General features: G+C 41.7%; 3 protein-coding genes and 1 pseudogene across 4 annotated transcripts in view; 2 read left to right on the plus strand and 2 right to left on the minus strand.

The window, feature by feature from the left end:
- Window positions 1-7,631: 7,631 nt before the first annotated feature.
- Window positions 7,632-39,309, minus strand: Ppil4 (peptidylprolyl isomerase like 4). Its single transcript, XM_041680428.1, has 13 exons — window positions 39,185-39,309; window positions 33,949-34,016; window positions 33,799-33,863; window positions 32,446-32,563; window positions 31,772-31,914; window positions 30,317-30,413; window positions 29,373-29,489; window positions 26,337-26,461; window positions 23,309-23,375; window positions 22,582-22,693; window positions 20,987-21,083; window positions 17,305-17,452; window positions 7,632-9,094 (listed from the first exon to the last, which is right to left on the minus strand). Exons 1-13 carry the CDS (start codon window positions 39,252-39,254, stop codon window positions 8,843-8,845), a joined length of 1,479 nt encoding a protein of 492 aa, XP_041536362.1. The 5' UTR covers window positions 39,255-39,309; the 3' UTR covers window positions 7,632-8,842.
- Window positions 21,733-21,914, plus strand: LOC121466640 (annotated as a pseudogene).
- A 6,146-nt stretch (window positions 39,310-45,455) lies between the features above and the next one.
- Ginm1 (glycoprotein integral membrane 1) lies at window positions 45,456-59,685 on the plus strand. Of its 2 annotated transcripts, none has more exons than XM_041680113.1 (8): window positions 45,456-45,598; window positions 49,992-50,051; window positions 51,617-51,713; window positions 52,995-53,146; window positions 54,016-54,172; window positions 55,269-55,402; window positions 56,731-56,894; window positions 59,015-59,685. In XM_041680113.1, exons 1-8 carry the CDS (start codon window positions 45,485-45,487, stop codon window positions 59,124-59,126), a joined length of 990 nt encoding a protein of 329 aa, XP_041536047.1. In that variant the 5' UTR covers window positions 45,456-45,484; the 3' UTR covers window positions 59,127-59,685. The 2 variants fall into 2 exon arrangements, with proteins under 2 accessions (XP_041536047.1, XP_041536048.1); XM_041680114.1 differs by having other exon boundaries at window positions 55,272-55,402.
- Window positions 59,686-60,850: 1,165 nt separating this feature from the next.
- The window catches only part of Katna1 (katanin catalytic subunit A1), a 24,327-nt gene continuing 13,243 nt past the window's right edge, over window positions 60,851-71,934 (minus strand). Inside the window, exons 4-11 of the mRNA XM_041680112.1 lie at window positions 71,804-71,934; window positions 70,317-70,435; window positions 67,087-67,192; window positions 65,894-66,052; window positions 63,756-63,882; window positions 62,561-62,695; window positions 62,063-62,189; window positions 60,851-61,213 (exon numbers count right to left, since the gene is read on the minus strand). The exon at window positions 71,804-71,934 is cut by the window's right edge and continues 50 nt beyond it. Of these exons, the coding sequence (XP_041536046.1) occupies window positions 61,015-61,213; window positions 62,063-62,189; window positions 62,561-62,695; window positions 63,756-63,882; window positions 65,894-66,052; window positions 67,087-67,192; window positions 70,317-70,435; window positions 71,804-71,934 (1,103 nt within the window). The 3' untranslated portion in view covers window positions 60,851-61,014. The remainder of the gene's footprint in view (window positions 61,214-62,062; window positions 62,190-62,560; window positions 62,696-63,755; window positions 63,883-65,893; window positions 66,053-67,086; window positions 67,193-70,316; window positions 70,436-71,803) is intronic.

Consider the following 71,934-nt stretch of genomic DNA (forward strand, 5'->3'; position numbering starts at 1 on the left):
AAATTCATTCATTTTTTTGGTTTGTTTGTTTTGTTTTTTTGAGTCAGGGTTTCTTTGTAGCTTTGGAGTCTGTCCTGGAACTAGCTTTTGTAGACCAGGCTGGTCTCAAACTCAGAGATCTGCCTGCCTCTGCCTCCTGAGTGCTGGGATTAAAGGCGTGCGCCACCACCGCCTGGCTAAATTCATTCATTCTTTTTGTGTGAATGTGGATTGAGGATCAAACCTCTGCCCCCATCCCTAATTCAAAAGCTTTGACTGATTGAAACTGATTGAATCACTGTGACGTGTGTGTGGGTCAGAGGATGACTTTGGGCCGTCGATTCTCTCCTTCTACCTTGCTGAGTTGAGGATCTTGTCTTCTCCTGTTTACTGCATCCTCCAGGCTAGCTGGTCAGCAATTTTAGGCTATTCTCCTGTCTCTGCCTCCCATCTCCATGGTAGGACAGCTGGAATTACAGGTGTGAGCCACTACATCTGGCTTTTGATGAGGGTTCAGGGCAAACTCAGACTGTCAGACTTGCATGGCAAGCACTTTTCCCGGTGGTGCCATCTCTGCAGTTCCTGTTTTGTTCTTTGAGATCGATGTGTCCCAGTCTGGTAACCTCCTGCCTCAGCAACCTAACCCCACAGGCCATGAGTGCCTGACACCACAGCTGGCCCAAACATAATTTTTAATGGAGATGTGACTGCTGCAGCCAACTGTGGTCAAGCCCAACACCTAGACAGTACTGACAAATTGCAGACAAATGAACAGGGCACTGGGGAACACATCTTTAATCCCAGGACTCAGGGGACAGAGGCAGGAAGGAGACTCTCTGTGAGGTGGAGGCTAGTAGGTCTACACAGCGAGTTCCAGGCCAGTTAGGACTACACAGTGAGACCAGGCTTCTAAAACAAAACAACTTTGCGGAGACTAGGAAATCTACACTCCCGGTCAACAGTCGGAATGTGTGAGCTCGTCACACACAGGCTGAGAGCAGGAGAAAGGGCTGAGCTGCTCAGAGTAGCTGTGGCTCTCGCAGATGACCCTACCACCTGTATGGCAGCTCACAAATGTCTGTAAGTGCAGTTTCAAGAGATCTGATGCTCTCTTCTGACCCCCATGAGCACCAGAAATGCACACAGTAAACACACATGCATACATACATACATACAGTCATACATTCACACAGTAAACACACATACATACCTACATACATACATATAGTCATACATTCACACAGTAAACACACATACATACATACATTCAGTCATACATTTACACAGTAAACACACATACATACATACAATCATACATTCACACAGTAAACACACATACATGCATACATACATACATATAGTCATACATTCACACAGTAAACACACATACATACATACATACATACATTCAGTCATACATTTACACAGTAAACACACATACATACATATAGTCATACATTCACACAGTAAACACACATACATACATATAGTCATACATTCACACAGTAAACACACATACATACCTACATACATACATATAGTCATACATTCACACAGTAAACACACATACCTACATATAGTCATACATTCACACAGTAAACACACATACATACATATAGTCATACATTCACACAGTAAACACACATACATACATATAGTCATACATTCACACAGTAAACACACATACATACCTACATACATACATATAGTCACACATTCACACAGTAAACACACATACCTACATATAGTCATACTTTCACACAGTAAACACACATACATACCTACATACATACATATAGTCATACATTCACACAGTAAACACACATACATACCTACATACATACATATAGTCACACAATTCACACAGTAAACACACACATACCTACATACATATAGTCACACATTCACACAGTAAACACACATACATACCTACATACATATAGTCATACATTCACACAGTAAACACACACACATACCTACAGACATACATACAGTCATACATTCACACAGTAAACACACATACATACCTACATACATACATATAGTCATACATTCACACAGGCAGGCAAAACATTCAGACACATACAATTTTTAAAAACTAATTCAATTATCAATTATTACGTACTGCTGTCACACACAGGCTGTTTGGTTAAGGTTTAGAAAAAAGCATTTTTTTTTTCTCCTCCCATTCCCCAAGACAGGGTTTCTCTGTGTAGCCGTGGCTGTCCTGGCTTCAAACTCAGAGATCTTCTTGCCACTGCCTCCAGAGGTGGAGAGAGGAATCATTTCCAGGCCATTATGAAGCTACAGCTTGAAAAAACTGGTGGCCTCCTCCGGCAAGGAACTGTTGGACAGACTCCAGTGTGGGAAGGTCTGGCTCTCCAAAGATCAGCCAGTCTTTGTCAGGACTGCGGGCCTCATGAGCAATACGGACAAGGGGAATCATCCTGTTTTCTTTATAGGATCTTAGCTACTGAATCCATTGTGTCTGATGTACCCAGTGCCTTGTTTGGTTCTGTGGGCATTCTCAACATGAGATTGTGACTACATAACCCAAATAAGTCAGCATTTGGGAAACATACCTACAGTTGCACTAATGCATAGCTTTAATAGACCATCGTGGACTCTGGAAGTCCTGCCTGCCCTAGACTCCACAATTCTCAAAGAGCCCTCAAGGGAAATGTGAGGAGGCCCATGCTAGAACGCCATACATTCCTGGGAAAAGATGCTGTTATCAAAAAGACACGAGGACTGTGGGTCACTAATAGGGAAACCAAGATGAGCACAGTGAACAATGGAGGATGTTGCATATGCTACATGGAGCCTTGACAACTTGGACCAATGACATTGTCTTGTAAGTGACCACATCTGAACACTGGCCACATTGCTTAGAAATACAGGCTCCAAGGCTATCCCAGCATCCTTTGCTGGTTTGCTGGCCAAAATGCCACAGAAGCTTTACTTGAGCTCCATAACACCTTACCCACAAGTTGGTGACATGGTCCCAAGTTACCATGGCCCTATCCCCCACCCTGTCCCAAGACATGCTCAAGTCCTAACTTCCTAAGTCTGCGAACACTTCATTGAGAAATAGTCTCTGTAAAAGTCATCCAGGTGAGATACAGTCACATGGTCTTGAGTGGACCCTGAATGCAATGGCCAGCATCTTTATAAGAAAGGGGAAAAGAGCCAGGCGGTGGTGGTGTATGCCTTAATCCTAGTACTTGGGAGGCAGAGGCAGGCAGATCTCTGTGAGTTTGAAACCAGCCTGGTCTATAGAATGAGTTCCAGGACAGCCAGGACTAAGAGAAAAACCATCTCGAACAACTAACAAAAAGAAAAAAGAAAAGAAAGAGAAAGAAAGAAAGAAAGAAAGAAAGAAGAGAGGGAGATTCAGAGATGCAGGGTAAAGGCCACGTGGAGACAGGCTGGGCTTGGAGTGATGCAGCCAGTAAACCAAGAACATACCGGAGGCCAGCAAGCAGCAAGCATCATTAGCACCTTTGAGGGAGCGCGGCTCCAACCATACAGTGAAATTGGAACTTGTAGCCTCTAGGACTGAGAGAAGTTTCTGTTCTTTTCAGTCATTGGCTCGTGGTCATGTGCTATGGTGCCCTAGAAAGAGCATCCTACCGCATCTCCTCACCTCAGATCAGCTCGCACTGCAGCCGGGGAGCCCTGGGCAGGTTGGTACACTCCAGAGCCTGAAGCTTTAACAGCTACTCTGTGTTACAGCACCACCGTGTCCACCCACGAGGCTGTGCAGTGGGCACGAGATCTAACACGGGCTCCGAAACAAAGCAAGCTTCGTGGTGAAAACCATCACATTGTTTCCCATCAGCACGAGAGGGGGAAAGGCTATGAATCTGTGCTTTTGGTTTGTGAGTAGTAGATAATTATCAGTGTAATAGTGAAACATCCTTTATGACGTTAGAAATGCCTGCTGCCATCCGAGGAGATTACAGGAACAGCGAAGTGCTTTACTGCATGCCTGTGTGTAGACATGAGGCGGACCAGGTAACTGTCCCGAAGACAGTATGAGAAGTGGGAAATGTGAGGTGGCTCATGATGAGCATTTTGGGGTACAAAGTAACTATTTTAACACAAAATCTACTTGCTGCTCAATCTTTTTTTCCTTGCAAAAATCAATGGAAAATATCACTGAAGACTGGTTCACCTAGTGGAATGGAGTCCACGTTAACTAGGGGGGGTTCCACGAATCTTGCTCCCACCACATCCACCTGGAGCCCTTCCAGACACTTGAACTGCTGTTCTCTGCAGTAACACTTGCTATGTGGCAGGGACTGTAGATTTGTTGTTTTTTTATTGGTGGGATGCCCACTCCATGTTGGAGCACTGCTTCAACGCGGGTCTCAAATGCAGGCCTCCACTTATGTAGCACCTCCTCTGGGAAGCCTACTGGGATTAAATCTGGTTTGGGGTTGCACGTGGCACAGGGATGGGATGAGTTGCATTCGAAGCCATGAGGGCTGTGGTACCAACCCGCTGCAGAACCTATATCCAGCTCCCACTTTCCTCAGCCACTTCCTTAGGAACACGCTAGCGTTTTCTATTGCCTGCAAATCAAGTTCAGGTTTCCTGGCTTTTTGCTTTCCCACTCCCTCCTGTCTTTGGGCTCCTCGCTTCTCTTTCCAATCCTCCGCTTTGGTCAGAACATCATCTTGTGGCTCCTTAGCTTTATGCTCCTCCGATCGGCACAGGCCTTTGCTTCTGACTCAAGCTTCCCGACTGGAAACCCAAGACTGTCCTCCACACCATGCACCAAGGAGACAGCACAAAACTGTTTTCAGGAACTGGGGGTCATTGTGGTTGTGTTCTAGAGCTCCAGCAGCGGAGTGGCACGCTCTAACTTCTCTTTTTGTACAAACTCTTGCTAATACACGACCTCCTGTGAAATCTTTTGTGTCAGCTTCCCAGCAATCCAGACAAAGTAAATGCCAGCAATCCAGGTTGAAGAAAATCATTGCATTTACTGTGGTGTGTGTGTGTGTTAGCCTATGTACCAGTGTGCTTATGGAAATCAGAGGACAGCATGTGAGGCCCAGGGTCAAATCAGGCTTGGTAGCAGTGCCTTTCCCTGACAGCCCTAGCAGTACAATTTTTAAATTGCACAGTGAAAACAACAGCTCATGCATGACAGAATAGGAGGCAAAACATAAAATGGCTAACTCCTGCCAGTGCTCACATTACCCTGTCGTGGGTGGGTAAAACAGGTAGGAATAAAGATCGTTCCATCAGCAAGAATAACTGGTGTTATTTGCTGAAAAGGACACCGTTTTGAATATGAAGGGGATCTCCACATGCTCATCTAACAGGAAACACAAGCTTCTCTCAAATTTCCCATCAAAACATGGTCTCCTAGCAACACCCACTGAAAGGTAAAGCTTCTGAGATTTCGATTTTACTATCTGTTATGCATTCTTTGTGACTCAACCTTCAAGGGTATAAAATGTCAAAGTTGAGATTAAATTTCCACTAACCGAAATGCAATTTATTAAAGGAATTTGTACAATGGCTGAAACAACACGAAGGTTTTCACTCGGCCACTAGAGAACTATTAAAGTTCTAGCCAGAATATTTGAAAATTCAACTAGTAAAAGATTAAATTAAAAGCTTAAAGTGAAGTTATATTAATGAGCAATTTTGGGTACAAAGTAACTATTTTAACACAAAATCTACTTGCTGCTCAATCTTTTTTTCCTTGCAAAAATCAATGGACAATATCACTGAAGACTGGTTCACCTAGTGCAAAAAGCAGTAGGTTCTCAGCCTGCACAATGCCTTCAGTTCAATGCCAACGTGAAAGGAAAACATGTTAAGAGTTCACCTAAAACCTACAGAAGCCAAGTCGATACGGGAAACATGGCCGCTTTAGCTATCTATACAAGCAGTAGTAACACAGATCCAAGCCCGCCCTGTATCTGATAGTCACGGTAGTTCACAAATGCTATGATTAGAAGTCACAATTAATTCAAAACCACCTGGTGAGTCTCAGAAGGCAGAGATAGGCCTGGGCTACATAGTGAGCTCCAGTTCAGCCAAAGCTACAAAGTGACTCTCTCAAAAACAAACATCACCTGAAGTCGCTGGGAATGGAGCTCAGTTGGTAGAGAGCTTGCCTAGCACACACGAAGGTTCAGTCCTCAGTGCCACACAAAATAGGCACGGTGGTACACGTTTATAATCCCAGCTCTCTGGAGGTTGGGGCAGGAGGATCGGAAATTCAGTCATTCTCAGCTACACCGTGAGTTCAAGGCCGGGCTGGGATACAAATGATCCTGTCTCCATAAACTAAAAAAAAAAAAGGGGGGGGGTTGCTGAAGACATGGTTCAGCAGCTAAGAGCAGGCTGTTCTTCCAGAGGACCTCAGTTCAACTCCCAGCCCCCACATGGCAACCAACTGTCTGTACCTCCACTTCCACAGGATCCAACATCCTCACACAAACATATATGCAGGCAAAACACCAATGCACATAAAATCATTTAAAAATAATAATCAGTTGGGCAGTGGTGGTGCACGCCTTTAATCCTAGCACTCGGAAGGCAAAGGCAGAAGCAGGCAGAACTCTGTGAGTTTGAGGCCAGCCTGGTCTACATAGCTAGTTCCAGGACAACTAGGGTTGTTGCACAAAGAAACCCTGTCTCAAAAAACAAAAACGACAAAAAAAATATAATAATAAAAGAAAGAAATCACCTGGTGAAAACCACAGCTTCTCAAAAGGAAATTCTTGTATATTATCTTTGGGAATGTAAATTATTATAGCCACTATGGAAAACAGTAGAGATATTTGAGTTGGGGAAAACTTTGAGGATAGTACTATTATGATCCAGCAATCTAACAACTTTCAATTGGTATGCTGAAAGGCTGTATGTGGTCCTAGTTCACTGCCATATTAGTTACAACAGCTCAGACATAGAATAGATCTATTGGCTAACAATATAACATACTGAGAAAATATGTCATAAATACACAACAGGCCAATTCTGTTTATCCTTTAGGAACGAAACTGTCACTTGTAACAGCATGGATGAACTGGGAAGACATTAATACTGAGTGATATAAGCCAGGCTCAGAAAGATAAATTCTATGTGATCTCATTTTTATGGGAGGAAAGTCTATAAAAGTAGAATTCGAGAATGAAATGATTGTCAGATGAATGTGGCTTGAATAACAATGGCCTCCATAGGCCAATAAGAAGCGACATTCTTAGGAAATGTGGCCTTGGTGGAGGAGTATGACACTGGGGGCGGGCTTTAAGGTCTCAGATGAAGTGTGGCCCTCTCTCTTCCTGCTGCCTGCTGATTCAGATGTAGAACTCTCAGTTCCTTCTCCAGCACGTCTCCCTCCATGCCGCCATGCTTCCCATCACGGTAATGATGAACTAAACCTCAACTGTTAGCCAGCCCCAATTAAATGCCTTCCTTTATAAGAGTTGCTGTGGTAACAGTAACAGAACACTAAGACAAGGGATAAAGGAGATTTGGGTCAAAGGCTGTATGTTTTTTACTAGATGAAAAAAAGAAATGTCTGAGAAGAACTGCAGAGAGTGCAAGCTACAGCTAATAATAATGGAACAGATTTCAAAATCCCCGAGAGCAGACTCTGGCCAGAAGAAAAAAAAGTGAGCTGATGCTTGTAAATAAATTTACTCATCCCAGATATGAATACATAACACACACTACACCTCCATAAGCACATAACATTACTGCCAGATGTGTAGGGAAAATAAAACAGCTTCCCAAAATTTGCAACAAAGGACATTTTGCCCTGAAACGCTTGTGTATAAATTTTTAGCATCTCAATATTCCAGAGCTATTAAATCAAGTCTCAGCTGTCAGTAGGTGAATTCTGTTTCCAGCTCTTCTCTTGCTCATTCTTCCAGACCACGCTTTAGAATCATCTGTGTGAGCAACACTTACAGCTGTCTCTCCAGGATGGCTCTGTTTCTTCATCTCGGGTGTATGTGCATACACAATTGTGTGCAGGTACGTGGAGGCGAGAGGTCAGTCAGGTGTCTTCCTCAATCACTCTCCTCCATCACAGTTTTTGAGACAAGGTTTCTCATTAGCCCTGGAGCTTCACCTGCTCCTGCCTCTCCAGCGCTGGGACAGAAGCACGCACTGTCAGCCTGGTTATGTGGTCCTGAGGATCGGAACTCAGTCCTATGCTTGTGAAGCAAGCACAGGGCAAGCTGAGCCATCTTCCTAGCCAGGAAGCCAACTTCTTAAATAACTAAGCCTCTTCTATTGGTGGTCAAGACTATGTACAGCAATGAAGCAACAAAGGCCCATCAACAGATCAACTGCCCCTATCCATTACAACTATGTAATAATAAAAATGAATCAACTCTTAAGAAAAGTCACAAAAGTAAACATATATTGTGTCATTTTTATAAAATTTCAAACCATATGAAATTAACAGCAAGGTAAACACAACTCAGAATGATAAAATCTGGAGGAAGAAAGGACATGAAACTTCCATAGCAAGCGACCCTCTTACACTGCGGTCGGGTATACAATTTACTATGTTTTATGTATTATATACAACTCTATGGACTTCTATGGTATGAAATGCTTCATTTAAAAAAGGCTGAAAATATGAAAGATGTTAAATATGAACAATAACATGTATGCACAACAATAAAATTTGTATAAAAAGTATACACAGAAAATGTCCACTCTCTTCCAGTGCCCCACACCCTCAGTATTAACCTGGAGGGATGCACCATCAACATGGAGGCAGGCAGAGTTAGCTGTGCCAGCAGGAACTCTGAGCGTCTGCGAGAGCTCCAAACCAGGCAGGAGCAGACCTCCTAGCCACTCGCTTCCTCTTCTTCCCCTCTCATCTGTACTTAGATCTTTCTTTGTCTTTGGATTTTTTTGGACTTCTGCTTCGGTCTCTCTTTCTACTCCTTTCCCTTTCATAAGGATCTGTCTGGTACTTGGGTTTGTGGCTGTTACTATAGTGACCATCCCTTTCTCGAGATCGGCTACGACTGCGGTTCTGACGTCGGTCTCTCTTTTCACTTTTCTGTTTCTCCCAACAGCTTTCTTCATCTTCATAATGGCCAAAGCCCATTTCCCTGTAGATATCCTGTCAAAGAAATGCGGTTTTAAAGTTGGTCAGTAAAATGATCATCTATGAACACTATCAATTCATAAAGCCACGAAGCCATTAGCAAGTCATTGCAACAATTCAAATCCATTTTTTAAAATTCACTTTATTTTTATTTTCTGTGCGTAGGTGTTTTGTCTGTCTGGATGTCTGTGTACGAGTGTTGGATCTCCTGGAACTAGAGTTACAGTCACAGTCATCTGTAAGCACCATGTGGTACTGGAAATTGAACCAGCATTCTCTGGAAGAGCAGCCAATGCTCTTCACTGCTGAGTCATCACTCCAGCTTTCAAATTCATTTTCATTTTTTTCATAGGCAGGTTCATGCTATGTGGCCCACGCTGGTACTGAATTCACACTTCTTTAGTCCCAGCTTCTCTCAGCCACCTGCCCTCACGGCTTCAGTGTGTACTACTCCTAATACTAGAATCTCAAAACTATATAAACACAAATAATTCAGAAAAGTTAACCTTTTTTTTTTTTTAAGAACAATCTTAAAAAAAAAAGTTTTTTACATCTATTTCAGTTGAGCTGAGGGATCAGATCTAAACATAAGGAACTGACGCAGCCCAGCAAACTCTGAACAGGCCTTGTTTTAATGGTATCAGAGGCACAAACGCAGGCCTTCACACATGCCAGGTAAATGTTGCACGGTATCCCCAGTCCTAGAGCAACACTCAATGCTCTCATCACACACAATCCTATTCCACTTTCTCACTCTCCACTTCCCCAAAATGTGGTCCCATCACTGAGCTGCAGTGAAACGACTGAAGTTCCCCTAACAATTCTACAAGATGTCACTCAAATAACACAGCTAAGCCAGTCAAGCTAAAATGAAAGGAAAATAGACACTACAAATGTTGGTGTGGACAACACCAAAGCCCCCAAGAGGCTGGCCTTGAACTCACTCTGTAATCCAGGTAAGCCTTGGACTCCTGATCTCCTTGTCCCAGCCTCCTAAGGAGCTGGAATTACAGGCCTATGTTATGTTACCACACTTGCCTCATTTTTTTTTTAATTACTGGGCACACATTCTATTAGTCCCCTACCGCTGGTTAATTTTAAAGTGTTCTCTAATGTCATCTCTTTATGTCTTCAAATACATTTTACATGTTCAAACTAGGCTGGTACATGATGTGTTAAAACTCTTACTGAAGGGGGCTGGAAAAATGGCTTAAGGGAACTTATTTGTCTTCCAGAGGACCTGAGTTCATTTCTCAGCACCCATAAGACAGCTCACAACTGTCTGTAACTCTGACTGGACAACCATGGCAAAACATCAATGCACATAATAATAAATAACTTAAAAAACAAAAAATATTTGTTTAAAAAAAAAAAACCTCTTACTTAATATGTCAGACATGATGGCACATGCCTTTAACCCCAGCCCTGTGAGGAGGCAGAGACACGTGGATCTCTATATGAGTTTGAGGCCAGCCTAGTATACATGGCTCCAGGCCAGTCAAAACTACATAGTGAGATCTCCTGTCTTTCCAAAAAGAAAATATCTTACTTTCCTATCCTTAAAAGTGAATTAAGAAACAATCTATTGGGCTGTAGAGATGACTCAGAGGTTGGGAGTACTGGCTGCTCTTCCAGAGGTCCTAAGTTCAATTCCCAGCAATCATATGGTGGCTCACACCCATCTGTAATTCGATCTGGTTCCCTCTTCTGGCATGTAGACAGAACACTGTATAAATAATAAATAAATAAATTTAAAAAAAAGAAAGAAATGACTAAGAGACCAATTTGGGCTGGAGAGACAGCAGTTAAGAGCACCTGTTTTTAAAAAAAAAAAAAGAAAGAATCTATTGTTGTAAAGACAGCAAAAATGGGTCTGCCTGGGCTGGAGGCACAGGGGAGATATATTCAAGCGCTTACTGAGCAAGCCATAGCCCTGAGTTCAGTCTCCAGTTCACACCCCCAAAAGATGGATATTTGGAGAACTGAGAACCACTTTGACTACCCAACAGGCAAGCTGCAGCTAAATACTACTCAGTTTCCTGTAACCCAGTAAAACCCAAACTTCAACAACACAAAGCCACTTATGGAATTAAGGTATAAGGTGAAAATTAAGCAGATGAGTTTCTGAACTGAACAGTTTGCAGAAACAAGTGAGAGCACCCTTAGGAAACTGGACTCTGTCAGCCAACAACAGCACACAGCAACATCTGCTACACCTACAACCTAACCTACTGAAGTTCCTGTGAGTAATTATGTCTCCCAGACTACAATAGAAAATACCAATGTTGAGCTTTCTTACAAAGAAAAGAAATTAATATAGGTATATTGTCAAATCAAAATATAAAACCCCCAAAACTTACTTTAATGTACTTAATGGGGAAAAGGTTAGAAAATGATAATTCAGAATCTAACCCTTTGATAGTTACAAACACATTTAATTATTTTTAAACTTAAAGGGCTTGTGTGCGTGTCAGAGGACAGCTCCCAGCAGTTGGTTCTTTCTTTCCACATGCTAGGCTGGAGTAGGATGGTCCCACACCGGTCCTCGAGCTTCTGGGAGACTTTCCTGTTTCTGCTTTCCATGTCAACACAGGAGTGCAGGGAGGATAAATGTGTGGCACCAGAGCAAGCGATTTTTTTTCCTCCTTCTTTCTTTTTAAAGGAGTTCCAGGAACTGAACTCAGGTCATTAGATTTGCATGGCAAATGCTTTTTACTTGTTGAGCCATCTCCTCAGCCCTTAAAATTCTTTTAAAGCTGCTAACAGCACTTCTTCCTTTTTACCGCATGCCAAAAGAAAAAGATTGCCACTATAAAGTTTTAAGTAAACAGAAAGCTGACTAGGGAGATAGCTCAGTCATAAAGCACCTGCATACAAGTGCCTGGTTCAGATCCAATCTCCCATGTGAAAACTTAGACAAGATGACATGTGCCTGTAACCCTAGCACTGTTGGAATTGTGACCAACAGAGCCCTGGAGCTTCCTGGTCAGAGAGTTTAGACAATCTCTGAGCTCTGAGTTCAGGAAGAGATGCTGTCTCAAAGAAAATAATATGAAGAACAGAGAAAGACACTTAACTTGAACCTCTGCCCCCCCCACACACCACAGATATATACTTGCACACAAATATAAGCACAAAAACATAAACACAAAATTTAAAATAGCTCCCCCCAAAGTAGGATAAAAAGATTCCTAAAACAGAGGAGACGATGGCCTTAAAAATAATCAGTCTTCTCATTTCTTTAAAACTCTGATTATCTCAAATGTTTATCTTGGGCCTGGATTCACTGAAGATATCTAAATACAGGTTTGAACACCTGTAGCTAAAAGCGATAAGGGCTTCAAAGGTTTTCATAGAAAACATGTTAAACATTCATAGGAATGTACTACAATGGTTATTTTAAAAGACTGGGGTGATCTAGACTAAGCAGAAATTAAGAGAAAGAGGTACACTATGGAGATGACTGAGTGGGAATGGCCTGTAAGTCCAGCACTGTGTGGAAGGATTGCTTGAATTTGTTGGCTGCCAGTCTAGCTGCAGGTCTGGTAAGAAGCCCTGACATAAAGGAATAAGCTGGAAAGTGATAAAGCAGGAAACCTTGATGTGGGATTCCCCTCTATATGCTGTGATTACCACTAGGAAATAAAGGAACTGCTTTGAGCCTATAGCAGAGCTATAAGGAAACAGAGCTAGCGGGAAAAACTATACAGAATTCTGGGAGAAAGGAGGAGGAGTTAAAAGCAGCGATTTAATTAATATGGTTTCTGTGTTCTGATTATTTCAGTTCTGGGCGGACAGGACAAACAAGCGACCTCCTTACTACAAAATCTGACATCCTCCGTTAGTCTCCAGAGCACATACCCTAACATGCATACATGTACTAACATGCACACACACAGACAAACAATAATTTTTAAGGGGGAGTAGATTCTCTGATTAGATGGCATGGATACTGGACTATGGGCCAATTCTACTAGAATAACAAGAGAATTAACAAAAGAAGACTGAGAATATGTTCCTGGTTAAAAAAAAGCCAGCAGTAGACTACTTAGGAATGTAAATCTGATCTAAACTATCGCTCCACTGCTTACTATAACTACAGGTCAGTAACAAGCTTCTTCCTTTACAGTTTCTTCATTGTGAAATGGGGATAAAAGAGCTTTCCTCACATTTTAAGAACAAAAAAATGAGTTTATGTTGGGCAGTGGTTGCACACACCTTTAATCCCAGCAGAGACAGGTGATCTCTGTGAGTTCAAGGTCAGCCTGGTCTACAGAGTGAGTTCCAGGATAGGCTCCAAAAGCTACAGAGAAACCTTGTCTCGGGGGGTGGGGAGGGGAAGAGGAGAGAGGAAAAAAAATGACTTTATTGCTTTTATCTTTATTTATGCATGTAAGGAACATTTGAAAAAATGGACAGATATAGTTTAAAATCTACAGCAGGAGCCGGGTGGTGCTGTGCACATTTAATCCTAGCAGTTGGGAGGTGGAGGCAGGCAGATCTCTGAGTTCAAGGACAGTCTGGTCTATAGAGTGAGTTTCAGGACAGCTGTCTATACATAGAAACCCTGTCTTGAAAAACCAAAAATAAAATAAAATCTGTAACAGGATATGAGTGATGACAAAATTTAAAAAGTTAACAGGCTATAAAAAGGAGAGAGATTATGCTTCTGTTAGATGACACTGAGGGGTAGGAATGTATGCTGTTTAGGAATATTTATCAAATATATATTTACTAAAATATTTTTAGCTCTAGAGGGATACTGAAGACCTGTATTCCTATTTCCAGCACTCACACAAAAGCCAGGTGTGAAATACAACTCTGTAACTCTAGCATTGGGGTTGAGGAAACAGCAGGATTTTGGGAGCCCCTCCAGCTAGCCAGTCTAGGCGAATGGCAATACCAACTGCAGAGAGAGAAATAAGGTAGAAAGCTTACACAGCCAAGTGTGCGTAAACATTCATGCTAACATCCTTCTACACACAGAGAGAAAACACTACCAAATGATGACCAACAATAAACACATATTCATTATAAGACAAAACAAGGGGGGGAGGGATGGCATGGGATTCAAGTCACACTTTGTATGTGCCCTAAGTTCTGTAATTTTTCCTTTTAAAAAAAACAAAAAACAAAACTCAGAGCCTCACTATGTAGCTCTGTCTGGCTTCAAACTCTCCCTGAGCCTTCCTGCCTCAGTCTCCCAAGCACAACAGTAGATGTGCACCACAAAAGCGTCCAGTTAAATTTTACTTTTGAATCTTACTGTTTTAAAAACTACTAACCGTTCCGTTTCGTCTCAGCTCTTGGGAGGAAGAAGCAAAGACAGGTGAATTTGAAGCCAGTCTGGTCTACATAATGAGTTCTAGGCAAGCTAGGGCTACCCAGTGAAATCCTGTCTCTAAACAAAGCAAGCCATAAAACAAAACTATAAATCAAATATAAATAAATATATGTGAGTGTGTGTGTGTGTGTATATATATATATATATATATTGCACAATCCATTAACATGATATAGAAAATGAGACAAACTACCTGAAACAGGAACCAAGCTAATGACCTAGACACAGGGAAAACTATGTAAGTGACTGTAAAGCAGTACCTTGACAGTACTAGCGGAAGAAATGAGATTAGCCAGATATAGGAAACGTTTGCACACACCTGTCCACGCTCATTGTAACAATCTGTCTGTGAAGGATTATCTCCTTTCTCAAAGAAGGAAACTGTGACTCAAAGTTAATTGTCACACCAAGGGCAAGCAGTGTAGAAATGTCACTCTTAGCTCTCCTAACAGCAAGAACTTAGCTCTGCTTACCCTATCCCATCTCTCCACCTGTGTCTCTCGCTTTACATTTTCATGCTCCTGTGTTCCCTGCCTCCGCACTTTAGTCTGTTGAAATCTCTCTCATTCACCAGGATTGTCTGAAACGACTAACATGAGGTAAAATAAAAGCACAAGCTAGGATGGAATGGCTTTTTTTTCCATTTAACAAAGAACCAAAATAGACTAGAAGTGATTTCTTTTCATTACCACTGTTAGGAAATGGGGTGATGTTTAATTAATGATTGCTATTTTTATTTTACACCTATAACATAGACAGGACATAAACTTCAAGGGCTAGCCAAGCATAAGAGCTCACACCTGTCATCCTGCCAATTGGAAGGTGAAGGCAGCAGGATCAGGAATTCAAGGACAGCTCTGGCTATATATCAAGTTCAAGGCCAACCTTGATTACAGGAGACCCTGTCAATAAAACAACCAAAGGAATCTTCAAACCTACTAGCAGTGCTGCTCATAAATACATGCTGGCCATCAACATTTATTGTAGCAGCATTCACAATAGCTAAGTTATGGGCACAACTAAGTGTCTAACAACAGAGGAATTGATAGGGAAAATGTGAATATCCACAATAAAAACTTTTTTCAGCCATAAAGTATGATGTCCTAGGTAGTAAATGGATGCAACCAGAAAATCATATTCAGCAGATTTAGTCTCAGAAAGATAAATTGTGTAAGTTTTCTCTCATTTGTGGCTTTATATTTTATACAGTCATATATATACACATATATATGTATATATAATATATGAAATTGTCTAGGCATTAGACAAGGGGACTAATGGGAAAGGAGTGGAGGGAATATTCACAACAGAAAATATATACACGTGGGGGCCGGAAAGATGGCTCAGCGGTTAAGAGCACTGGCTGCTCTTCCAGAGGTCCTGAGTTCAATTCCCAGCAACCACATGGTGGCTCACAGCCATCTGTAATGAGACCTGGTGCCCTCTTCTGGCCTGCAAGGATACATGCAGATAGAACAGTATATATGTAACGGTCTGTCCTGTCCCTTTAAGAGACAAGATCTGCCCACTCCCTCCCTGTCCAGCAGGGCATCTTCTTTTCACTTGCAGTCCTGAGCTCCTTCCTGTCTCTCTCCTGAGGAGGCAGCTGCTGCAGTGGCTCACTACCCCCACCCCATCTCCTTCCCTCCTTCCCCCCTTCCCCCTCCTCTGTTTCTTTGCTCATCCCACTTCCCCCCTTCCCTTCCATAACCCACTAAATAAATATCTAACCTCACTCTGCAAGGAGTGCCTATCAGACTGTCTCTCACACACCCGGGAAAGTGGTTTCTCATGGAACTGGCTGCCCTGCCGAGGTCTCTCACCCTGCCTAGGACCCATTGGCCCTAATGGCCACTAGGGGGCTCCCTGCTTGGGATCTGGCTGCCTTCGTGACCCTGGGTGGTCTCGGGACCTGCTGCCCGCTGCAGCCACTTGGGGATCTGTGCCGTTTTACTTTTATCATAACAATATACATAATAAATAAATAAATCTTTTTTAAAAAAGAAAAAAATATATGCATGTAAGAAGAGTTATACGAAGATTAAGGAACTGCAGAGACTGTGCCTCAGATAGGAGTGCTGACTATACAAGCATAAAGAACCATGTTCAAATTTCTAGAACTACATAAAAAGCTGGACAAGATCACAAGCCTGAAATTACAGTGCTATGGAGAACAGAAAGGACGACCGCTGGGGCTCGCTGGCTGCCAGGTTTAGTAAGATCCTGTCTCAAGGGAATAGGATGGACGGTGATAAAACAGGACACTAAGTGTCCTCCTCTGGCTTCCCTGCATGCATACCCCATGGACATACACTATATACAAACAGACATAGACACAGACATACACATAACTTAAAGTTTTTAAAGTGCTAAGGGGTTGATAGATGGTGCAACACTGAAGAACATTTACTGCTCTTTCCAAAGGACCCATGTTTGGCTCCTACCACACACAAAACATTGGCTCCTAACTGCCTGTAACTCCAGCTCCAGGGGATCCTATTCTCTCTTCTGACCTCCAATGGCAAGATCATGTATTTAACAGGCATGCATAAATTAAGTAATAACAACAAACCTTTTAAAAAGTGTTGACAAATTAAGTTAGCAATTGAGAAACAATTTTTCAGCATAGCCATATTTTTTTTATGAAAGTAAGTATCCGTAGGTAAGGAGATCACTCTTGGTTAAAATGTAGAAATACATAATAAATTCTGAAAACAGTATTTATACCCTGTAGGATACATTTTTTAAAATTAAGGCGCATAATCCTGTGTGCCCATTCTATAGCTCAGAGAAGGAACAGTTCAAATTACACCACCAAGATGTACTGTACAAAAGGAAAAATATCAATTTCTTCATATTTAAGCCTGAACGTTAGAAATACCTGATTAGGATTTTTGATTGGCATATATTCTTCATCTTCCTTTTCTTCAGAGCAGTGACGGGTTTTCTTTTTGTGTTTTTTACTGGTGTGTGAGTGACTTGACTTTGAGTCTTCTGCCTGCTCATCTAGTATAAGATCATATTTTGCACTTACATTTAATTAAGGACAAACAGGATAAATAATGGAAGCAAAATATAAGAAATATGGTAAACAAGGGAGGCCATAAAACTAAATATAACTGAAAACAAAAAATACCTGAAAGCACAGAATACATTTAGAAAGCAAGTAATACAGTCTTCATTACGATCAAGAGAAATGAGAGGAATCCCGGCATCAGACAGCTAATAACCACCAGGCAAAAATTATAAGTGGAATAAAAATGTATTTGTCAATAAGGAAAAAACTTAATTTAGAAAATGAGGCATGACATCAGCTAGAAAAACTGAAGGTATTACGAACCCCAAAGCCAGAGGCACTCTACAGATAGAAGATGCATTGCACAACTCTTCTCAAGACAGTCAGGAAGTTAGCAATAAACAGTGACAACGAGGAAATTCTTTTAAGAATTTATAGCAATTAAAACTAAGTTACATGAACACAGATATATATATTAGAGCCATTTTTAATTATCAGAAAATGGGAATAATATTTAATAATATAATAAAATACATTTTAGCATCATAGTATGATATAATATAAAAGGAGTTACTAATATTTCTTTTAAGGCTAGGAAGGCCTATATGTAAATTAAAAGTGAAAAAGCTTAAGTCAACTACTTTATAGTTCATCCCAGGAGACAAAGCAGGCAGATTTCTGTGAGTCTGCATATGTAGCAAATTCCAGGCCAGCCAGAGCTACACAGTGAGACCCTGTCTCAAAACAAACAAGCAAACAAAATGACATAGACAGGAGGGATGGCTCAGCAGTTAAGAGTACTAGCTGCTCTTCCAGAGGACCTGTGTTCTGTTCCCAGCACCCATGTCAACTGGATTACAACTGCCTGTAACTCCGGCTCCAGAGATCTGGCACCTTCTTCTGGCTCTTCAGGTACCCATATTCACACATGCACATACCTATCCATAGACACACACACAAAAAAAACACATAATTTTTAAAAACAACTTTTTTTAAAAACTTCATAAATATTACTACTTGTAATCCCAGCTACTCAAAAAGCTGAAGTAAAAAAAAAAAAATTAGTCTGAGACGAGCCTGGGCTTTTACAAAGTAAGACCCTGCCTAGGGAAAGAGTAGTTCCTTACATACACAATACAGTGATTTTAATTTCATCAATCTTTATGAAAGATAAAGGCTTGGAAAGGAAAAAAACAAAAAGTGCCATTTGTGTATGTGACAGAACAAATCTTTTCTAAATTTATATAAAATGTTACTTAAATTTTAATTGGACCCAAGAGTGTAGCTCTATGGTAGCATGCTTGGTATCATGCAGAAAGCTCTGGGTTTGATCCTAGCACACAATATAATAACAATAGTAGTAGCAACAGCAGCAGCAGTAGCAGTAATGTTTTAAGTCAAAATATGCAATTTCTCTAATGTAATAAAAAAAAGCCTTAGAATAAAAGAAAGCATAAATTGGGCATGGTGGTACATGCCTTTAATCTCAGCACTTGGGAGGCAGAGGCAGGAGAGTTCAAGGCCAGCCTGGTCTATATAGTGAGCTCTAAGACAGCTACATAGTGAGACCCTGTCTCAAAAAATAAACTAGGAGAAAGCAATAAACCTCATGTAAAAATAATATCAATTTCTACAATGTGCTCTGAAGGCTGAGCTCTGAACTGTGAGGAACATGAGGAAGCCTAACACACGAGTGCTATTTTAGTTGTATCGGGGACTAGAGTCAACACAGACATGTCCTTTAAGGACCAGAGTCTACTGTCTGTATTTTTTTAATGTTTGTCTTCATAGTGGCACTGCTTAGGTTTCCCCTATGCATATACCATATACACATAAGATCAAAAAGTTAATGATATCCCTTCTAGCTTTCCACAAGATGGCCAGAGATGGACGGACCATCAGTCCCATTATTACTTTATTACCTACAATTTCTTTCCTCTTTTATACTATGCCTGATTATTTCAGTGTTCTTCAAACTAAAGGTCATAATTCAACAATAAGCTGTAGAATTTATGGTTCATAACTAGCAATTTTAGAATCACACAGAATAAAGAAATAGAGAACAGCACTTCCAGAATACTGTTAGTTAGGATGCAGCTCAGGGGTAGAGCAATTGCCTCATATGTGCAAGGTCCTGGGTGGAATCCCTAGCACTGTCAGAAAAACAAAAAAACACCCAAAAAACACCCACAAAACTTATTAAGATTTTGTTTCACTTGTATATGGGGACTGGGTGTGTATAAAAAAAGAGTATATATGCTTGTACTAGGGAAGATATAAACTTTATATTTTTAAGATGAGGTTCTTACTAAGTCACAAGTCTAATAATACCCCATCTTAAGTAACTGGACTTCACGCATGCACTCCACCCTCTAAGCTTTCTAGATGGTGGGTAAAGGAAGTAGTATGAAGGGGTGCAGTAAGCCCAATAAGTAGAGTGGATGACTAACACTCATTAAAACATTTTGGGCCTACAAACTTTAAATAATACATTGACTTCCTTACAGTCAGAACAAACTCCATGGTAAACATCTCTGCTTTATGCTGTGCAGCTACACTTCCTTTATGGTCCTATACACTCCCCTTCTTAGTGGTTAGACTAAACTTACCTTCACAGATGTGAGAATAACATCTGCACATATTCATCTATGCCTTTTATGATCCTGAGCTTCAATAACATGCCTTCTAATATCCTTTCTTTAGGATCAACCTCAGCTCGTTGGTCTGGCTGCCTGAGAAGCTTCTTAGGTTGATGTTGTCTGCCCCCTTCAGACTCTAACACATCACAATGCTTTGTGCACTACAGACAGCAACACATTTTAAAGTGTGAAAATTTAAAGGCCAACCTGATACTCATCTCTCCTTTATGAATACTTGGAGAAGACATGCCTGCGTAACACAGGAAAAGAGAACTTCTTTCCATCAACAGAAATGAGGAAACAAAGATACCATTTACCAGACATGACTGCCAAAGAAATGACCTTTGCAAAGTGTGGAGTGATAGGTTTATAATGGGAAAATCTGTCAAACAAATAAAAATGACATAATACAAACAGTATGTTTCACTGCTTTTTACTTGTCTCAACTTAAAACTTGGAAGAATCCGAATTCTATGGTCAAGTCAATAGATTTGTTGTTCTTAATCCTGTAAATGTCAACTATTGCACTGAACAGGAAGAAGCGTTAAACAAATGACAATGTATTATGCAGAAAAAAAAGCAATCTAATTATGTGACAGAGAACCATAAGATTTTGTTATCAAGATAAGGAAATTAAATATAAGAGAATGAATAACACAAAACATTAGCAAATACAAAAATAAAAATTTACCTGAAGAGCATTGGATACATAGGAAAGTATTTAATATAAGAGTAGGAGGTAAACTATTTAGACCTAAGGTTTCTTTCAAACCTAACTTTCTCCATAATACAAAGTATAATAAAAAGCAAAGTCTATGGGAGACACTGAAAAGCTATAACAGCAAACTGTTCCTTCACAAATGATTCATACAGTGGATGGATGTGCATACGACTCTTGAAAAGGATACTCCTGTTTGGGCTTTACTTTTTCTTTCAAAACCAAATTAGATGGTTTATCCTGTTCCTTTTCATACTCCTTGAAATCACTCTTGGTATATTTCCCACCTATTTATTAAGAAGAAAAAGAATTAGTATCACATAATGAAACACCAGCAAGTTTTTTTTTTTAAATTTATTTATTTATTAAGGATTTCTGCCTCGTCCCCACAACCGCTTCCCATTTCCCTCCCCCTCCCCTGATCAAGTCCCCCTCCCTCATCTGCTCGAAGAGCAATCAGGGTTCCCTGACCTGTGGGAAGCCCAAGGACTGCCCACCTCTATCCAGGTCTCATAAGGTGAGCATTCAAACTGCCTAGGCTCCCACAAAGCCAGTACGTGCAGTAGGATCAAAAACCCACTGCAATTGTTCTTGAATTCTCAGTATTCCTCATTCACCAGCAAGTTTATAACTCACAAAGGCACACATTGGGAAGCAGAAAAAGTGAAGGACAAAAGAACGATAGCAAACCTGTCTCTGCTGTCAGTGTAGTTGAAAGGCTATGTTCAACTTTCTTGGTAGCCAAATGCTGCCATCTACTGACACATATGAGTATTACAACACCCAACTGAAATGCTACACTGTCGATCAGAGTCACTAAGTCAGCAGCTAACACTAATCCTAAATAGATTGTAATTTCCCCACATAATACTGTAATTATAATATGTAAAAAACACAAACAAAAGGCCACTCTGGAAGAGTACAGGGACAGACACCATGCTGCTTTCCGCCATCACTTTTATCAAGAGCAAGTCAAAACTCATTCTGGTGAGACTGGTGAGCCAAGATGGGACAGGTTTCTCCTTCAGCCACAAAAGAAGCTGACTCTTCGGCATTACGATCTAATTGTGAACTAAAAAGTTCTCTTTGTGGAACAGAGAGAAGTATATGCCCTCTAAGTAGTGGACTGAAAATGAATTTGATTTTTAAACGGGAAGACAAAGAGTGAGGCACATGGCTTCTGGTGAGGTGAAGGCCGTTGTGAAGAAACAATGGGAAGAAGAAAGTTCTTGACAGAGACCAGATATTTATCTGGATTTTTATAGACCTTAATAAAAAAAATCAATTCATTTTCACAAAGCACTCATAAGAGCACAATCATGTATTTCAACAGCAGGGAAGGAGTCACAGAAACAGGGAGAGCACAGGACCATGAACCAAGTCATTTCTTCCTGCAGAGATCACAGATTCCAGTGGGCCTTCCAGCTGTCAACTCTACTAACTGATTTCTCCCTCTTCTAACCCCCACCACTGACCAACATATAATCCTATTTATTTCTTATTTTTAAAATGCAGTAAAATCATGGAAAACAGATTATAAATGGAATAGAAAAAGTAATCTTGAGGCTGGAGTGATGGCTCCATAATTAAGAGCACTGCTCTTGCAGAGGACCTGGATTCAACTCATAGAACCCACATGATGGCTCATAACTATCTGAACTCCAGTTTCAGGGAATCCAATACTCTGGTCTTGGCTGGCACCAGGCATACACATGGTGCATACACACAGACACACACATACACACCTGAAGCAGAACATCAATAAGAGGAGATAAACTAACATACCTTTCCCTTTCCATTTAACCTTTGCAACAGACTGGCTAAAATCCACATGTATTCTCCTGTCGTCTATAAGTACATTATCCATTTTGAAGAATGCTTTCTCACAGTCTTCTTCCTATTAGTGATTACAAGAAAAATCAAGCATGAATGTTTACAGGAAAATTTTCTGCAATTAGAACAAATACTGTAAATAAAAAGGCCGTTATTACCAAAATTAATATTCAAATACTTTTTTATACCAGATATTAAAAGCATTACATCTCAACCCCGGTAATAACATTTTGAGGCTCCATCTATTTACTACCTCCATTATCTTAATGAGAAAACAGAGAGTTTAATGAGATACAGTACACAAGTAGCCAAAGGTCAGAGCCATCATTTGAACTGAGGCGGTCTGACTGGAGTGGACCATCTGGGTGATGCAAGTCTACAGTTCCAGTTACAGTTACTCAAAACTAAAAATACTATTTCCCCAAAGTGAATGTTGTCTTCATAAACTTGGTGTTAAAAGTAATTTAGCAGGGGTTGGAGAAAGCTCAGCATAGTAGGACCCTTGCTTAGCACATACAAAGAACTGGAGCTGGGGCAGGCAGGGGTGAGGGGAGAGTCCTCTAGAACCAAACAAAAACCTCTGGTGAGCCAGTATGACATCAGCCAAGGCAACACAACAAGAACTCATCCTCAAAAAATAAGAAAAAACAGAATCTGGTATATTTAGACTATGACATACCTTTTCAAATTCAATAAAAGCATAACAGAGGGATTCTCCTGTTTTCCAATCTCGGATAACTTCACAACTGAAAAAAAAAAATTTTTTTTTTTTGAAAAGTCACTTACAAAAAACAAAAAAACATTTTCTCTAATTTTTCAGACCGGAACAAAATAAGTCAGTTATTAAACCCACAGATGGCAAAGTTTTCAGTAACAACTCTATTTAAACACACACACATACACAGCCCATTACTCTAGTAACTGAATTATTTAAATTCTATTCCAAATACACAAACTAGGTTATAGTGGTGGAGATGGGGGCAGGCTTCCCTTTAACAAAATTAAACTGCTAAATTCTTTTTATCTTAAAATTATTTTGTTTATTTTCACATTTTTGAGGCAAGGTCTTCTCGTGCAGCCCTGGTTGGCCTGGTACTCATTCTGAAGCCTAGGTAATCCCAAACTCACAGCAATCTTCCTGCTCCAATCTTCTATGTACTGAGATTAAAGGCATACACTATCATGTCTCATAAAATCTTTAAATCATAAAGTCTTTTTTAGTTCAAACATAAAGACTTAAAGAATATGTTATACATACATATAAGTGCTTATTAGTATGTTTATGCTTTTGAATGTGCTACAAGAACCCACTATGTAGCTCTGGCTAGCCTGGAACTCACTATGCAGACCAGGCTTTGCTTGCTATAGAGATCTCCCGGCTGCCATCTCCCAAGTGCTTAGGTTAATGGCATGAGCCACCATAGTTTAGGCTTATGCTGTGAGTTTTAAAGTAAACAGGGCTCAAATACTGTAAATACAGGTACCACACAAAATTAATTCACTAAACAGTATTAAGGGAAAAAGCCAAGAAGGAAGAATTGAAAGAAGCTGGCTTATCTCTCCCCATGTATCATAAGGACCATTTTAAAACATTAAATGAAAGGACATCCTAACCATAGGATATGTTGATCAGTGAGAAAATCTGACTAGCTTTGCAGATTTTCGCCTTAATAATATAGGAGAGGGGCCATGAGATGGTTCAGAAAGCAAAGGTACTTGCTCTGGGGACTGATGGTCTGAGTTCACTCCCTAGAGCCCACATAGAGAAGAGAACCATCTGAGCCAGGTGATGGTGTCACACGCCTTTCATCTCAGCACTTGGGAGGCAGAGGCAAGCGGATCTCTAAGTTTGAGAACAGCTGGTCTACGGAGCAAGCTCCAGAACAGCCAAAGCTATACAAAGAAATCCTGCCTCAAAAAACAAAAAAAGGAGAGAGAACTATTTCCTGCGAGCTGTATATTCTCTAAAATGGTAGTACTAGCTTATTTTTAAAATAATAATAATAAATAAATAATGGCTGGAGAGCTGGCTCAAAGGGTAAGAGCACTTGCTGCTCTACCAGAGGACCTACGTTCCACTCCCAACAACACACTAGGTGACTCACAACTATCTCTAACTCTAGTTCTGGGATCTGATGTCTTTTTCTACCCTCCAAGGACACCCATACACATGTCGCACACTCACACATACTTTTTAAAAATAATAATATTTAAAATAAATACTTAATGATAATATAGGGAAAATTAACCAAAAGAAAAAAATTTTCACTGAGGTGGTCTGGTAGTTTGTGAAGTGTTTGTCTTGAATGCATGGGGACCTGAGTATACAGTGATGTGAGTTTATAATCCCTAGATCCCCTAGGACTCAGTGTAGCCAGCCAGTACAGCCTACTTGGTGAGCACCAGCCAGTAAGAAACACTGCCACACACACACCCACACACACACCCACACACACACACACACACACACACACAAAGCATGGGGACCTTGGGGGAGGGTTGAAGTGGGGAGAGGCATGGAGGGGAGCAGAGAAAAATGTAGAGCTCAATAAAAATCAATTAAAAAAAATTTAGACACTGCTTGAGGAAAACACCCAAGGTTGCCCTCTGGTCTCTACATAACTGCACATGCAAAATAAAAATAAAATCCACAACAAATCACAATTCTATGCTTTTGAGGTATGGTAATGTTAACTTGTAATCCCACACTCATTAGTGTGGAAGATAGATTCAAGGTCAGAGTAGGCTATGATAGTGAGACCCTGTCTTAAAAACCTTGTGCACTCGTACAGGCACACACCACACACACACACACACACACACACACACACACACACACACACACACACGGGGGGGGGGGAGGGGCGGGAGGGCGGGGGGAGTGGGGAGGGAAGGAGGGCGAGCGCTGGACATAAAGCTTAACTGATCAAAGAGTTTGTCTAGTGCAAAAATCCCTAGGCTCAATCAACAGAACCACAGAAACTGAGTGTGGTAGCCACCTATAATCTTAGCACTCAGGAGGTAGAAGCAGGAGAATCAAGTTCCAAGTCATCCTTAGCTACATGTTAAGTTTAAAAAATAAATCCATAAAACTTGGTAATAGTGACATAGGCTGCTAATAATTTTAGGAGTTAATTTAAATGAGATAAATATTTTAAATATTAAGGCTGTTGGGAGTATTATACAAGTAGATAAATTGCTCAACTCATATTTTACTGTGAAAATGTATTAAGAATTGAGGAATCACTCAAATATTTAATTTGTGCATATATCTGAAAACATTCTTTTCTTTTCTATTGTTGAAATACTCGCTTGTAAAAATCACCAATATGAAATTCACCAAAGGGACTGGGAACATGTCTCAGTGGTAGAGGAATGCTTAACAGGCATAGTACCCTAGGTTGATCCTTAGCCCCACAAAAAAAAAAAATTAATTCACTCAAAATTGACAAATTCTCAAAAATGTTTAATTAGAAAACTCTGTTGAGTGTTGAGGCATGGGGCTTTAAGTCCTAGCACTCAGTAGGCAGAGACAGGAGGATCTCTATGAGTTCAAGCTCTGTGCGGTATATAGAGAAAATTGCTGGCCATCTAGGGCTACAAATGAGACCCTATTTCAAAATGACAAAAAAATAAAACAAACACCAATCAATCAATTAATTAATGCCTAGATATTTCCAAATCTCTTTTATTAACCCCAAAATTACCTTCTTATTGGCCCAAATCTTGAGAATATTATCTCCAGGTCCTCATCTGTGGTCACTGGATTCAATTTACACACAAATAAAACATTTTCTGGAGGTTTAATGTCTGCATCAGGTAAGTCTCCCACCTAAAGTTATAAATAATCAAGCATACAAATCAATTCCTTTAGTTTCTCTTCTAAATATTTTGTCCAAGCCCACAACACTGATTTTCTAGAACCATCTAAATTTACATCATGAACTATAGGTTCAGGGTGAAAAGAAAATGTAAAAAACATTTCAAGGGCTAAAAAGATGACATACGGTGTAAAGGTGCTTGCCACAAGCTCAGTAACCTGAGTTCAATTCCTAGGGCTCAGATATATCAGAATATGGCCCAACAATGGAGTGGTAAGAGGGTTCTCAGCATTTGTGAGAAAGCTCCAAGAAACCAAGACAAGAGCCTTGTGACCTCAGTTTCTTCAAAAACATGGAATTGTTCTTAAATTGTACTTTCCTGCCTCTCCCAGGTGTAGGGGGCAGGAGTGAGTTTACTTCAGATTATTCATTATAACTTGGCTATTGTTGTATGTCTATATGTTATATACGTTAGGTGTATATGTGAGGGTCTGAGTGCGATGGACAGCAATTGGTTCTCTGCTTCCACTGAGGATCCAACTAAGCTCATCCGGTGGCAGGTGCTCTTACTCACTGAGCTAGCCCCAGTGGTTTTTATTGTTATGCCTCATAACTATGCATTACACCTTTTTGGAAAATAATATATCAAATACTTTAAAAAAGAAAAATTGGGGATAATTTGGGACTTCTGAAGCCAGGATAGATCTGGATTCCTATCCTAACTATTACCCTTTTGATTTCACTGCATTTGCCTTTAAAATGGAAATTGTGCCTGGTGTTGTGGCACAGGCCTGGAATCTAGGTTCTCAGACGATGGAACTAGGAGGAACACAAGTTTATGTTCATGATGAGTTCCAGTAAGAGTTTGTCAAATAAATTTTAAAAGTAAATATATGGATAGAAATTGTGGTATTGCTTGATGAATTAGCAATAATGATTTGTAAGTATCAAGTTAGGTTAAAAAAAATATTAGCTATTAATATTGTTAATACCAGGAAAAATATAGTATCAGACTTTTTAACTGAAAACATATTAGTACATTTGTTTTTTGTGTGTATGTGTATAAGTACATGCATGTTATGTTTTTCCACCATATGTGTTTACTATAAAGGTGGTCGGACTGGGAGACGGAGCCATTAAGTGAGGTCTCATGCACAGCCAGCTTTATTCACAGCATCAGGCAATTTGTACCCCGAGTGTTTTTATTTTTCCTTTTCTGTTTTTTTTGAGACAGGGTTTCTCTGTGTAACAACCCTGGCTGTCCTGGAACTTGCTCTGTAGGCCAGGCTGGTCTGAAACTCCCAGAGATTCGCCTGCCTCTGCCTCTCAAGTGCTGGGATTAAAGGCGTGCACCACCACCTGACAAGATCATATATTTTTTCCCCCTTTGGCTATTCCTTCTCATAGTCTAAGATATTTACCATATTAATGAATATATTATTTAGTTTTATTGCTCAATTCTTTAAAAATATGATTATGTGAAATCTAGTCTTCTGTGATTTGTAATACCTAGTTCTTTCCATACTGCTTTTCAATATGGAACCACAATTTCTACATAGTTTTTCCCTTAAAGTCTCAACCTTACGCCTTTTCCTTTATGCAGACTAAAGTTAAGATCAAAGTCAGCTGTTGCACCAGTGTGTCAGAGCACACTGTATGCACTTCCTGCTAAAGCCCACAAAGGGCAGCAGTGAGATAGAACCATGATGATGCAATTTATTTCCTACAAGCATTTTGTGGGAAACAATATTCTACTATATGTATTTGAAAACTTTGAGATCATCGTGTAAAGAATCGTCTACTGAATAAACACACCAAAACTAAAATCTTTGAATTGAGAAACAGAAGAAGTTACAAAGCCATAAATCTGTTCAACAATTTTGAAGCCTGTCAAAGGCAACAACAGCTTATTAACTACGCCCAATGATAAGGATCACAGCCAGGCAGCCAGGCATGGTAGCACGCTCTAGGCTGGAGTCCAGGCTTCTTGGTAGGCTGATGAACCTAGTAAGACTAGCCTGGGCAGTATAGTAAGACCCTGTCTCAAAAAAAATAAAAAAATAAAAAAAGAGATAAAGAGAGAGAAATCATAATGCAAAAGAGAAGAGTTAATAAAAATCTATAAATGACAAAAGAACAAATAAGAAGCTCGTAGGGGTAGAGACAAAACTTGTAAGAGACTGGAGAAATGGCTCAGTGGTTAGGAGCATACACTAAAAGCTCCTAATTTCTTTCAGAGAACCTAATTTTGGTTCCCAGAGGCTCACAACCACCTGTAACTCCAGCTCCATGAGGACCTGAAACGTGTAGCCTCCGTGGGTACCTGCACTCACACATGCAAACATACACATGATTAACTGGGCTGAGATAGCTATACAAAGAAATGTTCCATTATAGGGAATTGAATGAATAATCAGTTCAAAAACTATTCTCCAATTTACATAAAATGCAGTCTAATAAGCAATGTTTAAAAATTATATGAAAACTAAAATCCTAATATTTATAACTTAGATAACCACCTCCTATTTTCTAATTGCTATTTTTACATTAATTTGCGTATGTGTGTATGTGATGTGTGTTTGTGAACATGAGCATGTACATGCCATGGTGCACATACAGAGGGCAGAGAACAGCTTCTTACATCAACAGGCTTGTCATCAACACCTTCACTCACCACCTCACCTAATCTTTCCCAGTTTGTTAAAAAGCCCCCAGTAATTAATAGAAAAATAAAACCAAACTGTTTACTTTCTGTTATTATTTTCTACAAAATGTAATCCAGGGGGAAAAATCTCACTAAATTTTTGCTAGTTTATTACCACAAAAGCAGATAAACTCCAAGAATGTGTTCTGTAAGTTATATACCATATCTTACATAGCATGAGTTATATAATAACTTTTTGACCAAAATTATTATCTTACCATCTCTAGAAGAATAGCTTGAGTTTTAGCCTCTTTTTCTGCCTTTATTTCTTCTACTTCTTCAGCTGATCTTCCTTTGAAGTCATCAATTTCTTCATCTGCTCCTATTCGACCACTCTGCAAAACAGAAGTTAAAAATTTGAGAATCATGAAAGATACCATGTTTTATTCTTGGCCTATCAAATGTAACAGAATAGAAACTTACAAGTCTCTGGGCACTCATTGAAATTAATTCTGTAGTATTTGTCAGACTTGGCTTCTGACTGATTGCAAAATCAAAAGAAATGTTTATATCGATACTATTAGCCAACTAAGTATTCAATTGAAAGGATACATAATTTTAGAATTAAAACACCAAACCCAACCATAAATTCAGCTTTGAGAAAGCATTATGAACACCTTAAATTTATACTTTAAAATGCCTTAGAGAACATTCCCTGCAGTCCACAAAAACGCCTGGGCCTAGCCTGGCTCCAGAATATCCCCATATCAAAAGTATTTTACAAGATGTTCTTTCAGTTACCGTGAGGCTATTCTCCTGGAGTTGGGAGATAAGAAAACCGTCCCAAAGTACTGCTTATATAAGGTTTGAGAACTGAGAATTCTGGTAGAATAGAAACTAAAGAGAGAAACTAAGGAAATAATAAAACAACTACAAAAATTAGCATCTCTATGGACAAGAAAAGAATTCCAAACTTGTTCTAGTATAATAAACAAGATAAGCAATAGAAAGAAACGCTTTAATATACCTATACAAGAAGGTGATACTAGCTGGGTGTGGTGGAGCACTCCTTTAAGCCCAGAACATAGAAGGCAAAGGCAGGTAGATCTCTATGAATTCATGAACAGCCTGGTCTACATAGCAAAATTCCAGGCTAGCCAAGGCTAACTAGTGAGACTCTGTCTCAAAAGAAAGAAAACAAACAACACTAAATGCTACTTACATCTAATTGTTCCCTTGTAGGTTCTGGTGATCGATCAGGAATTAATAAATCAGGAGGGTCATCAAACGGATCATCTAAAATCACTGTATGATTTATCCTTACAAAACAAATCCAAGTCAAATGTTACATTTATTTCAGAATCCACACTTATTTTCAGACTTTACCCTACAAGTATTTCTAATGTCCAAAGACTCCACAGTGCAAGGGTGTTACTGACCTACAGTATATTTTTATAATGAGCAGTGCCACATTTCCTTCGGTAATACTGCTCTGCATTACTTTATGACGTAAATTAACCTGGGCATGAAAGCTGGTACCTGTAACCCCAGCACTCAGGGGGTCAAGAGAAGAGAATCACAAACCTGGGGCTAGCCTGAGCTAGAGACAAAGTTCCAAGTAAGCTGCGTTACAGAGTGAGACCCTGCCTCAAAATACACACATGAAAAACTAAAACAAGAAAGAAAGAGGAAAAGGAAAAAAGTAAATTTCTAAACCTTGTTAGTTGTGCTCTAATTTTTTTTTAAATAACCTGCCTCTAAAAAAATAAACTGAAACAAAAGTAATTCTTACCAAAATAATTAGTACAAGAGAAAAAATATAAAAGCTCCTTTTCTTGAGATTCTAGTGTTCTCATATTAATTCACACTATAGAATTATTCTGTAACTAGTCGTGATACTTAATTTCAATTGTCAACTTGGCAGGATCTGGAAACACCTGGAAAGGGAGTCTGGATTAAAGTGGTCTGTGAGAATGCCTGTGTGGGATTTTCTTTCTTTGTCTTCCCCTCCCTCCACCACGAGACAGGGTTTCTTTGTGTAGCCCTGGCTGTCCTGGAACTCACTCTGCAGACCAGTCTGGCCTCGAAATCAGAGATCCACCTGCCTCTGCCTCCCAAGTACTGAGCTTAAAGGCATGCATCACCGCCAACTGGCTTGAGGGATTTTCTTAATGGATGGGATGATCCACCTGAATATGGAAGACACCATCTCATCTCCCTGGACTGACAGAAAAGGAGACGGGGAGCTGAGCATAGGCACTCCTTGCTCTGCTTCACCGCTGTGAATGTGATGAAGCTCCTGCCACTTTAATTACCCTTACTTTATCCCTACTACAGTCTTGAGCTGTGAAATGAAATAGACCCTTTTCTCCTTAAGTTACTTTTTATTTTATTTTACTTTGTTTTTTGAGACAGGGTTTTTGTGTAACCCTGGCTGTCCTGGAGCTCGCCTCGAACTCACAGAGATCTGACTGCCTCTGCCTCCCGAGTGCTGGGATTAAAGGAATAAATCACCACCACCTGGCCTTAAATTACTTTAATAAAGAGTATTTTATCACAGAAAAATGAAAAACATGGAGATTTTAGTTCTATGTATAGAAGTCTCATTCATGCCATCACACAATCAACATCAGTGTTAAAACATTCTAGTATATTAAGATAGGAAAGGTAAACACACCTGATATCTTGATATGGTACAAAATCCTTGTCAACAAAGGTCTCATTGATTTTCTTAACTATGTCCATGCCTTCTGTCACTTCACCAAACACTGTATGAACACCATCAAGGTAATCTAGATTTTCTCCTGTAGTAATAAGAAACTAGACCAAAAGGTACATAATAAACATTTTTTAAAAAATGTAACTCTGAAATCACTTATAACTCTAAAGAAAACAACATCAAGACTCTACATTTACTGTATCAATTATTTCTAGAACTAAATAAAAAGCACAGACTATGTGTGTACCAACAGGTGCACAGATGTTCTGTTGATCAACAAGACATGGGCACATGTGTACAGAGTGCTCATGGAAGCCAGAAAAGGGCATCAGATGCCTTGGAACTGGAGTTTCATTGTGAGCCATCATATGGCTGCTAGGAATTGAACTGGGTCCTCTCGAAGAGCAGTTAGTGCTCTTAACCACTAAACCAACTCTCTGCCCCCCTTTTAATGTAGAGAAGAAATAATTGGTATTTCTCCCTTAAAAATGTCATTTAGTTCAAAAAACAACAACAAAAAAAATGTCCTTTAGTACATTCTCTCATTACTGAGTAACTTGAAAAGAGAACTTCATAGGCTCCTTCTAGTTCTTCATGTTTAAACAAAGCTCATCTCCCATCCATGTTCTAACCTGAGATCCATGTTGATCACTGCCATTGTTCACCATGGACACAGTGCCCTTCTTCTTATGCTTTATCCTTGGCACTTTTTCTGCCTCAAAAAAGTTTGCTTGATCACCATACAGTTGTCTGAAAGTATACAATAAAGTTACAAAACTTAAATACTCTCAAAATGAAATACAGATACTATAACAGTGTTATTGTGTCTTTTATAGATATCCCACTATAATTCAAATACTCCTTTCTTCTTACAGGCATTCTCGGAACCTAGGAAACTACCCTAGAATTTGGATGATATTTTAACATGAAAATTGAACTATAGCAATTATACTTTGTTCTTATTTAAAAATAAAAAGCTGGGCCAGGCGGTGGTGGCGCACGCCTTTAATCCCAGCACTCGGGAGGCAGAGGCAGGCAGATCTCTGTAAGTTCGAGGCCAGCCTGGTCTACAAGAGCTAGTTCCAAGACAGGAACCAAAAAGCTACGGAGAAACCCTGTCTTGAAAATCAAAAATAAATAAATAAATAAAAAAGCTGGTGGTGATGGCACACTTTTTTTTTTTTTTTTCCCCCGAGACAGGGTTTCTCTGTGGCTTTGGAGCCTGTCCTGGAACTAGCTCTGTAGACCAGGCTGGTCTCGAACTCACAGAGATCCGTCTGCCTCTGCCTCCCGAGTGCTGGGATTAAAGGCGTGCGCCACCACCGCCCGGCGATGGCACACTTTTATCCCAACACTTGGGAAGCAGAAGAAGGCAGATCACTGTGAGTTCCAGGAATCAGTGCCACCCCTGGCAAGTAGTTCCAGGTTGTATAAGAAAGTACACTGAGCTGTGAATACATTTTATTGGTTAATAAAGAAGCTGTTTCAGTCAAAGGCTTAGCAGAGTAAAGCCAAGTGGGAAACCAGAATAGAGATAGAGAAAGAGAGAAAGGGGGCGGGTGGGGGGGGGGAGCAGAGTCATAGAGATGCCATGTAGCTGCTGAAGGAGACAAGAAGCCAGAACCTTGCCTGGTAAGCCACAGCCTCATAGTGAAACACAGATTAATAGAAATGGGTTCATTTAAGATATGAGCTAGCTAGAAATATGCCTAAGCTATCGGTCAAATAGTGTTGTAATTAATATGGTTTCTGTGTGGTTATTGGGTCTGGGTGGCCAGGAAATGAAAGAGAAGTCTCCACTTAAAAGAAGTGTTCCTTTATAGCTTTTGCTTCTGTTTCTGCCTTAAATTCCAGTCCTGATTTCCTTTAGTAATGGAGTATTACCAGAAATAAATAAACCCTTTCCTCCCCAAGTTTGATTCTTGATCATGGTGTTTTATCACAGCAATAGAAACCCTAATTAAAATATTTACATAAGAACTTACCCAAATATAGACTCTCCTCCACGGCCAGTCCCTGTAGGATCTCCTGTTTGTATGATAAAATCCCTCTGTAATATACAGAATTATTCATTAATTCACAGTTTGCTAGATGTTTCCAATAACAAAGAACATGACTTATATTTACCAACTTACCTGTACATTGTGAATAAGGCAATAATTGTAATATTTTATTTTGCACAACTTCAGAAAATTCAAGCATGCTGAAAGAAAGTAAAAACTAAATTTATTACCGGAAAGCAAAAATTCAGTTTTAAGCAAATTTGTAAAAGCATAATTAGTACAATTTAATCTTTACATTTACATTTTTATTAAAAGAAAAACAAAGGTTCTGGTAAGGTGGCTCTGTAGGTGAAGGTGCTTGCTCCCAAACCTGAAAACCCAAGTTCTATTCCTAGAGCCTACATGTCAGAAAGAGAGAAGCAACTCCCCAAAGTTGTCTTCTGACCCTTGCAAGCATGCTGTGGTACACATTCATTCACATACACATCATAAATAAATAAATGTTAAAAGAAAAAATTAAGTTCAAAGCCATAAAAAGAGGTATTATGGTTTTCTACAAGTCAACTTCTTCTTTGAGGGTATAGCCACTGGTATGCTTGCCATGCAGTGAATGGTTCCACATCCATGCACACATGGATAGTACTAGCTAGATATGAAGTTGGGAAGGAGACATGGAAGGAGTAGGAGAGGAAATGGGGATTTATGTATACACAGATGAAAGTCTCAAAAATAAAGAAAAATCGGCCGGGCAGTAGTGGCGCACACCTTTAATCCCAGCACTCGGGAGGCAGAGGCAGGCGGATCTCTGGGAGTTCGAGGCCAGCCTGGTCTACAAGAGCTAGTTCCAGGACAGGCACCAAAGCTACAGAGAAACCCTGTCTCGAAAAACTAAAAAAAAAAAAAAAAGAAAGAAAGAAAGAAAGAAAGAAAAATCAAAAGGTAATATATTTTAAATACCATTTTATTTTCTTATAAACTTTTGGACATCAAAGCTAATGTAGGAAATAAGCAATTGTTTATTTATAGATTGGTTTTTAAGGGGAAGGTACAGATAAAGCTATGATGAAAGGAAATCTAGCAGGATGTATGAAAATGAATGTAGATTATGTAAATTAGAGAAAAACCAAACACCTTCAGGACTTTTGTTTTACAATTAGTAAAAAGTATTTCACAGACTAGGGGTATAACTCACGTAGAATAATTACCAAGAATTCCTGATGCTTTGAATTCAATCCCCAATAGCACATAAAAAAGAGGGGCTTTGCAAAAATCTTTATTTACTGTGAACAATCTTTCTCATATAAATTCACCCGCATATTCAAAAAAAATCTACTGTGTACATTTGGGGTGGTTTGAAATGTCTTCTACAGGCTCAGGTATTTGAATACTTAGTCCTCAGATGGTGGCACTGTTTGAGGAAGCTACTGAATTTTTAGGATGGAAGCCTTGCCAATGGAAATTCATTCCTGGAGGGAGACTTTGAGTATTCATACTCGCCCACTTCTAGTTCACTCTCTCTGCTTGGTGCGCTTGTTAAAGATGTGAACTCTCAACCGCCCAACCCAGCCGAATGCTGCCATGCCTGCCCTACCATTATGAAACGCCCCTCTAGAACAGTGATCCAAAGCAAACTCTTCCATAAACCACTTATGGTCGTGGTGTTTCATCATAGCAACAGAAGAGTAACTAATACAGCCCTCTAGATGGCTTGGCACTGCCATCACCAACATCATTAGATTATGGTTCATGTCCTTGAAGAACTCACAGTCTAGTCACAGAGAGACATTCTAACACGGTCTTAAGGCACTAAGAAACCAGACAGAAAATGACATACATGAGGCTCCTTGCCCTCAATAAATTCATATTTATGAAACTAGTGTCATAACCAGTATGATGGCATATGCCTGAGCAGAATCAGAAGAAAAATGAACTTGATTAAGACAGTCTCAAAAGCTGACAGGAAAAACAAAACAATGAAGGTCCTTACAATTAAACATGAAATAATGATAACACTAGGTCTTTCTAATAATACTATGTTATTTAAATAGTAAATTGTTTACTATTTCAACTACAGGGTTTCTCTGTGTGGCTCTGACTGTCCTGTAAACTCTCTTGGAGACCAGGCTGGCCTTCAACTCAGAGATCCACCTTCCTTTGCTTTAAGGGCTGAGGTAAAAGGCGAATACCACATCTGGCTCTGTAAAATGATTTTTTTAAAGGTAGTTTTATAACAAGGGTTCAAAATAAGGAATGTTTATAGCTGGGGAAATAAGAAGACTACATGGAGTCCTAAGGTAAAAATTAAAAGAATTTGATTGCATCATATATATCAACACATGGTATATCATAGATACAACAATTTTACATATCAATTAAAAATATATCTAAAAGGAAAACTTCGAGACTGGTGAGGTGGCTCAGTGGATAAAAGAGCTTACTGTCAAGTCTGATGACCTGCAGTTGATCCCTGAAACCCACATGGTAGAAAGAGAATGGACTCCCAAGTTGTCCTCTGACCTCTACGGGAATGCCTTGGAGAATCTGCAAGAGCACACACGTACACATGCACACTCTCACACACACAGAAACAATAAGTAAAATGGCCATTTTTTTAAAAGATAAAAGAGAGCTGGGCAGTGGTAGTGCACATCTTTAATCCCAAAACTCAGGAGGCTGGGCCATATCTCTGAGTTTAAGGCTAGCCTAGTCTACGGAGCAAGATCCAAGACAGCCACGGCTACACAGGGAAAACCTGTTTTGAAACGCCCAATCCCCCCCTCAAAAATAAATCCCGAAAAGAAAGATTTGGACTGGCAGAGAGTAAAAAAAAAATGAGAAAGATGAGGGTGGGGACACAGCTCAGTGTCAGTGCTTAGCATGCAGGAGGACCTGGGCTAGATTCTCAGACATGTGCTACTGTGTCAGGCTCCAGTTATACAAGTGCTCATGATTCTCAGACATGTGCTACTGTGTCAGGCTCCAGTTATACAAGTGCTCATGATTCTCAGAAATGTGCTACTGTGTCAGGCTCCAGTTATGCTTTCAGTTATTTCCTCTTATAGACATATACTGAAGTAATTTCAGATTAAAAAATCCAGTGGAGGTATTGGTACTGTAAATGAAACAAAATTAGCTATGTGTTGACTAGTAACAAAGTTGGTCAGTAAATTTCATTTACTGATTATCTTTACTTCTGTAAAGTTAAATTTTTTTTCCTTTCTTTTCTTTTTTTTTTTTAAGTTTTTGTTCCGAACATAGTTTCTCTGTGTAGTTGTGGTTGTCCAGGAAATTGCTTACTGGAAGTAAAGGTATGCCCCCACCATGTCTGGCTGGCTTAAATTTTTTTTCAGCAATTAAAAGTTTTTTTTAAAAAGGAATCTGCATATGTGGATATGCTTACTATTGATTGATAAGTAAGTATACACATAATGAGATGTCCAGTCACTCTCCTTCAAGTATGTCCACACAAGCAAATATAGTCTTGGTGTCCCAAGCCTTCTCTGCAGAAGCCCTGCTTGTTCAGGACGTGTGCTGACTGTCTCCACTTCAGGAGTGCACAAAGGAGTCCACTCATTTTGGAAAGTGCTGTTCTACATGCAGAGTGTCAAAGGAGCTCAAGAAAAAGGAAACACAAAATCAAGAGCTAAAAATACAATACCAAGGGCTAGCAACATGGCTCAGCAAGTAAAAGCACTTGTCACAAAAGCCTGAAGACCTGAGTTCCTAGAATGGAGAGAACCAACTCCTGACTACCACACATGTGCGAGGACAGACATACACACAAAATACTAATACTAATAATAATGGAAATTAAATTGTTAAAAAAAAAACCACACAATTCCAGCCAGGCAGTGGTGATGCATGCAAAACGTCTTTAACCCAGCACTCAGAAGGCAGAGGCAGATGGATCTCTGTGAGTTCGAGGCCAGCATGGTCTACAGAGTGAGTTCCAGGACAGCTAGGACTGTTACACAGAGAAACCCTGTGGGGGGTGGGAGAGACAATGACAGGACTTCAATTGCATAGAGCATCCTTGGGATCCAGCCACCGTTAGGCATCCAAGCTTATCCCAGTGACAGAAGGCAACTGAGCACTTTAAGCTCTCTTGAATTGTGTTTCTATTCCTTGACAGAGCAGTAAGCAAAACAACACATTGTTATGCATTACTCGCTGCAGCAAGTGCACATGCCACGCCATGTTCTTGAGATAATGGAGATGCTCAGGCACAGTTCCTACTCTCCTCGCAGCACACAAGTGAGAGGACGCAATCAGGCACACAGTTCCAGGACAGGGAAGTATATGTTCTAATAGAATGACTGTCATTGTGATTTATGAATCCACTGCAGGCAGAACACAAGTAACAGATTAACGTTGATCTTCTGAGCCTTGCAGGGTATCGGGGAGATCTGGGAAGTTCCTGGAGGGATAGGAGTGGAAAGGAACGTGGGCAGTGGCAACAGTGAGAAACGGGAAGAGTGCAGGGGCAAGTGAAGTGTTTGAGGGTGGAGGGGGGAAAACAGCTGAGCGTGGGGAAAGGTGTGTCTGTGCAGTACCGCAGCTCCTCTCCTTCTCTGGGAGCTCTGCATTCTGCAGGGGAAGGGCACTGATTGCAGCTAATCTCTCCTGGCTTCCCGATTCTCCTAGGGGCTACGGTCCCCACACAGCTGCCTATTCTCTTTCCGAGGCCAGTGTGCCACACTATAATCCTGCTTCCAAAACCTTCAAATGCTGCGACCTTGCTGACGGCACCTAAGACTTACCAGAATCTAACCTGACTGGAAGTCAGCGGCAGCTACTTCATTCCACATAGCAATCGTTCTAGCCATGCCAAGTGTCTTGCTATTTCCGGGAAAAACTCCAAATTGCTAAGAAAACCTTAAATGCCACTCATCTCCGAAAGAGTTAGTCTTTTGGCTTGGCTTCTTCCCAACCTCACTGGGGAAGACTCACCTCTCTACTTTCCATAGCAACACACACATCCTTCTCCTAGGACTCTTAAGTTAAAACTGGAGCCCGCTTTGTTCCCCTTCAGTGGAAAAGCAAACTCTAAAAGGTGAGACGCCTAAACTCTAGCTGGCCCTGGCGACGGCCACCCTCCCGAAAACCAGAGGCATCCTACCTGCTTTTATCATGACAAATGATGGCATGTCGAGCCGTCTTTAACTCTTTTTCCTCTCACGAATAAAGAAAGCACAGCGGGTGGACGAAAGCTAGGGGCGTCGCCTACGCAAGCCACCATACCCACCCCCACAAGCCAAAGTCCTTCTAGGAGGACCACAGCGGAAGCCAGTTGTGGACACACGCGCACACACGCAAACGCACGCACACTCTCGCCGCCCCGCCAGGGCGCGGAGGACGTGGGTCTCACCGCGCGGCCGCTCCTCGGTGTACAAGTCGATAACCACGTCGCCCAGAGTGGTCTCCAGGAGAACCGCCATGGCGCCGGCTTCTCCTCAGGAACAAACCCCCGGCAATGACAGGCGTAGCCCGCGCACAGCTGCGCCTTACGTCACGACCTGTGCGACGCTTGTGGCGTCATCCGCGGGCGCCGTCGCCCCTCTTGGAAGCGCAACTTCCGGCAGGCTGCTGACCGAGTTCTTTGGCTCTGCCGCTGGTTTCCGCGCGGGTTGTCTTACGGCCTGCGGAGTCTTTTGGGAGATTCTGTTTCGCCCTTGGTGACCCGTATAAAAGGCCTGTACCCCACGAGCGCTATTTTATAGGAATAGTGTATCCATCCGAGAGCAGGGAGGACTCCATACCCGCGTCATGGTCTTCCCTCGCCCTTGTAAGAGGAGGCCCCGGGGATGCAATAGTCTCTAAGCTCTCCTAAAACGCCAAGCTGCAGGCGATCTGTTGCTGCATGAAAAAGTGACTAAGACTTTTCCGCCTCTCCAAGAGGTATTCTGTCTCTCCCCACTTATCCCCTCCCCCTCTCTCTGCTCTTCTCCCTTCTCCCCTTCCCTTCCGTAACCCACTAAATAAATATCCAACCTCACTCTGCAAAAAAAAAAGTGACTAATTTTTTTTTAACCTACTATTGTGTAGCTGAGGATTGTACATGGTTTAGCAGCACAGGGAGTTATTTTGTGCGACAAACACATAATGATTTTAAACTTTTATTATTTCCTTGTTGGGAGGGTTCGGTGCATAGATGTGCAGATAGGTGGTGTGCAAATTAATAACTTGTGTTTTGCTGACGACACAGCACTACTAGTGAAAGTCCAAATGAGCTGCAGGCCATGGTAAATAGAGTGGTGGAAGTCGGTGAAAACCTTGGTATGAAAGTAAACATCGAGAAGACTGAGATGCAACACGTGGGAAGGGGGCACAAGGATTTTAACATTGTAATAAAGAATCAGAGCCTCAAGCAAACAGTCAGCTGTGTCTGCCTGGGAGGAAACCTCAGTTCAGAGGAGGAAACTATTTCAGATGTCAAGAAGTAGATAGAGATAGTGAGGGCTACTTTCCCGGCACTAGGAAAAGTTTGGTCAGCAAGAAACATAACAACAACAAAATTACAGGTATGTGAGACACTTGTCTTGAGCTGTGTTCTTTACAACTCGGAAACCTGGACAATGAAACGCTCCTCAGAACAGCGGCTGAATGTGTGTGAGATGGCATGTCTCAGGAGGATTATGGATGACATGAAGAAACATCTCCACCTACAGAAGGAAGTCAACTACAGGATATGACGATGGTGCTTGAGATATTTCAGCCATGTTATGAGAAGGACGGCAGATACCCGAAGACAGCACTACTTGGAGGAGTACACGAGATAAGGTGAAGAGGAAGGCCCCTCATATGCTGGATAGACAGCATAAAGGAAGACTGGAACCTTGGGTATGACAGTAACACAAGCATCTAGGACTGCCCAGGATAGGAACAACTGGAGAACTGCCACAAACAGGCTGCCCATGCATGCTTCATAAATGGCAATGAATGAGGGTGCCTGTGTGAGAACATGGGTGTGGTGGTCAAAGGACCGCCGTCTTCGGCCATGTGCTTCCTAGAAGTGGCTCTCAGGTCATCAGGACCATCCGCCTAATCCTTAAATTTCTTTTTATTAACATTCTAACTTAGGAGACTTATCAAATCTAATCTTTTGGGATGCTGATAACATGCTCCCGTAGTTTATTACACTCTTTTCTAGTCATTTTTTTACTTTTATGTCATTTTAATATGTTCTTGTGAAAATCAGAGATCTAATATGACAGATTGAAGGCATATCTGGGAAGGTGAGGAGAAAAGGCTTTTTAAAGGTAAGCTTAAAAAAATGTTTTTTGAAACAATTCTAGGACTAGAAGTGTTCACCAAGCGTGTGTATTTCCTTGTATTACAAGGAAATTAGGAAATAGAAGTTGGTAAAGAAAAATAAATTTATCTATAGCCTGGTCGGTCCCATTTGGAAGGGTCTAATCCAAAACCCTGCACCTGTGGCCACCTATAATTTAGATAGTCGTGGGAGAAAGGCTAGAACACATGTAGATTTATCTGTGCAGGAGGCTAATCAGTCACTGGATTTATTTATGTTCCACTTATTAATGAAGCCAAGGTGAAGCTATGAGTTAGAGGCATAGGGGAACGCCATCACAAAGACAATATAATTATATATATTTAATATTATAATAATTCAGTATAATTATAGGAAAATTTCCCAAATCTAACGAAGGAAAGAAACATGCTCAAGAGGCTTATAGAACACCAAGTAGGATCAAAAAAGAAATTACCACAGTATTATTATAAAACAGTGACTATACAAGACAATGAAGGTGTATCAAGAGCTCATAAGAAACAAAAAACCCACCAGGACACATCTAAAAGCAAACTCAATAGAATAATAGCTTAGTTTTCAACAGAAACATTTAAAGTCCAAAAGGTGTGGAATGTATTTCAAGTTCTGAGAGACCACGCCTGCCAATCTAGACTACTATACCCAGGACAACAATCTTATGGAGAACTATATGATGGAGAAACAAAAATATTGCATGATAAAAGGTTAATGGAATTATGACTACTAAGCCAACTCTTCCAAGAATATTGGAAGAGAAACTCTTCAGACTATGTGGAATGATACAACAAAATCAGCCTTAGGGACATCTATATCAGCCCCCCAAGGCTCAGGGACACTGGGGAAGAAGGGATGTGAGAGCTGGAATTTGGGGTGAGGGAGCAGTGTGGAATGCTGTCTTCAGGCGTGACATGGCTGTAGCATTGCTGAACTCACTGCAGCTATGATTTCTTCCTCATGTTTGGGCCCATAAACACTCTGTCATAAAAGGGAAGGGTTCACAGGGCTCCTCCTCTCCCTAGTTAATGATTGATGGGAGAGACATTTCCTTTAGTGATGTAGCCACTGGTAATGTGTTCATGCCCTTGTAAACAAACCCATGCTTCAGTAAACAACCCAAATAAAACCCACTGGAAAGAGATAAAGACATTTCTTTTTGAAGTATTATTATCTTGTGTATGTCTGTGGGTCAGTATGTGCCATGGCACACTTGTGTAGATCAGAGGACAGTTTTGCAAAGACAGTTTGTTGCTTCCACCTCTCCCTGGATTCTGGGTATCCAACTCAAGTCACCAGACTTGCACAGCAGGTACTTTTGCCAGCTGAGCTATTTTGCTGGCCCTACAGTGTTATTACTATTAGTCAGTTATGAATATGGCACATTATCACTAGAGCTAATTAGATTTATTTCTAGTCAGGCATGGTTGTACATGCCTTTAATCTTAGCACTTGAGAGGCAGAGGCAAGCCAGCATGATCCACATAGAGAATTCCAGGCCAGCTAGAGCTACATAGTGAGACCCTTAATAAACAAAAATCTTTAAACAGTTGTACAATAGGGTTACAGTAAAAGCAGTTGTTACATTTCTTAGAAAAATGAAGTAATATTTGTGGATAACTTTGAAAATTGTATTAGATTGGGTTACTGCTGCTCTGATGGAACACCATGACCAAAGCAAGCTGGAGAGAAAAGGGTTTATTTGGCTTATGCTTCTGAATCTATGTAGGTATTTAGAATAGAAACTCAAGCAAGGTTGGAACCTGAAAGCAGGAGCTGAAGCAGAGGCCAGGAAGGGGTACTGCTTACTGCCTTCTTGAGGCTGCTTTCTCACAGACCCCAGGACCACCATCCCAGGGATAGTACCACCCACAATGGGCTGAACTCTTCCCCCATCGATCACTAAGAAAACTCCCTACAGATCTGTCTGCAACCCCATCTTGTGGAATCATTTTCTGGAGGTTCTCTCTTCTTTTGACTTTAGGTTGTGTCAAGTTGACATAATGCTATCTCCTCTCCCGCCCCCCCCCAAGAAAATTTAGCTTTATTATTCTTCCTCGTGTTCTCTCCTGGGAGTCTTTGGGAAGTTCAAAAATATGTAGTTGGCTAACTCTGGAAAACACCAAGTAAAGTATGTTGTGCCAACAACTCCATGACTCACTCTGTCCCAGAAATTTCAATCAGACACTGAGCAAGCCCCAGATTTCCCTTAAGTGGCAAGCTTGCTTTGCATAACAGAAAATGATAAACATAATAGATTCAAATTTTGATTGTGAAAATGATGAAAACACTGAAATTGGTTGCTTAAGAAGCAGATGTATCCACATTTGGACTGAAAGGTTTTTTTTTTAGTTTTTTGGTCAAAGGTTATTATTAATGATCAATTAAAAATGTATTCTGTGTCTTACATACTTCACTCTCCAAGCTATTAGATGTTTCAAATATTTTTTTGCTTCAAAGATCAAAATGCATCAATTGTGCCCCAAATCAGACTGGCTGGATCTATTAGGTAAATCGAACCTTTGGATGGGTTTTGTGCTCAAATAAATCCAGCTAACATGAACTGACTCACAAGAAGATCAAAATACATATTGCATTAATACCGATAGGTTTATTAGTAGCCAGGTAAGCAACTGCCAAGTTAATTCTTGATTTTACATATTAATGTGAAGGTCAGGTGAAGCAAACTGAGTTTTCTACTTGATGGAGAGTAAGTAGAACTTTTCAACAAGGTATGTTCAAAAGTGGGGGATTTGTTTGTTTTCTAGAGGGATTATTGACTCATAGTTGTGGTAGTTTTATTTTTTCAAACAATGTGATTTGGGCTGGAGAGATGGCTCAGTGGTTAAGAGCATTGCCTGCTCTTCCAAAGGTCCTGAGTTCAATTCCCAGCAACCATATGGTGGCTCACAACCATCTGGAATGAGGTCTGGTGCCCTCTTCTGGCCTGCAGACATACACACAGACAGAACATTGTATACATAATAAATAAATAAATATTAAAAAAACAATGTGATTTATATATGCATATAATATGTGGGACCTAAAGAAAACCATGCTATACAAATAGTAAAGTTGTTCATATTCAAATAACACCTTTAATGACTTGGTCATTATTTGTCCAAAAAATAGATGCCAACTAAGTATCTACTTGAGGTGGCTCCATGCTTTAAAGTTTGGCCACTCCTTCCTGGAGCTCATGTACCAGTGGAGACAGTGAAAGAAAGAATGGACTGTCTGATTACAGGAAGAGCTCTACTGCAAAGCGGCAGCCTTATCTCCCCAGTACCTTGTCACGCGCATGTAGTACTTTGGGACCTTTTGCATATATTCTGCACTCCACGTGGTCTTTTTTTCCTGAACTCTGAATTCATTTTTTAAATGGTTTGTGTGTGTATGTATGTGTCTGTGTCTGCATGTGCAAAGTCAGAAGGCCTTGGATCCCTTGGAGCTAGTTACAGGTGATGTAAGCCACCCATGGTGGACCCTGGGAACTGAGTTCTGCTCCTCTGGAAGAGCAACGCTCTCTACTGCCGAGCCATCTCTCCAGTTCTCTAGACTCGTTTTTAATTCCAGAAGTTTAACACAGACTGAAATGACCAGTGGTTCTAGATAGACCACAGAAGTAGGCGTGGCTTCATTGTAGAGTCCATCTGTGAGTACAATGTACTGTATCTCATAGTAGTTGTGAAGTTAGTTAAGTGAACATTTGACCAGTTTTTAGTTTTGTTATAGGGAATCTCGTTCTGGTCTCCTGTCAGCCCCAGTTATCTCTGTCAAAAAGAATTCAGAGACACACAACATAAGGAGGATGTAGATGTATTACTATAATGTAAAGTGCACTCTAGAGGTTGACAGTCAGAAACGAACCATTGCAAAGGAAAAAATGAATACCCCTCCAAATCTTAAATGTTTTATTTTTCGTTCATAACAGCTTGTAAAACACTACCTGTGCTTTCATTTTGTAAATGAACATATTAATGATACTAGTGAAAAAGTAATAGCGGGGTTAAGGAGGTGAGAGGGTGGTGCGCTCCTGTAATTCCAGCACTGAGGATTTAGGCCAGCCTAGGCTACATGAGGTTCTGTTTCGAAAGAGAAGAGGAAACAAAAACACCTCTCCAAAAGGACTGGCATCGAAAAGAACTGCATTTGTTTTGTGGGAAGCACTTCCCAGCATCAAGCAGAGGATGTGCCAGACTCGACTCAGCTTTTGACCGGCAAAGTCTAGGCAACCTCAGCAGCTCAACTAGCCTACTAGCTGAGTCCGCCCCGCCTCTCCCGGCAGCCCCGCCCCTCCCGCCTGCTGGCCCCGCCCCTCCCCGCGGCCTCGCCCTTCCCGGGCCTCCACGCCCTCACCTCCCGCCGCCGGTGTTGTCCAAGATGGAGGGCGCCCTATCGGCGCCGCTGCCCGTCCTACTGCTGCTGTTCGTGGCGCTGCCTGCCGCGGGGTGGCTGACCACCAGCATGCCTATGCCGCCGTCCACAGCCCCGAAGGTAGGGCAGGGCGGGCGCAGCGGGCCGCTCCTCTGCGGACCTTCGGGAGGCCGGTCGCTGCGACGCTGTTCCCTCCGGCAGGCGGACGGGCTGGGGCCGGGCAGGATAGGGTCTGGGCGCCCCGAGAGAAGGGGAGGCTCTCCGGGGTGCCGGGCGGGGTGGGCCGCCCGAAGGAGAGCGCGAGGAAGGCGCGCAGGCGTCCTTGAGAGTGTGGTCTAGTCTCCAGCCACCGAACTGTCGCCAGTCCTGCCAGGCTTTGCTGTCAAAAGTGCGCGGTCGCCAGTGACCTCGGGCGTTTGGGTAATGGCTGCTTCCTGGGTTAGAGCCCAGCCCTTGGGCCTGGCGATGTTGGTGCTGCCCAGTTAGCAGCTTTCCTGGCCACCTGTGTCTGCTCTGTCTCCATCAGGAGGGAGCGCCTTTCCCGGCCGCGGGGCAACTCCGGCTGGAGACAGGAGAGGCAGAACTCGCGTTTCCCGGCGTGGTTTTTTATTGGATATTAGTTGAGGGGTCGTTGGTGCGTCACGGGTCAGAGAGCTTCGGCATCCCCGGGGAACCGGATTCAATAGCTCGGTGTCACAAGCCTTGCAGGTGACTCTACCTGGCTGACTCGGAGAACCATGGCATTACAAGATTCAGAGGCAGCCCGTTTTTACTTTGTTGCCACGTTTGCCTTCTTCATTTGCACAGACGGAAGAAGTTTGGAGATTATAAAATTCGAGTTTTCCCCCAAATGACCTGAAACTTAGGAGATTGAATACCTTACTATTTCGGTGGGAACACACTAAATACAGAAGTGGCTGACATGATAAATGCCACGTTCTGTTTGTAAAATTTTACTTGTTATGTGTGTATGATGTTGGAGCAGGGATGTATGCCACAGAAGTGGAGGTCAGAGGACAACCTTGTGGTGTCTGTGTTCCCCATGGTCATCGCGTTTTGTAACAAGTGCTTTTATAACCCCTGAGTCATCACTCCAGCCCTTCATTTTACTTTTAAAGCTTTAGAGCCATGCTTTAACTCCTTTGGGTACAGAAATTACACACATGCCGCAGTGTCGGTTTGGACACATTCTGGATATTGCTCTAAAACACACTTGTATATGAAGTTGTACATGAGCCACAGCTGCTTCTGGGTAAAAATAGCAGCGGAATGGACAAGCACCAAGAATAAATATTGGGATTTTAAAGTTATGGAGATATGGGCTTGTTTCCTCTCTTTTACAATTTTGAAGATTCTTCTTAGTCACTTAGGAACCCAAGAAGCATCTGAACCTACCCACGCAGTCAGAAAAAAAGTATCTTACCTGCAGGGTTAAGCCCGCAGTACTGTGAACTAGGTCCTAGTGACTGCACCGTTTCCTCTCTCCCTTTCTAGGTCTTCACTTCACTTTTGGAAAGCACCCATGCACAAATAATAAAAATAAAGGGTAATTTTTTTTTAAGTTCTCAGAGGAAGAGCTGTGACTTGGATCTGAATTTAATGTCAGATGAAAGTAAGAGGTACAATTCTCTTTTGACAATGAAAGCATTCAAAAGCATCACAACAAATTGTGTGTATATGTGTGTGAGTACACACATGTGAAATCACTAAAGATTTCAAAAAAAATGGTGTATGCATGCACACATTCACTTGTGTGCAGACACACCACACTCAAAAGTGTTTGCTTGTCCCTGTGCTAGAGACTGAGCCCAGGGCCGTGAACTTTCTTAGGCTCCACCATTGAGGTATGCCTCCATATCTGTAGAAAAATAATTGAACTTGGGTTTTTTTTTTGGGGGGGGAGAAAACAAAACACATCTGTGTCTTGTCTTTTATAACCCATGATGTTCCTAATAAAACAGTAAGACATAAATTCAGTAAGTTACTAAGTGTGGTGTGTATTCTTGAAAAGCAGAGCTGTTAAAAAAATTCTCAAAGGCTTTTTCTGGGCTCGTAGAAGAAGAATGGCCTCTGTTCAGCAGATCCTCCCTGATAGGTGAAGGACCAGCAAGAAGAGCGTGAAGCACCTGGTAGAGCGCACCTGTAGTCAGGAAGCAGGGGTGAAGGACCAGCAAGAGGAGCGTGAAGCACCTGATAGAGCGCACCTGTAGTCAGGAAGCAGGGGTGAAGGACCAGCAAGAGGAGCGTGAAGCACCTGGTAGAGCGCACCTGTAGTCAGGAAGCAGGGGTGAAGGACCAGCAAGAGGAGCGTGAAGCACCTGATAGAGCGCACCTGTAGTCAGGAAGCAGGGGTGAAGGACCAGCAAGAGGAGCGTGAAGCTCCTGGTAGAGCGCACCTGTAGTCAGGAGGCAGGGGTGAAGGACCAGCAAGAGGAGCGTGAAGCACCTGGTAGAGCGCACCTGTAGTCAGGAAGCAGGGGTGAAGGACCAGCAAGAGGAGCGTGAAGCACCTGGTAGAGCGCACCTGTAGTCAGGAAGCAGGGGTGAAGGACCAGCAAGAGGAGCGTGAAGCACCTGATAGAGCGCACCTGTAGTCAGGAAGCAGGGGTGAAGGACCAGCAAGAGGAGCGTGAAGCTCCTGGTAGAGCGCACCTGTAGTCAGGAAGCAGGGGTGAAGGCCCAGCAAGAAGAGCGTGAAGCACCTGATAGAGCGCACCTGTAGTCAGGAAGCAGGGGTGAAGGACCAGCAAGAGGAGCGTGAAGCACCTGGTAGAGCGCACCTGTAGTCAGGAGGCAGGGGTGAAGGCCCAGCAAGAGGAGCGTGAAGCACCTGGTAGAGCGCACCTGTAGTCAGGAGGCAGGGGTGAAGGCCCAGCAAGAGGAACATGAAGCACCTGGTAGAGCGCACCTGTAGTCAGGAGGCAGGGGTGAAGGCCCAGCAAGAGGAGTGTGAAGCACCTGGTAGAGCGCACCTGTAGTCAGGAAGCAGGGGTGAAGGCCCAGCAAGAGGAACATGAAGCACCTGGTAGAGCAAATCTACATCAGGAAGCAGAAAGGGTAGCTGGTACTCAGCTGGGTTTCTCCCTTTTCTCTTTATATTCAATCCTAAGTAGTTTGTGATTTGGTCCTCCCAACACATTCAGGATGAATCTTAAATCTCTGGAGATGCCCTTACATGCCCTGTCTCACAAAGAAAGGGCAGGGGGGCAGTGTGCTGTGGTGAGATGGCTCAGCAGGAAAGGGTACTCACTGCCAAGCCTTGTCATAACGCTGTCCCCACTCCCAGACATACCAGACCAATTGGCCACATCCCCAGTCCTAATAGAAAAGCTTTCGATTAACAGTAACAGGTCCCTGTGGCCGGTAGTGCTTGTCTACAGAAACGCCATCAGTAAATATAAGTATCTGGGGAGATGGCTGTTGATCAGCCCTTGAGCAGCAGCAGGAGTGCCTGCTGCAGACACCCAAGAGCTGTGCCCAAGCAGGGTCAGAGTGGATTCGATAAGAAACCACTGGGTATCCATGGGCAGTGGAAAAGTGAACTGAGGATCCTCACGTATCCTTGGAAGGAAGTGACTGTTGCTGCACTTGTGAGTGACTTCAATGAAGGAAGTTAGCTCCAGGTAAACGGCTCTGCTTCTATAAGGCTCAGAAACATAAAGCTAAGCAGAGCATTGTTTACTAAAGCACTGCTAGTAAATCTGCAAAGAAAAGTGGGAAATGAGTAGAGACCAGAATAGGGATCTCCTCTGTGGGGTGGGGTAGTGGGCACGAGGAACATTCTCTACGTAAACTCCAGCTCTCTGGGATCCCACGCCTCAGACAACTGAGACACCTGCACTCGCATGCACACATGCACACACACATCCCTAATATAAAGTAATAAAAATAAATTTTAAAGTAATACTAACAGAAACAATGAAAAAAAGGACTGGTTATTCTCTAGATAAATGGTTCAGCAAGTAAAAGCATTTGCTGCAAAGCCTGGCCCACTTGAGTTTGATCCCAGAATCCAAATGTGGAAGGAGAGAACGACTCCCAAAAATTGTCCTCTGACCTCCACACGTGCAGCTTGGCATGTGTGCCTGCACTCACGTGTACACACGTGCACCTTGGCATGTGCGCCTGCACTCACGTGTACACACGTGCACCTTGGCATGTGCGCCTGCACTCACGTGTACACACGTGCACCTTGGCATGTGCGCCTGAACTCACGTGTACACACGTGCACCTTGGCATGTGCGCCTGCACTCACGTGTACACACGTGCACCTTGGCATGTGCGCCTGCACTCACGTGTACACACGTGCACCTTGGCATGTGCGCCTGCACTCACGTGTACACACGTGCACCTTGGCATGTGCGCCTGCACTCACGTGTACACACGTGCACCTTGGCATGTGTGCCTGCACTCACGTGTACACATACCATAATAGCAAATAAAATTTTTAAAGAACTGGGTTGTTTTCCGCTTATAAATGTGTATCTACACAACCTATACATTTGTTTTGCAGGATGGCATCAGAATTAATGTAACTACCCTGAGAGACAATGGGGAGGTATCTAAAGAACAGGTTTGTCTCCTTTTGACTATATTTTTAGTGTAACGTTTAGCCAGGAATTTTTACTGATTGTATTAGAACATTTTCTGTTATCACAGTGAAATGCCTGAGAGGCAAGCTACTTTCTAAAGGAATAGCTATGTCTATAACTAGACATAACTAGTTAAATAACCAGACTGTAACTGACCTGGTTACCTGCTTCTCTAATGAGGCTGGGAACAGCAGCTCATGCCTGTAACCCCAGTACTCTGGAGGCTGAAGCAGAAGACTTGCCTCAAGTTATCAGTCAGCACGGCCTTCTTAAATAGTGAGACTGTCTTAAACCAAAACCCAAGGGCTGGAAAGATGGCTTGTTTATTAAGAGCACTGGCTGCTCTTGCAGAGGATCCATGTTTGATTCCCAGCACACCCACATGGCAGCTGACAACAGGGTCCTAAGGAGGAGAGAAGATAAAGAAGAGAAAAGTTGGGGTCAAGAGGTCTTGCATAAACTATGTCTTATGCTAGGCAAGCTTATTAAGAAGTACAGTATCATGTATGTGGTTTTTAGGAGAGAATCGGGACAGTGTCAGTAAAAATCCTTGGGAAGAAGTTAGCAGGAAGCTAATCAAGCAGTGCCGCACAAGGGAACACAGGATATTTCATGGGTGTCGGAAGGTGGGCCTGGGACTGATAACTGCAGCCCCTTAGGGTAGGAAGGGTGGGGTTCTCAGGATTGGAAGCCACATCTCTTCCAAGGACCTGACCCTGGGCCATTACTGGCTCTGCCAAGCATACTCGCAATTTAGAGAAGGAGCATTGTTCCTTCTCCATATATCAGGGTCTCAGGGAAAGCCTTGGGTCAGCCAAACATTCAACTTGTAACTGTAGATCCAGGGATCCCAGTACCCTCTTTGCTTCTTAGGCACTGCACACACATGGTGCACCAACATATATGCAGGCAAAACATCCATACAAATAAAACAAAAATAAATAAATTTTAAAAAGCAAGCCAAGGGCTGGAGAGATGGCTCAGAGGTTAAGAGCATTGCCTGCTCTTCCAAAGGTCCTGAGTTCAATTCCCAGCAACCACATGAGATCTGGTGCCCTCTTCTGGCCTGCAGGCAGACACACAGACAGAATATTATATACATAATAAATAAATATTAAAAAAAAAAAGCAAGCCAAACGAAACAAAAGCCCTAAACAAAACCCAAAAGGCTTTTCTTGTTTAACTTAGTCACAGAGGTTCAAGGGCATATTGCTGGCATTGGTTTGTCTCTGCTCTCATGGCAGATGGTACCACAGAGACAGGAGCTCATTTGAGAATAAAAGTTTACATTGCCACACACCAAATAGGAGAGGGCCTGGGGTCCCACAGGTCCTGTGAAGATACTGCCCCAGGGATTCCACATCTGCCACTAAGGGTTGTACCTTAGAGGTCCCCACCGGAACATCACCACACCAAGATACTCAGCCTCCAACACATCTAATCTGTAATACCTACCATATACATAGTTAGATAATGTAGTTTGACATGAAGAGATTATTGGTATTTATAAACCATTGGATTAATGTATATGCTGTTTGATTTTAAGGTTGTTCTTAACATAACCTATGAGAATGGACAGGTGTATGTAAATGATTTGCCTGTAAGTAGTGGTGTAACCCGGATGCACTGTCAGACTTTGATAGGTGAGTACTACTAATTGTTGGCAACGTTGCTCTGATTTAATAATACTAACTTAGTGCTGGATGTGATAAAGTTCCACTTTGATGTGATAGATTACTTCTGTAATAGTAACTAAGGCATTTTTATTTTGTGTGCACGCATGAATGAATGTGTGTACGGCTCCTACTTTATTTCTTTTCATCGTCTGTCAACAGAATGTTTTTCTTTTTATGATTCATTTATTTTTATGTGTATGATGTCTTATCTGCGTGTACATCTGTGTACCACTTGTGTGCCTGGTGCCCAAGGAAGCCCGAAGAAAATGTTGGAGCTCCTGGAACTGAAGTAGTAGGCAGTTGTGAGCTGCCTTGTGGGCTCTGAGAACTGATCCCAGATCCTCAGCAAGAACAGCAAGTGCTCTTAACTGCTAAGCTATCCCTTTAGTCCTCGTTTGTCTTTTTAAACTTTAAGGATTTGTTGTTTAAGGAGTCAGACAATATTATGTTGGGATATACCATTTAATTTGAATAAAATAAAGAATATGGAAGGTGTCACTGGTGTTCTGTGGCTTGTGAGGAGCAGTGACTAGGTCCAGCTGGTACAGAGGTAGGGGTTAAGCCAGAGTGTCCGTGCCTGGCAGCAGGCATCATTGAGGGCACTCCTTGAAAGCTGGCTACTGCGGTGAGAGGTCACTATCGGGCTTTTGTTATTGTTAATCTATTCATACTTGTATGCAATGAGATATGGTCACATCTTCTCCATTGGCATGACGGAGGGATCATCCTATCCCTACTCCCATCCTCTCCAGCTGTGAAGTCACCTACTGGGTGCAAAGGATAGAGAACATTCAAAAAAAAAAAGAAAAGGAAAAAGAAAAAAAGGAATGTCAAAAGTAAAGCCACACAGCTTGCACGTTGGCTCTTCTCTCAGGCTGGATCTTGCAGGTGAATACATAACTGCATATTTTGTGCCCGTGGGACCGACTGTCTTGTGGCTGTGTCACTCTCGGCTGGCAGCCATACGAAACCAAAGCAGAGGTGCTGCCTGCCCCTGTAGCACGCCTGGCACATTCTGCAGATCAGAAAGCATTTCCTTGTCTAATGAGTGCGAGCCGCTGGAAGGACTTGCCAGCTCATCTCTGCTTTCATAAACCTGAGACTGTTAAGGTCAAGAATTAAGGAAACCAATAAAATGTGTTTGTTGCTGTCTTGTTCCAAGTAAATGTCATAGAAATCATCAACTACAATAAGAGCTTCAATGGCAGTTTTTTTTCCTAAAATCTGTTTTTTTTTTCCTCTTAATAGTGAAGAGTGAAAATCTGGAAAATTTGGAGGAGAAAGAATATTTTGGAATTGTCACTGTAAGGATCTTAGTTCATGAGTGGCCCATGACATCTGGCTCCAGTTCACAGCTAATTGTTATTCAAGAAGAGGTGGTAGAGATTGATGGAAGACAAGTGAGACACTGTGCTTGTTAACTGGGGGTGAATCATGCTGTGTGTGCAGGTGGTGTTTTTGTTTCTGACTCAGTAAAGATGGTTCCTCTCTTAGTTACTTTTCTATTGCTGTGAAGATACTGTTACCATGACCAAGAAGAAAACATTTAATTGGGGCTTGCTTATAGTTTCAGAGGGTTAGTTAGTCCATGATCATCATGATGGGGAGTGTGGCAATAGGCAGACAGACCTGGTGTTAGAGAAGTAGTTGAGAGCTGAGCTGTATCTTGATCCTCAGGCAGAGAAAGAGGGGGAAGGGGAGCAGAAGAAGAGAAGGAAAAGGAGAATGAGGAGAAGGAGGAGGAGGAGGAGGAGGAGGAGGAGGAGGAGGAGGAGGAAAGGGAAAGAGGGAAGAGATGGCAGAGAGGAGAGACAGACTGAGAGAGACTGGGCCTCAGAGCTCACCCCCAGGGCACACCTCTTCCAACAAGGCCACAGTTCCTAATCCTTCCCAAACAGTCCACTAACTGGGGACCAATCATTAAGGCAAACGAGCCTGTGGGGGCCATTCTCATTTAAGCTACCACAGTACTTTAGAATTGTCTGGTTTTAACCATATTTAGGATTTTTGTTATTTTTACATTTTTAAAGAGATCTCACATTCATATACCTTTATATCATTTAAAATGTGATGAGCATCAGCAAACAGAAAGAGAAGGGCCTTGATTGGTTCATAGTTCTGCTGCTGTTTCCTCAGTGGTGTGAATGAAGTGGCCTTGCAGGTGTAAACGCCTCACAGTGGGCGTGGGGGCATAGATCAAGGAGGAAAGTTCATTTTTAAACTCTAGGGCATTATTTAAAGTAAAAGGTATGTATTTTTTCTTTCATAGGCTCAACAAAAGGATGTTACTGAAATTGACATTTTAGTTAAGAACCAGAGAATACTCAGACATTCAAACTTTTCCCTTCCTTTGGAAGAAAGCATGCTTTATTCTCTTTCCCAAGACAGTGACATTTTACTTACCCTTCCCAACTTTTCCAAAGAAGGTAATTTAAAAGACCATTATTTAAAATATTAATGGAATTATTTTGCCTCATATGCTTTTTTTGTTTTGTTTTTTCCAAGACAGAGTTTTTCCTTGTAACCCTTGCTGTCTTGGAACTCAAACTCAGAGATTCACCTGCCTCTGTTTCTGCTTCCTGAGTGCTGGTATTAAAGCCATGCACCACACCCAAGCTTGCCTTATGTACTTGAAAGATTTTTATTTATGTGTGTGTGTATGTCATGTGTGCGTGCATGCGCGTGTGTGTGTGTGTGTGTACACCTCCAGAGGCCAAAAAAGAGTCAGATCCCTGCAGCTGGAGTCACAAGGTGGATAGTGGGAACTGAACTTGGGTCTTCTGGATGAGCAGCTGGACTTCTAACCAGGGCCAGCCCTCTGGTCTCTATATGCTCCTAAACATTTTTGTCATTACATTCAAATGCTGCTATATAACTTTACTTTTTTAATATATTCAGAAATGGGCTTCTTTAAAAGGTACTCTAAGAGTGGGACCAAAGCAGAACTTTTACATTTTTATTTTGTTGTTTTGTTTTTTGAAGATAGGGTTTCTCTATAGCTCTGGCTATCCTGGAACTCACTCTGTAGACCACTACACCTGGTAGAACTTTTACATTTGATTATATTCCCTTTTCTCTTTCTTTCTTTCTTTCTTTCTTTCTTTTTCCTTCCTTCCTTGCCTCCCTCCCTCCATCCATCCATCCCTCCCGTCTGATTTCCTTCCTTTCTTTCGACAGGGTCTTACCATAGCCCAGCCTGTTCTGTAATGTGATAGGTAGACCAGGGTAACCTTGAATTTGTGCTGCTCCTGCTTCACAAGTGCTTGGATTACAAGGGTGAGCTCCATGCCCAGCAGAACTGAAAATGCGGCTTTCTGTGTGACAGGACCATAAGTTCTGTAGCCCCTTACAGTGGTCTGTATACCTTTCTTCTTCTGGTGTTAAATAAGAAAATAAAATTCTTGTTCTTTAATGGTATATGTTAGGACAGTAGTTACAAATGTCACTGGTGTGCTCTGTTCAGGCTTGGAGAAGACGCCAGCACGCTGCTAGCATTTTGATGACTTTGTTCTCCCTCTTCAGTAGAAAGCATTAGTTCATTGCAGACCACCAGCCATTACCTCGTCGGGAATGTGGAGACCACCGTAGAGGGAAATGCATTACCTGGCAAATTGCCCGAGACACCTCTCAGAGCAGAGCCTCCATCTTCATACAAGGTAAATCTAACATTGGTGTTATCTTGATGTTGTTTTGCTATAAGCAGTTATGTTTATAGTGAGGAAGATAAATGTGTCCTTAAAATGAAGATGAAACCATAAAGATTAAAACATTGGATCATTATTAATGATGGGTACATTATAGTTTTGTTTCGTTTGTTTAGTTTATAGCCTAGGCTGAGCTCAGACTCACAAGGATCTTCCTGTCCCCGTCTCCTCAGAGCTGGAACTAGAGGTGTAAGTCACCGCACCTGACTCACTCATTTATTGTGGGGTGCCTGCCGGGGGAGGCTTTCAGGAGCTGGCCCCAGGGACACTCAGGTCATGAGGCTTGGCCACAAGTTCCTCATGCTGGCCATTATCTTAATGTGGTATTCAAAGTGTTCCATTCTTCTTCTATAAAGCTCATTTAATGAGAGTCAGATCATGATTATCAAGGCTTGGGTTTCATGAGGTTGGGAGTCTTCAGTTCCACAGCTCGTTCTCGAGTCTCCACTCAGCCCTCACCTTGTATACACCATCTGTAGACACAGTTCTGCTCTCAAAGGTCTGTGCAGGTAATTCTCACTGAAGGTCAGATTGCTGATTTAGGTTGCGGGAGGCTTGACTAAGTGGGTAGTGTGCACTGTGGCACCTCTATCCCCTACCTCCCAGCAGGTCAGCCTCAGAGCAGACTGTCTTCACAGCCCAGGTGGTCAGTGCCATATTTGGTTCCTGAAACATCTCTAGAGCCGTGGACCTTCCCCGTTCTAAAAGCTGTGGTGTTTGTTTCTTCCTCTCCTTGTCTTCTTCCCGCAACAGGGGATAGTTCTCACTAGTCTGCCAGCATTCATACTTCCTTGATTTGTAGCTAGACAGCAGGATAAACAATTTTGCACATGTGTCTTGGGAACATAATTTTTAAGATTGTAGAAGATTTTCTTTGGGTACATTTTAAAATAAATTTTTTTGTCATGTTATTTATGTATGTCCCTCAGTCACCCCATCCCATCACTGTGGAACTAAGGAAAAGCACTCATTTTTGCATTATTTATCCCAAAACAGGTTTCTTTCTTATTTTATTTTTTGAGTTGGCTTTGACACACAAATAACACTATTATAATCAAGACACAGGTTGTTTCTGTCACTCAAACCCAAAACACTAAGAAATTTTACCGGGCATGGTGGCACACACCTTTAATCCCAGCATTTGGGAGATAGAGGCAGGTAGATCTCTATGAGTTTGAGGCCAGCCAGGCTACATAGAGAGATCCCCATCTCAAAAGAAAATAGAAATTTTCAATTTTACTTTGTGGTACTGGCCTTTCTGATCAAAACTCTTTTCCCAGGTAATGTGCCAGTGGATGGAAAAGCTCAGGAAAGCACTCTGCCGGTTCTGGGGCAGTGTGTTCCCAGTGTTCTTCATGTTTCTCAACGTCATGCTGGTTGGAGTTTTAGGAGCAGCGGGGGTCATAGCCGTGTTAAAGGTTCTTTTCCCAGTTTGTGAGAACAAGTAAGTACTTCATGTGTTTGAGACATTATTAATCTTTACCATTAGAAAGTAAGTTATATGGCTGTCTGCTGCGATCAGATTGGTGACTGCCCTAATTGCCATCCGAGACACTCCATCCAGTAACTGAAGGACACGGGCAGGCCCAGTGCTGCGCTCTAAGAGCCTTCTGAAGAAAGGGAGGATGGATTCTACTATCCAGGGGGGTCGTGATGGGGGAACCCACAGAGACAGCAAACCTGAGCTAGCTGGAGCTCATGGATGCTGGACCAACAGTCAGTGAGCTTGCATGGGACCGACCTAGGCCCTCTGCAAGTGTGTGGCGTTGGTGTAACTTGGTCTCTTAGTAAGACTTCTAACAGTGAGAGCAGGTCCTCTCCCTGGAGCTTAGCGGGCTTTTGGTAGCCTGGTCCCCATGCTGAATTACCTGGTCCCATCTTAACATAAGAGGAAGAGCTCGGTCCTGCCTCAACTTGATGCGCCATGCTTTGTGCAAGCCCATTATAGGCCTGTCCCTTTCTGAATGGAATGGAGGAGTAGATGGAGAGGGAGGTGGATGGGAAAGAGGAGGGGACGGGAGGACAGGGGGGAGAGAAGAATGATTAGTATGTAAAATAAATTTTTAAAAAAGTTATCTAAATTTAAAAAAAAAAAAAGTAAGTTATAGTCAGGGAGTAGTAGCACACACCAGCACTCAGGAGGAAGACAGGCAGATCTCTTTAAGTTTGAAGCCAGCCTAGTCTACAAAGTGAGTTCCAGGACAGCCAGGGTTATACAGAGAAATATCTTTTGCCGCTTGTATGATACAGAGAAATATCTTTTGCCGCTTGTATGGCCATGTAGCTGAGGATGGCTTTGGACTCCTGATCCTCCTACCTCCACCTCCCAAGTGCTGGCATTACAGATGTGTGCCAGCAAGCCTGAGTGTCCGATTTCACTGGCTACTTGTGGCCATCGGCAAACAGGTTCTTTCATTTCACTCCACTCTTCACTACTCCTCTCAGTGCTCACATTACAGGTCAGGAAGTTACGCTGCTGAATGCCCAAGAAAGGGTTTAAAGTGGCCACAGAATTCTGAGGGCAAAGACAGACAGCCTGTAGAGATGCAGTCGCTGCCCACTATTAGATATTAGCAGTCTATTAGCTGTTCAGACACTGGCTGGGCTTGCAAAGCACAGGGCTGGCTCCAGGCACAATGGTCCTGTGAATGGCAGGCAGTTCCAGTCAGTCTTGTCGGGCAGGAATAGGTTTAGGAACATTAATTACCGGTTCCTCCTGATGGCCTGGTGACTGCTTAGTTGATGGGTGACTCCGGTCTTGAGTACCTGCTTTTTGTTGTTCAGTTTGGATATTTTAGATGGGTCTCCATATGTAGACTAGGCTGGCTTTGAATTCATGAATGACTTTCCAGTCTGTGCCTCCTGAGTATGGGGATTCTAGGTGTGTGCCACCACATCTGGCTTACACATGACACAGGTGAGGGGACTGCATCATCCATGCGTCTGGTGTGCTTGGTAACTTCCCTGGCCTGGCCCTTATGCTTCTCCTTCGCTAAGTTAGGAGCCAGTAACTTATTTCAATCCTCAGCCTTTTCACGTGCTCAGCAGCTGGTGACTGAGTTGTAGAGCAAGAGAGTCATTGTTTATCAGCAGACTGCGTCACACAGTAAGATGGCGCATGCAGCTTGGAAACTGCCCTTGTACGCCACCGAGTAACTTAGAGCAGTAGTCTGACCAGCTCATGGCCAGTCAGCTTGGGATTTTAAGATGACCGTGGCTGCTGGCTTAATGGGAGACATTTGGCTTGATATGAAAACCTACTGTGTGTCACGGATTTTGAGACTGAGGTTGTGTGTCAGTGGACAGTGACTAGAAAGCCGTCGGGTCTCCCCTTTCACCAACAAGGGTGGTGACAGCTCTTGCCCTGAAGACTGTGCTCTCCTTCCTGCAGGACCAGGCAGTGATCTTTGTTCCCTTCTAGTCTCTCAGCATGTGTGGTTAAAGCGTTTGTACAACCTGTATAAACCATGAGAGAGAAGGTGGACTGTACCCTTCAAGTGATGCTGTGTATACCAAACTCCTGGCTGGGTGACACTGGCGATAACGACTTATCTTGTATTTCAGAGGCATTCTTCAGGTGGATAAGATGAATGTTATAACAGTGGCACCTATCATCTTATATCCAGAGGGCTCCGAGAAAACAGCAGAAAAACTTCAAAATAAAACGTGTATTTAAAACACCATCTTCAACGTGGACTTGGAATTGCTCTGCTGACTCCAGACTTGCCATCTGAATACCATTCTACTTAAATCATTAATCAGTTTATACATAGAAATTGCCAAATTCCTAAGACTGCCTGAAATTTGGCCTTTACAATGCCAAGTTAGAGTTTACCTCGTTCCATACACAGGCTGGCTGTTCCAAAGATGAATTATTAAGGGAAATTTAAGTGGGAAAGATGTGACTTCAAAATAACCAGAATGAAGAAAAGGTGAGACAGACACCAAGTGCCAATAGCTTCCAGGTGCCTTTGCTGCAGAAACTCTATCTATTTGATTACTATTGTAAGGTTTTATAAGAAGCACTTTATGAAATTCTAATTTAAAAGCTGAAGAATTTAACACTTTGTTTTTTACCAGTACAATGTGCCTTTATATCACACACGACTCAGTATGAAATCACTGAAGTGTACTATGGTCTGTGTCCATGCCAACTGCTGACCTTGACTGTACCAGGATTTAGAAGTAGTAGTGACATGTTCTCACTCTAAAATAAACGTTCTTTTTTAAAAGAATTGCTTTATTTTTAATTATGTGCATGGGGGGGGGGGCTATGTGCACATGAGTACAAATGCCTGCTGAGGCCAAAAGAGGGCATTGGATCCCCTGCAGCTGGAGTGAGAATGGCTGTGAGCTACCTGACGTGGGACTGGGAACCAAACTTGGGTGGTATGCAAGAGCACGAAGCATTTTAACCACAAGGCTCTCCCTCCAGCCCCCTCCCTCATCTAATAGGATAAAAATATAGCGGTTTGGGTTAAGTTTACCTAAGTGAGCATCACTCACTATACATGACTGAAAGTGAAGTTCAGCTCTTTCAAAGAAGCTGTCATCTTCATGGAATTAAGAATGTAGCCATGGGGGCTGGAGAGATGGCTCAGTGGTTAAGAGCTTTGCCTGCTCTTCCAAAGGTCCTGAGTTCAATTCCCAGCAACCACATGTGCTCACAACCATCTGCAATGAGATTTGGTGCCCTCTTCTGGCCTGAAGGGATACATGCAGGCAAAACATTGAATACATAATAAATAAATAAATAAATCTTTAAAAAAAATGTAGCCTCAGCCTTCTGGTTGAATAGTACCGTTTATAAACGTTTCACCTTGTTAGCGGTCACTCAGATTAGCCTATTTCAACAATGTTATCTAGCACACACAATTTACTTCATGTGGTTTTTATTCTTTTCCATTAAAAGTTTTGACATGACTTCAATCTTGCATTCTCCTACAGTATTACAGGCAGGTAACACTACTTGGTTATATGTAGAGCTAGAACCCTAGTAATGAGCTATATCCCTAACCCTAGCTGGGTTGTTTTAATTGTGTGTGTGTGTTTCTGGGCATGTGCACATCCATGAAAGTCCAAGGATCCCAGAGGCTTTGTTACCCCCTTGAAACTAGACAACATGGGCACTAGGAACTGAACTTAGGCTTCTGCAGGAGCAGTGTGCACTCTCAACCAGAGCCATCTCTCCAGCCCCAAGAGTTCTATTCTTACTCCAACAGAAAGGGAAGAGAAGCTACCATGACACCAGAGGGGAAGGAAGATACACCAGCCTGGCTACGCTGTAGTTGGCTGCAGTGTAGGAGTGTTTACAGCTTTCAGTTATTACCACAGAGCAGCAAAGAGCAGGGAGAGATGCTGTAGTTAGCAGAAATCAAGCAGCTCTAGAGGAAAACACTGTGCAGCTTAAAAACACTGCCTTTATTCAGAACCTGAAAGAGTTTAAAAATCACACCATTATGAAAGTTTAAAAAAATATAGCACTCAGTGCAATGAAATACTACATTTACTTATTTTTCAAAGACTTAAGGCAGATTTCTGAGAGTTTACACGTGAGACGTTACCTAGCATGACCCAAACTCAACTATCCATTTCTCATATCTTTCAATATCTGCAGCTGATACCGACTTAGAAACTTTCTTTAAAGCCATTTCAAAATCCTCCATGGTGGTAGGCATATGCATTTCTTCTCTGGAAAGGTTTCGGATTTCTTCTGGAGTTAGACCCTCAATACGCCTTCTCATGGCCATCAAGGATGCGTCCCTAGGTTTAAGTTTTAAAAAAGCCCAAAGTGTTACTTTAATTGAATTAAAAAAAAAAACTGTCAAATTCTCTTAAGATCTTACACATACTACATACATACATTAATATTGCACTGCACCTTACATTGGAAAACATGGCTTACTTTGAGTTCTTTTTAGCAATGAAATCTTCCAAAATGAAGTAAGTATACTAATATTCAAGTAATAAATACTGAATATACACAGTCCAAGATAAAGTATAAAAAAATCAAGAAGCTTGCAATTTCATCTCCTTATGTGTTCAAGAAAGAATAGGTATTTATCATGAGGACAGAACGGAATGTTAGTTAGCAGTAACTTCATTTGTATATATACTCTCTGACCCTCAAGTTCTGAGTGATGTGCTCACTTAGCAACGAGGAAGCTAGGTAGGCAAGCCTCTGAGACTTGGAGCAGGGCCACACCGTGTTGAGCCAACTGGACAAAACATTTAGGGCACAGTGACTGAAAACAAGACTATAGTATTACAGCCTATGCAATCCTGTGAGAACATTAAATACACGTCAGTCATTTCCCATCTAATATTGCAGGGAAGCAAAGCTTCTTGAACTTACAGCTTTCAAGTGGACTGGGGACCATCAAATGCAAGACCTGTTAACACTAACTTAAAACCAACTTGTAACCATAAATATAGTGTAGTGTAGGGTTGGGTTCTTTGTAGCACTTGGGATCAAACTCAGGGCTTGCACATGCTAGGCAAACGCTCTACAAATGAGCTATATCTCTTGGCCAGTGTAGGTCATTTGCCTACAATATAAACACCAACAACTGAAGTTTATGCTTACAAAACATGAGAGAGAGAAATACACACCTGCATACATTGGTAATGTCCGCACCCGAGTAACCTTCCATGTTTTCTGCTATGCTTGCAAGGTTAACATCATCAGCCAATTCCAGCTCTCGAAGACTTATTCTTAACAGTTCTTCTCTGCCTTTTGCTGATAGGAGAAACATTTTAAAACATAAGCCTTCAATGGAACAGAATATTGCTAATTTTGCTCAAGCAATAACCTACTTTCTGATAACAGTTTTAAAGATGGCCTCAGAATGTAGCTCAGGTTGCCCCTGAATTCATTATCCTCCTGCCTCAGTTAGAAGTACTAGGATTTACAGGTAAAAGCCACCATGTCCACCTCAAGCCCACAGAGTATTGGGAATTGTTTTCCAATTCTTGGAGCAAGTGTACTCATCAAGTTATCAAGACTTCCAGGTTCTAGATCTAGCCAAACAACCACACAGGCAAGCGCATGCATCTGCCTCCTCAAGGAAGGCTACCATCCGTTCTCAATTACAAACTCGCTGATGATACCTGACGGCAATGGAATGTAGATCCTTTTCTCAAGACGCCGCCTTAAAGCCTCATCTATATCCCAGGGGAAATTAGTAGCTGCCAGAACCATAACCATCTTGGAAGGGTCATCATTTTCTGAGGCGCCTCCAACACCTAAAAGGGTAGGGAGAATAAAAGTTACTGCGTGAGATTCAAGAAATAAAGCTCAGTTCTTTACAGACTATGAAGCTGTACACAGTGAAGCAAGGTGGTGCAGTCTTCCAGCATCCCTAAGACTCACGTTGAGTATGTGACCCAAGAAAATGAGGTTTTGCAGTACACAATAATACAACTCAGAGGGATTTAATGAAAACATCAGCTCATCTAATTACTTACCAATTATTTAAAAAAGAAAAAAAAATCACTTGACATGGTGATGCATTCCTTAAATCTCAGCACTTGAGAGGCAGAGGCAGGTGGATCTCTGAGTTTGAAGAATCTCAGGACACCCAAGACTGTAGAAACCCCGTCACAAACAAACAAACAAACCTATCGGTCTGAAGAAACACCTTAGTAGTTAGGAGCCCTGACTGCTTTTCAATTGCCAGCACCATGTGGCAGCTCACAACTCTAGTTCCAGGGGTTGTGACACCCTCTTCTGGCCTCCTCTGGCACCAGGTATGCACAAGATGCACAAACACATGAAAACACACTCATTAACAATGTACTCAAGGGGCTGGAAAGATGGGTCAGCGATTAACAGCACTGCTCTCATCCAGAGGTCCAGAGTTCAATTCCCAGCAACTACATGGTGGCTCACAACCATATGCAATGAGATCTGGCTCCCTCTTCTAGTCTGCAGGCATAAATGCAGACATAACATTCCATACATAATAAATAAATAAATAAATAACTCTTTTAAAAATAAATAAATAAGAATGTATTCACAATTTATGTGTGGAAGTATTCCAAGTACATACACAACCTCTAAGGCCAATTTGTTTGCATTTTATGTCTACTTATTGTGGCTAAAAATAAGAAATCAATATATATGCCAAAGAGTGGTGTGTGGATGCCATTACTTCTGACATGTCACACAATCAAGAATATCTATCCAATCTCTTGCCCTGAATGCCTCCTCTCTCATCCTTCTGGAGTTCTCACATATACTGAATGTGCTGGACTAGCACCACAAACAGCTTCATTCCCAATCTATGCACAGACATATGTGTACCATCCATTTGAACCAGCAGCTCGGCTTTCACCCTTCGGCTTGCTTCATGCTCTTCAGAAGTCCCTCGGCGACTACAAATGGAATCTATCTCATCAATAAATATGGTAGCTGGAGAGTAAAACCGAGCCTAAAGGAAGAAACCAAGCAATAGCAGGTTTTAGGGTTTTGATTTTTCTTATTTAAAAATAATCTGAGGCTGGGAATACACCTAGTGATGGCGTGCTTGCCTGCTCTGCCCAGTGTCACGGAAATAAACAATTTGTAGATTAGGAACTGGGAAATGTGAGCACTTGCTGCTCTTGTGGTGAGCCTAAGTTCAGCTTCCATCATGCAGACAGGCAATTCACAACCTTCTGTAACTCCAGTTACGGGGATTTGACACCCTCTTCTGGCCTTTGTGGGAACCAGCACACACAACACACAGACATACACACAGGCATTCAGATTTACACAGAAAATAGGAATCAACAAATCTTTTTAAAAAAACTAGCAAACAACTAAAGAGGCTGCCATACACCTTTCCTCTTGCCTAAAGGAAATAAAAGAGGCCATGGCATCATATTTAATTGTTTTAATTACATTTATTTGTGTGTATGCATGTATGTGTGGCTATAGAAGAGAAACAGAGCGTATTTACATAAAGACAACTTGCAGGTGGTCAATCTCTTTTTCCACCATGTGGGTCTCAGGGATCAAAGTCAGGTTGACAAGCCTGGTGGCAAGCACCACTGAGCCATCTCGTTGTCCCATCTTTTTCTTTTTTGGATACAGGAATGTATTAATCCCAGGTATCCCCAATTTGCTCTATAGCTGAAGGTGACCTGAGTCCATTTCTCCTGCTGGGGTTTCAGATGGGCACTGTCACAGTCTAAAACATAGCTTCTAATGAAAACACAGACATCATCATTTTTCCATTATATAAACTCTCTCCTCCTCCTCCTCCTTCTTCTCTCTCTCTCTCTCTCTCTCTCTCTCTCTCTCTCTCCCAAAACAAAACAACCATAAAAAAAAAGTATCTGTGTGATAAATACAGGATTACCCTATACCCTATTATATGAACAACTATGATAGGACATTTAGAAGTACTGGTAGATAGTCTCAAGTTCTAGAAAAAGCTTGGCTGAAACCATTCCTTTACACTATAGCATCCGTCTAACAGAGAAATCCTAGTTAGATGGTCATTTTTACATAAACTTACTTTTTTTTTTTTTTACATGAAATGTATCTTAATGTTTCTAAGTAGATTGTTAGAAAAGTCAATTTTTACTGTGGTGGGTTTTTTTTTATTTGTTTCTCGAGACAGGTTTTTTTTTTTTTTTTTTTTTTTTTGTAGCTTTGGAGCCTGTCCTGGAACTTGCTCTTATAGACCAGGCTGGCCTCGAACTCAGAGATCCGCCTGCCTCTGCCTCATGAGTGCTGGGATTAAAGGCACGTGCCACCACCACCCAGCTTACTTGTTGTGTTCTAAGCACATGAACGAAAATTAAATTTCATTCTGTATGTTGTCACACCAAGAAAAACCCTCCATTTCTGATTCTTCTGCTTCAAGTGAAGGCTACAGGACACATGCCAAATTGGTTCTGCTTGGCTTGGGAGGGCACTGTGGAGAGATTTTCAATGGACACCAATTGGCTCTGGCTTCTGGTAAGGGAAACCTCTGCTATGTGCAAACCATTGTTGGTAACAGCCCACTATTACGAGAATCCAACCAAGAGACATTCAGAAATGGCTCATCACACCCTCCTCCTAATCACGATACGAGCACAGGCTTTGACTGGAGGCCAAATGCTGACTCCTGGACTTCTGCGCCAACAGCTGCAGTGAGGGTGCACTCTCTGGCTCCTGCTTCTCACCTCAGGCCCCTTATAAGCCTGCCCCAAGTCAAAGCCAGCCACACGAGAGCACTGATCAGGAAGACCTCTAACCTTAATTATTTTAGACTCTTATAGCACATTAGTAATGCTAATGCCATAGTGTGCACATGCTCAGAAACTAGATGTAGCCCCACCTCTGGAGGAGAGGAAATAAACAGGAACCCAAGTCACTCATATTTACAGAGGTCCTTCGCAGAGTGTCATCCTATCTATGTAAGGGGTAAGTCAGAGGTCCGGAATCGCTAGAGCTGCCTCAAACATTACCATTTCAAACAGAAGACGGACAAGCTTCTCAGACTCTCCTCTGTATTTGGAAGTCAGCGTTGATGAAGAGACATTGAAGAATGTTGTCTTGCATTCTGTAGCAACTGCTTTAGCAAGGAGTGTTTTTCCAGTGCCAGGTGGGCCAACCATCAGTACTCCCTGTAGGAGTAGAGCAGTGTATCATATAACAGTGTAAGCAAAGACTTCATCTGCCATTGCCATTTCCTTCCCTTTTCTGTTTTTTGAGGAAGATAAACACAAACGAGGCCTTGACCCCCCGGACTCCTTGATCCTCCTGCTCTATGCTCTGGAGGAGTGGGACTATCAGTGGACACCACCTTGTCCAGTAGCTTGCCCTTGTTCTAATGAAAAATACCAAGTATCAAATTTCACTAAATTTATGAAACAATGAGACAAAGAACAAGGAGAAAAATGAATGTTATTTCATAACGAAGTTTTACTTATTTATTTTTTGATATAGGGTCTCATTAATTTAGCACTGGCTGGAGTGGAACTCACTCTGTAGACCAGGCTGGCCTCACATTCACAGAGCTCCACCTATCTCTGTCTCCAAACTGCTGGGATTAAAAGTATAAGCCATCTCTACTGGAACAAATACCTTTTCTATTACACAAAAGGAAGATAGTAACATTAAAAGTTTGAAATTCAGTTAAGATAATTATTATTATTCATTCAAAAGATTAATTATTAACAATTGATATTTTAAAAAGTAGATAAATGCTCACTCTTAACCCACATTCCTTTAAATAGCTCCTTTTCATATCATCTCCAAAATTACTATGACAAGTCATGTGACATGATAATGGAGCGCACAGCCAATGGGTCCTATGTGCAGCAGAAGGTCACTCTAAGTGAGCTGTGTGCGGGCAGAATGGTCCCCAACACTGTACTTACTCTGGGAGCCTTGCACAAAACTCCAAATACAGCATAAACTTTTTCAATTTTTTTGGCGGGGAGATAGGGTCTTACTCTAATCCAGGCTGTCTTGGAGCTCACCATGTAGCCCAGGCTTACCTCAAAGCCAATGTGATCCTCCTGCCTAAGACTCCTGAGCACTGGATTACAGGCTTGAACTACTACACCTGGTTTAAATTTTTCCTTACTCCACTTTCTCCAATCTGAGTAAGTAACGGCTCTCCACAGCAGCACTGCCATGTCCTCTGACGACTTACTTTCCATGGTCTCCTAATGCCCTTAAAGAATTCTGGCATCCACATTGGTAACACCACTGCTTCCTTAAGCAACTTTTTAGCTTCTACTAAATCAGCAATATCATCCCTGAAAGAAAAGATACTTCATCAGCCAACCCCTTACATTATATATCCAGCCCTATAATCATCACCCTGACAACCTTCACCCACACAGGATTTTATGGCACAGACAAAACATTAGTCTTAAGCTCTAATCAGTACACACAGAGGATAACCTTTGTCTTTAGTTCTTGGTAATAATGGTTTTCAGTTTAACTCAGGAGAGCATAGCTCTCATTCATTCATTCTCTATGCTGCTGGGCTAGTTTAAAATTTGTGATGTGATATGACCTAAGTCAAGTTTAAGCACTTCCTTAACTGAAAAGCTTGGCACCATAAATGTTTGCATACACCTCACCACTTAAGCATTCTCTGATCCAAAAACTGTTCAGCTTAATTTCATCAAAAACTCTCCAAACTTTCAAAACATAATGTATTTGCTTGTTTAAAAAAAATGTAGCTTAAGGCCCTAAGTTGGATAAATGAATGACACAAGCCAGTACTTAGAAGGAAGCCTGTTCCCATAGAAAAAAGTCATTTACCTCTCTTTACACTTGAAAATATACCCAATAACCAGACAGACAGTGGTAGAGCATACTCAGGAGGCAGGAGGATCTCTGAGTTTGATGAAAGCATGGTCTACAGACCTAGTTCCATGACAGCCAGGGCCACACAAAGAAAACCAAAACCAAACCAAACCAAAACAAAACAAAAAATAAACTTGAGGGGGCTGTAGGGATGGCTCACTAGTTAAGAGCACTGGCCACTCTTCCAGAGGTCCTGAGTTCAATTCCCAGTACCCATATAGCAGCTCACAACTGTCTGTAATTCCAGTTCCATGGTATCCGACACAGACACACATGCAGGCAAAACACCAGCTCACAGGGCTGGAGAGATGGCTCAGAGGTCTTCCAGAAGACCTGAATTCAATTCCCAGCAACCATGGTGGCTCACAACCATCTATGAGACCTAATGCCCTCTTCTGGTCTACAGGTATACATGCAGGCAGAACACTGGATACATAATGAATATATTATATATAATAAACAGATAAATCTTTAAAAAACCAACAACTCACATAAAGTAAAAATAAATTATTTCTTAAAATGTGGATATTGGTACATTTTTGGATTTCTGATTTTTCAGATTAGGGCTGCTGAACCTGCATTATCATTGAAGCATTTTATCTTATATTTCATAACTCAAATGGCTTAGAAGAATGGCTATTTTAAAAATAGCAAACAGGGCATAGAGCAGATATAGCTGCTAAGCTCCCAACTTTACTAAGAGGCAGACACCAACAGTAAAAAAACATCAACATCATTATGAAGTTCTTCCCAGCCACTAGAATACCTATCAGTACTACTAGTGTATGCAGCAGTTTTATTATGAAAATAGATTTTACTGCATAAATATAATGTGTAAGGATAATGTATATTTATACTGTATAAATATTTTAGTTGAAAGTATGTAACAAGCCGGGCAGTGGTGGTGCAGGCCTTTAATCCCAGCACTCGGGAGGCAGAGGCAGGAGGATCTCTGTGAGTTCGAGGCCAGTCTGGTCTACTAAAGCTAGTTCCAGGATAGGCTTGATAGCTACAGCAAAACCCTGTCTCGAAAAACAAAAAACAAACAAATAAAAAGTATGTAACACAATACAACTAACTTGTAGAAAAGTGATCTCTTATAAGACACTATAAAAATTAATAGCTCCTCTATTAGATATAAATAAAGTTGAGGATCTTCCACTAATAGCAAATAAAAAAAATCTACCATAAGCCATAGACATAAACAAATGAATTCATAAAAACCTCCACCTCTGGCTGGTGAGCTTGCTCAGTGTGTAAAAGCAGTCACTGAACCAGACTGAGGTTCTGGTCCTCAGAACTCACAGAAACGTGGGTGAGAAGAGAATCCACGTAAGTTTTCTCCAATCTCCAATCTGTGCCATAGCACAGGCTCTACCCCATTATACACACAATAATAAGAGTTTCTGCTTGTTTGTTTGTTTTTTTCATGAGAATAAGAGGTTTGTTTGTTTGGGTTTTTTTGTTTGTTTGCTTTTTGTTTTTTCTTTAAGTATCCCTGGCTGTCCTGGACACAGAGATCCACCTACCTTTGCCTCCCCAGAGCTGGTGTTAAAGGCATGCAGTACCACCACAGGGCAATAATAAAAGTTTAAAACAAACAAACAAACAAACAAACAAAAAAACCAAACCTCAATCTTTTCAACATTAGAAAGGGGCCCAAGAAATGAAATTAGTTCTTAATCCCTCTTTGTATATGACTTATTAATTTAAAAGAATCTTAAGAACTAGGAATATTCTGTTCGCAAAGAACTTGCCTCATATGTATGAAACCCTGTGTTCAATACCTAATATCACACACACACACAGCGCCTAATGGATGGCTCACTGATAAGAGCACTGCTGCTCTCACAGAATGCCAGATTTGACTCCCACAATGCAACTCACAAGCATCTGTAACTCCAGATCCAGGAGATAGGACACTGCCTTCTGCCCTCCAAAGGCAAAACCCTCATTCACATAAAATAATAAACTTAAAAATGCAAAATACAAATAAAGTTACAAAAACACTTCAAACTGGGTTGGAGAGATGGCTCAGTGGTTAAGAGCATTGCTTGCTCTTCCAAAGGTCCTGAGTCCAATTCTCAGCAACCACATGATGGCTCACAACCATCTGTAATGAGGTCTGGTGCCCTCTTCTGGCTAGCTGTATACATAATAAATAAATAAATAGATAAATATTAAAAAAAAAAAACTTCAAACTAAAGTCTAGATAATGTAGTACAATTGGTTAAATACTTGGTTAGGAAGCACAAGCCCTGGAGCCCTCACCATCACTATGTAACTTGGCCACTGTAACGTATGTCTGTCAGCGCTCAGGTCAAAAGGACAAAATTCAATGCCGTGCTGGCTACACAGCCATTTTGGAGTCAGTCTGCACTACAGGGATCCCTGTCTCACAACAAACAGGAATAAAAATCTCAAGACACCATGTGGGTGACGCAGCTTTCCACTTATGTCCTGTTTATACCGCAGATCCTCTAATTGTCTTCAAAGACAGATCTTTGGCACATACCCAGATTTTCTCCATCTTCCAAAGCTCAATTATCTTGCGATGTGACTTACCACCGAACATTGGGATTCTGAGAAATTATATCTCTTTCCAAAGCTTCTACCAAGTCCTTGTCGTATCCAGTGCTGTCAAATTTATGTGCCTCTGGTTCCACAACTGCAGCTGATTTGTTCTACATGAGGAGATAAAAACAGAAGAAATTTTAATTCGAAGTTTGTATTTTGTTTCTGTGAATCAGAAATAATAATCAAACCAAAGTGATTTTGTTTATGGAATGGTCTCCTGGCGTAAACCTAACACAAGTCAAAAACTTCTGACCCTCTTGCCTCCCAAACCTGGCCAAGGAAAACCAATTCTAATTAATCAATATAGCTTTTTCCAAGACACTATAGGCCAGAAGGAAGTGGTGCAGTATCTACCAAGTGCACAGGAAACCCAGAGTCCTTTCAGCACAGTAGCCTCAAGAAAGGAAGAGGATAAAAGACAGGCGTAGGAACACAGGCCCAGAAGCCCAGCCCTTGGGAATTAGGAACAAGAGGACTGAGAGACACCTCACTAAACCCAACCAAACCAAAACCACACCCCTCAAAACAAACAGACAAGCAAACCTCAGATAAGAAACTAGCAGAACTTTATCAACCTCAAAACATGGACAGGTCAGGACGATACATGGAACTATGTAAACATGGCAGGTTTTATTTCCCCAAGTTTTCTAAATTACATTAAACAACAAAAGCACAAGTCTAATGCAGTTCTAAATTAATACAAAGGAAATGTTTTTATTTGTAAAAAGGGAGAATAAAGAGATATAGAAGACTTCTGTACTCAGAAGTCATAAAATGACTATCAGCAAGTCACTTCACAACCCCCATATCGATCGATAGATGGATGGATAGATAGATAGATAGATAGATAGATAGATAGATAGATAGATGTGTATCTACTTAATTTAAGCAAAAATTAAATTAATTTTTAGTTCTGGCCAACCAGTTGTAGCACAAGCCTTTAATTCCAGCACTTGGGAGGCAGAGGCAGGCAAATTTCTGTGAATTCAAGGCCAGTCTGGTCCACAAAGCAAGTTCCAGGACAGCAAGAGCTGTTACACAGAGAAACCCTATCTTGGGGGGAAAAAAAGACAAAACAAAAACAAAAACCATTTTGTTTCATGGGGACTGGAGAGAAAACTCAGTAGTTAAGAGCACTGGCTTCTCTCCAAGAAATTCTGAGCTCAATTCCCAGCACTCACATGGCCCTTCCACCTGTCTGTAACCGTCCTATGGATCCAGTGCTCTCTTCTGATGTGGAAATGAACATGCAGACAAGACATCCATACACATCAAGTAAGTAAATCTCACTTTCGTTGGTTTGTGTGTTTAAGTATGTCACATGGGTGTGGGGTTCTCTGGAGATGGAGGCAGAGGAGATTGAGCGCTCTGATGGAGTTGCTAGGAATCAAACTCAGGAAGAGCACTAAACGTACTTTAACCACTGCGCCATCTCCCAAGCTCCACCTTTCACTTTCGAAGGCCACAACATTTACCTTATCCTCTCTTCCTTTATTCTGTTCTTTCTTTTCCCGACTACGAACAGCTTTCCCTCTGTCATTGTGAAGATGCTGTGCAGACGGACGGTGAGTTCTGACGACTGTGCCTGCGCGGTTACTATGTGGTT

This window comes from Microtus oregoni, unplaced genomic scaffold (assembly GCF_018167655.1).
Source record: "Microtus oregoni isolate MIOR12 unplaced genomic scaffold, Mior012 000033F_ref0000390, whole genome shotgun sequence".
Classification (NCBI taxonomy): Eukaryota; Metazoa; Chordata; class Mammalia; order Rodentia; family Cricetidae; genus Microtus; species Microtus oregoni.

Bases quoted from the DNA above. Each gene is read 5' to 3' on its own strand.
- Ppil4 (XM_041680428.1), bottom strand. From the start codon at position 39,254: ATGGCGGTTCTCCTGGAGACCACTCTGGGCGACGTGGTTATCGACTTG. The intron at 33,864-33,948 runs GTAAGTTGGTAA...TGTATATTACAG, and splicing joins GCCTTATTCACAATGTACAG to AGGGATTTTATCATACAAAC. The intron at 21,084-22,581 runs GTATGTTAGTTT...CTTAATAAATAG, and splicing joins GGTTAAATGGAAAGGGAAAG to GTGGGAAATATACCAAGAGT.
- Ginm1 (XM_041680113.1), top strand. From the start codon at position 45,485: ATGGAGGGCGCCCTATCGGCGCCGCTGCCCGTCCTACTGCTGCTGTTC. The intron at 50,052-51,616 runs GTTTGTCTCCTT...TTTGATTTTAAG, and splicing joins GGGAGGTATCTAAAGAACAG to GTTGTTCTTAACATAACCTA. The intron at 55,403-56,730 runs GTAAATCTAACA...CTCTTTTCCCAG, and splicing joins AGCCTCCATCTTCATACAAG to GTAATGTGCCAGTGGATGGA.